At 37.7% G+C, this 70,934-nt stretch overlaps 5 protein-coding genes and 1 long non-coding RNA gene across 9 annotated transcripts; 5 read left to right on the forward strand and 1 right to left on the reverse strand.

Annotated features, from left to right (window-relative positions):
* Positions 1–10,298: 10,298 nt before the first annotated feature.
* LOC110941211 (serine/threonine-protein kinase TIO) lies at positions 10,299–19,170 on the forward strand. Of its 2 annotated transcripts, none has more exons than XM_022182838.2 (22): positions 10,299–10,652; positions 10,737–10,811; positions 10,892–10,984; positions 11,088–11,162; positions 11,294–11,386; positions 11,833–11,896; positions 11,978–12,062; positions 12,301–12,373; positions 12,450–12,518; positions 12,626–12,706; positions 12,806–12,905; positions 12,976–13,113; positions 13,829–13,949; positions 14,059–14,230; positions 14,320–14,949; positions 16,330–17,451; positions 17,542–17,775; positions 17,863–18,006; positions 18,088–18,168; positions 18,250–18,438; positions 18,521–18,768; positions 18,877–19,170. In XM_022182838.2, the coding sequence occupies exons 1-21, from the start codon at positions 10,563–10,565 to the stop codon at positions 18,764–18,766; spliced, it is 3,975 nt and encodes a 1,324-aa protein (XP_022038530.1). In that variant the 5' UTR covers positions 10,299–10,562; the 3' UTR covers positions 18,767–18,768; positions 18,877–19,170. The 2 variants fall into 2 exon arrangements, with proteins under 2 accessions (XP_022038530.1, XP_022038531.1); XM_022182839.2 differs by having other exon boundaries at positions 10,300–10,652; positions 12,988–13,113; positions 18,877–19,156.
* Positions 19,171–25,340: 6,170 nt separating this feature from the next.
* Positions 25,341–31,091, forward strand: LOC110941209 (serine/threonine-protein kinase TIO). 3 transcript variants are annotated; one of them, XM_035990184.1, is made up of 21 exons: positions 25,343–25,473; positions 25,587–25,658; positions 27,030–27,162; positions 27,264–27,338; positions 27,420–27,512; positions 27,605–27,679; positions 27,914–28,006; positions 28,124–28,187; positions 28,269–28,353; positions 28,530–28,602; positions 28,679–28,747; positions 28,824–28,904; positions 28,992–29,098; positions 29,201–29,366; positions 29,465–29,563; positions 29,652–29,831; positions 29,910–29,920; positions 30,005–30,053; positions 30,164–30,244; positions 30,331–30,519; positions 30,592–30,922. In XM_035990184.1, exons 3-21 carry the CDS (start codon positions 27,073–27,075, stop codon positions 30,823–30,825), a joined length of 1,914 nt encoding a protein of 637 aa, XP_035846077.1. In that variant the 5' UTR covers positions 25,343–25,473; positions 25,587–25,658; positions 27,030–27,072; the 3' UTR covers positions 30,826–30,922. The 3 variants fall into 3 exon arrangements, with proteins under 3 accessions (XP_022038529.1, XP_035846077.1, XP_022038527.1); XM_022182835.2 differs by adding an exon at positions 30,929–31,091 and having other exon boundaries at positions 25,345–25,473; positions 29,910–30,053; positions 30,592–30,827; XM_022182837.2 differs by lacking the exon at positions 30,592–30,922 and having other exon boundaries at positions 25,341–25,473; positions 29,910–30,053; positions 30,344–30,513.
* A 6,027-nt stretch (positions 31,092–37,118) lies between these two features.
* LOC110941208 (magnesium dechelatase SGRL, chloroplastic) lies at positions 37,119–39,408 on the forward strand. Its single transcript, XM_022182834.2, has 5 exons — positions 37,119–37,479; positions 37,559–37,741; positions 38,597–38,755; positions 38,846–38,992; positions 39,072–39,408. Exons 1-5 carry the CDS (start codon positions 37,321–37,323, stop codon positions 39,189–39,191), a joined length of 768 nt encoding a protein of 255 aa, XP_022038526.1. The 5' UTR covers positions 37,119–37,320; the 3' UTR covers positions 39,192–39,408.
* Positions 39,409–40,704: 1,296 nt separating this feature from the next.
* On the forward strand, positions 40,705–42,175 carry LOC110941207 (dnaJ homolog subfamily B member 4). Its single transcript, XM_022182833.2, has 3 exons — positions 40,705–41,016; positions 41,149–41,540; positions 41,660–42,175. Exons 1-3 carry the CDS (start codon positions 40,894–40,896, stop codon positions 42,102–42,104), a joined length of 960 nt encoding a protein of 319 aa, XP_022038525.1. The 5' UTR covers positions 40,705–40,893; the 3' UTR covers positions 42,105–42,175.
* Positions 42,050–47,261, reverse strand: LOC110941206 (aldehyde dehydrogenase family 3 member H1). The gene is made up of 11 exons (XM_022182831.2): positions 47,082–47,261; positions 46,724–46,970; positions 45,221–45,289; positions 45,022–45,118; positions 44,553–44,759; positions 44,292–44,407; positions 43,767–43,871; positions 43,513–43,685; positions 42,732–42,822; positions 42,510–42,659; positions 42,050–42,420 (listed from the first exon to the last, which is right to left on the reverse strand). The coding sequence occupies exons 1-11, from the start codon at positions 47,183–47,185 to the stop codon at positions 42,187–42,189; spliced, it is 1,593 nt and encodes a 530-aa protein (XP_022038523.1). The 5' UTR covers positions 47,186–47,261; the 3' UTR covers positions 42,050–42,186.
* A 3,481-nt stretch (positions 47,262–50,742) lies between these two features.
* Positions 50,743–52,919, forward strand: LOC110939120. Its single transcript, XR_002591983.2, has 3 exons — positions 50,743–52,121; positions 52,198–52,286; positions 52,733–52,919. It is a non-coding gene; the product is annotated as an uncharacterized LOC110939120 (long non-coding RNA).
* The last annotated feature ends 18,015 nt before the right edge of the window (positions 52,920–70,934 follow it).

The following is a 70,934-nucleotide window of genomic DNA, read 5'->3' on the forward strand; positions in this document are numbered from 1 at the left end:
CCCACCACGGGGCCGTGTCCAGCGAGCACGGGGGCGTGGTGAAAGTACAGCAGGCGCATTAATTGTAATTCGCAATTACAATTAATGAGGAGAGAGAGTGTCAGGCGGGCACGGGGCCGTGTCCAGCGGACACGGGGCCGTGTCCAGCCTTCTGTTCAGCCTATAAATAGAGGAGCTTGGCTTCATTCTCTCTCATCCCTTGGCACACCACCTCTCTCACACCTCATCCACCACCCACCACCACCATAACACCATCATCCACCACCATCATCCATTGTCCATCGTAGAGTGTGTGAGTCGTCTCGGGATCCAAGATTGATCGTAAGAGTTCTTGACAATCAAGGCCATGTTTGCCTAAGTCTCTTACATCACTTGGTGAAGACAAGTGTTTAGTATAATACTTTTTATTTTTAATCTTTTGCACTTTTTATTTGGTTTTGTATTAATGACTTTAATAACTAGTTACTTATGTTGAAGGTGATCTTTCCTTATCGTTTGTCCGTGGTGTCTTGGCATTATTTTACTGTCTATATAAAATAAAAGATTTTCACCATTCATATCTCCACGGTCTATATGGAGGTATGTTGGCTACCTGGTCGGGGGTTAAGGGAACGGTTTGGTAAGGGTCTTGCCCTTGTTCAGCGTTTAGAGGTCCTGCTTGGGACCTGGGTCAAATTTAGTAGGATCTCCTTCAATGCCCATAGGTATTGGATGGCGGGGATCCAAACTCTTTGACCCCCTCATAAGTTAACTACTATTAATACTATAACCCGGCTATTTAGGACTGTATCCCTGCTGACTCAGACTACTTAGCCGAGGGTAACGTCACCGCCAAAAGCGGGGCCTACCACAATTTGCATTAATAACTTAATTCATTATCTTTCAATAATCCGACCCTTTAGGATTGTATCCTTGCTGACTCAAACTACTGGGTTGAGGGTAACGTCGCCTTCAAAAGAGGGGCCTACTACAATAACTAAGATAATCTCTTAAACAAGTGCAAAAGTGCGAAAATAATCAAAGGTTATACTAATACACGTGTCGGATCCAAGTGATTCATCTTGTCTATCTGTTTTTATTTTTATTTTTATTTTCAGCATTTAGTTAGTTTTTATTTTTTTTAGTTTAAAACATTTTTCTAACTTTTTGATTTGATTAGACGTTGAGGATAAACCGGTATTAAAAGCTCTTGTGTCCTTGGACGACCTCGGTATCTTACCAACACTATACTACGTCCACGATGGGTGCACTTGCCCATATGTGTGTTTAGTGTTAGTGAATATCGTGTTTTATAAATTTAAAACTTGGCTAAAAGTGTAAAAAGGGCTTAAATATATATATAAAATATATACACACTGACACGCATCAAGAAGCACATTGAGGTTTACATCGATGACCTGGTAGTAAAAAGTCCTGAAGAAGACCAAATGTTGAAAGACATTGAGAAAACCTTTAACTCGCTGAGAAGCGTGAACATGAAATTAAATCCAGCCAAATGTTCCTTTGGTATGGAAGAGGGGAAATTCTTGGGCTTCATAGTCACCAATGGAGGATTCAAAGTGAACCCAGAAAAGGTCCAGGCAATAGAGCGCATGCCTTCACCCAAAACAATCAAAGAGATGCAAAGGTTAGCCGGCCGCCTAGCCGGCTAGCCGCGCTTAACCGCTTTCTGTCAAATCACGCCGCAAAGTCGTACCCTTTCATAAGTACCTTGCGCAACTGTGTAAAAAAGCAAGAGTTCAAGTGGACGCCCGAAGCAGAAAGCGCTTTTCAGCAAATGAAGGAGTGTTTGATCGAACTCCCAACGTTGACTGCACCATTCGAAAAGGAACCGCTCATCTTGTACTTGTCATCATCAGACAAGGCAGTGGGTTCGGTATTGCTTGTAGAAAGAAACGGGGTTCAAACTCCAATCTACTATGTCAGTAGAATGCTCACAGATCCAGAGACAAGATATTCAACAATGGAGAAACTGGTGCTAGCGCTGCTACATGCCTCTAGAAGGCTGCGCCGATACTTCAGAGGCCACGTCATCACAGTACTGACCAATTTCCATATTGGGACGATATTACAAAAACCGGAGACATCCGGGCGATTAGCGAAGTGGGCGATCGAGCTGGGGGGCCACAACATTTTGTATAGGCCGCGCCCAGCCATCAAGGGTCAAGTCCTTGCAAACTTTATCACAGAAGTCCCAGCGGAAAAGGTCAAAGATTGTGAAATCGTCGAAGCTCCCACAAAAGATACGTCAGATGGGCTATGGTTCCTATACACAGATGGTGCCACAAACGAGGACGGCTCAGGAGCCGGATTGCGCCTGGTGAGCCCGGAAAAGCATGAATTTACATACGCTATCAGGTTGGATTTTAAAAATACCAACAATGAAGCAGAGTACGAGGCATTTCTGGCAGGCTTGCGCCTCGCCATTAAAATGGGAGCTAAAAATCTACAAGCGCACGTTGATTCACTTTTGATTGCCAGCCAAGTAAACGGATTCTATGATGCAAAAGGCGACGTCATGGCCTTATATCTGGATCAAGCAAAAGAGCTGTTGCAGAAGTTCACGACATACAGGGTCGTACACATCAATCGCTCTGAAAACAAACAGGCAGACGCCTTAAGCAAGCTTGTGTCAACTTCCTTTCAGCACCTTGCAAAGGAGGTAAGGATCGAAGTGCTAAAAAATCCATCAGTCCTGCTGCGCCAGGTGAACGTGATCGAAATAGGGCAGCTATCCTGGATGACCCCTATAATCCACTATCTACAGGAAGGGATACTCCCAGAGAACAAGGCAGAGGCAAGGAAAATCCAGCACAAAGCCCTGCATTATGAAATGAATGGTGGTATTCTGTATCGGAGGTCCTTCTTGGGTCCCTTATTGCGCTGCGTAGACCCCCAAGACGCAAATTACTTAATCAGAGAAATCCATGAGGGGATCTGTGGCATCCATGCGGGACCACGCATGGTTGTGGCGAAGATCATGAACGCCGGATATTATTGGCCAGGGATGCATGTCGATGCCCTGAAGGAGCTTCGCAAATGCAACTCCTGTCAGCGGCACTCTCCAAAGACCCTGCGCCCCAAAAATGATCTTATCCCAGTGTCCACTGCTTGGGCTTTCCAACAGTGGGGGATTGATATGGTGGGACCCTTCCCAGATGCCCCTGGAGCCGTAAAGTTTATAATCGTGGTTGTCGATTATTTTACCAAATGGGTGGAAGCCAAAGCCCTCGCATCAACCACTGTCATGATGGTGCGCAAGTTTATCTGGGAGCACATCATTTGCAGATTTGGTCTTCCACTCAAAATCGTCACAGACAACGGTACCAATTTTGCCTCGGAGGATCTTCAAAAGTGGATGAAGGAAATGAAGATAGAACATACCTTCTCATCCGTTGCGCATCCTCAGGGCAACGGTCAAGTGGAAAGCGTAAACAAAAGCATCGTGGAGGGGATAAAAGCCCGACTGGGCACGAAAAGAAGAGGTTGGGTAGATGAGCTCCCAAGCATCCTGTGGGCTCATCGAACCATGCCGAAGACAAGCACCGACGAAACTCCTTTCAGCCTAGTATACGGCTCGGAAGCAGTTATCCCGGCAGAAGTTGGTCTCCCCTCACCGCGATTGACAGCAGTCAACACGGTTGATAATGAAGCAGAACGCCGTCTCGATCTGGATCTCTTAGAAGAAAGACGCGAAATCACGCGTATTAAAGTGGTGAAATACAAGACACAACTGGAAAGGTACTACAATGCGAGAGTCCGCATTTGTACCTTCACTCCAGGAAAATACGTTTTCCGTGACAACGAAGCTTCGAACGCCCTGGGAAGCTAGCACCCAAATGGGAAGGCCCATATTTGGTCCATTAAGTGCTAGGGGAAGGGGCATACAAATTGCGAATGTTGGATGGACATATCATCCCGCGCACATAGAACGCGCAACAATTGCGCAAATGTTATATGTAACTACCCCAAGGCCATGTGCCATTTCTCTCATAGTGGCCACGCGCCTACTTAATCTCTATGTTGGCTAAACGCCTTTTACGTTATTTATCAGCAATGTACGATTGGCCTAAGTGCCTGTTTTTCCAAGTTAATGAAAGCATACGATATATTTCCCTACTACCATATTACTTCATGAGTTACAAATGCATGTTAAACTTTTGATTAGCACGAAAACACTTCAGTGAATCATCAACTCTTGAGCTACACTTACATTTATTCGCGCTAACTTAACCAAAGTTTCAAACAACAGTGCAATAATTGTAACGAGTCAGAATAAATGCGGACATAAACATAATATTCAAACAAGCGCAACGCGCAATGGTTACATAAACACTAGCATCCATTAGATCTAGGTGAAGCGCGACCGCGCAACACTGTACATTCAAAAACTAAACAAAACAAGGCACAAAGCCTCCAATTCCTATTCAGGTTGATCAGCATCTCCGCCGTCATCATCGCCTTCATCATTGCCTGCCAACTCCTCCTCATCAGATACTTCAACCGTCTGTGGTGGATCAAGGATGGCCTTTAACCGACGACACCAGTCGTCATGCTTCAGCGCTTCAATAACCAAATCCATCACCGGCAGAGACAAGTTATCGTAACCATGTTCAACGCGAGTCAACTCGACCTCAGCTTGATCAGTCACTGAGCAATTACTAACGTCGAATTCTTGACCAAACATCTCTGAAGCATGTTGTGCACACTCCAAGTAACCACCCCGGTGACCAACTGCGCGCGAAGCATCTATCAAAGCAGCAACAACTTTATCTAACTCCCCAGCATTCAAGACGGAGTTGGCCATCTACAACAAACGCAACATATAAGACAACAAGTTTTAATAAATTGAGCCAAAGTCAGGAGAAACCATACCAGAGCTATTCCTCGAGCGCGCAGCCACTCAGCTTCAGCGACCAGAGTATCCACGATACCTTGGGCCTCAGAATAATTATTCTGCGCCACGTTGAGAGCAGTGGTACTAATGGCTCGCGCCTCCTCGGCTTTTTGCTTGGCTTCCTTGGCAGTAGCAGCTTTTGACTTCTCGGCTTCCATATCAATCTCCAAGGACTCACTCCTCTCGATCTGCTCGTGCAGACGACGCTTCAATTCAGCGATTTCAACGTCCTTGGCAGATAGATCTCTATCCTTGCCAGAAATTTGCGCCTTAAGCTCAGCCTACAGAAAGCAAGACTTAGAGAATTTTTTTACAAACTAAAGCATAAGCAAGAAAGGACAGTTAACATACCTCAGCCTGTTCCTTCACAGTTTGCGCATTCTCCACCTTCTTCTTCAGTTCCGCAACTTGGCCTTCAAGTTCGGTGATCTTGGAGCGAGCCGCGTACATGCGCTCGTTATCCTTTGCGCAAATAGCCTTCCAATCAGCACGTTCCTTTGAGAGGAGTTCTTCAGCGGCGTGGAGTTTGCCTTTAAGGCCTTCACGACCCCACTCCTCAGCTTTCTTATCCGTTTCAAATTTCGCCTTCTCCTCGTCAAATGCGACCTTCGCTTTTTCAAAGTTTTTCACTTACTTCAGCAACCGCTCATGATACTTCTCCCACTCTTCCCTTTCCCTAACCATAGTCCGCCACTCGCGAACAATCTGATGGTTAGCAGCGCGAGTGTTGGCTTCACCAACCACATACGCATGATAGAGCGCACTGTGCGTTCGCTCCCTTTGACGGTTCACCTCACCAGGAGGAATGGAGTTAAGAAGCCAATCACGGCAGGGAGCGAACTCCAAGAAAGTATCCTTCTGTTTCAGGCCCCATGGCGGTTGATGCAGCGCGTCCCCTCGACTCTCCTCAGTATAGGACTTGTAGTAAACATCTCCTAAAGTGTCCATCGGACCGATAGGAGAGTGAAGCGTCCCACCCTGTTTTCCCGAGCCAGCTTGGCCAGCAGCAAAGGCAGCGCTACCACCAGCAGCAGTAGTAGTCTGTTCCTTAGTCGCCGGACCGGTTTGAACGGGAAACTCGGTCGGCGAGGGCTCAACAGGTTTCTCCACCTCCAAGTTTTTTCCCTTCTCAGCGATGGGCTGATCAAGCCCAGTAACAGGAGTTGGCCCCGAACCTTGCGTCGTACCAGTAGAAATGGGGGCGGTAATCTCGGGCTCCTTAGGCCCAGTAGGAGGCTTTTCAGCAACCTTCTCTCTCTCAATCTCTTTTTCCCGAACAGGTTTCTCAGGACCTTTCTGTATCTCCTTTTCAGCAGATTTTGAAGCAGTGAACGGTTTGACAGTGACCTTAGTAGCCTTGGGCCTTTTCTGCGCAGGCTCCAAGGGCTCTGTGATCGTGATGCCCCTCTCGGGTTTCTTCTTTTTTGCCTCTGCAAAGATAGAATATTAGAAAGGAGAATACAAGTACAAGAAAACAAAATACTATCCAGGAGAGAATTTGTAGAGTGAGCGCAAGTTGCTCTTTTTTCCAATCAAAGAGCACCGCCCCGTTTCGACAACGCAGTGGCCCCAAGCGTAGCCTCCCGGCTCCTTTTCCTTATCAGCTTCACTGCAGGCTCTTCCTGCACTTCCTCTTCATCACCCTCTTCCTGCGCAGCAGAGGACGGGGTGGTCCTAGCATCCGGGTTGCGAGAACCCGCGCTCCCTGAGCTCTTGGAGCCTCCTGCGCCAATTTTCTTCTCGCCTATACCCGATAAACCTTCAAATGAATCACTGATAATAACGTAATCTTCCAGGTTACTTTGACGAAGGCGGAGAGTACCTTTGTCGGCTGCAACAGCGGTTGCGCGACTGCCACCAGCTCCCTTACTGGTCACCTCTGGATCCAAGGTGATAACCTTCTTCCTTTTCACAGGTTTTTTCTTCTTGTCTTCAGGGTCTATCCCCAAGTTGCGCAACACACATGCAAAGATTTGAGACCACGGGCTTAGCTCTCCATTCGACGATCCCACAGACTCCTCGCTGGAAAGATAGACAATCTCTTTCCCAGCAGAAGTCATGGAGCGCAAGAGTCGAGGGTTAGGTATATGCGCACCTTCAGTTGCAGTAGGCGGTTCGGCGAAGGCATCAGCAGCTGGGTACATGAAGTTACCCTTTATTTGCTCATACCAGTACTCATCCCCATCCTGGAGCGGGTGCATGCCCATAGACCCACTAAAGGTAGAGAAAGCGGCTTGATACAAGTGCGCCTCTACACGTCAAATCGTATAAATAAACAAAGTTATGAAGCAAGAAATCAAAGAAATCAAGGAAATTACTAACCTCGATCGTCAATTATCAAGATGGGAACCTCCTCGCTGTCGGGCAACCATCGGTCACTCATGCGCGCAACAACGAGGACATTCTCTCCAAATACTCGGTTAGGGGTTGGAGTAAGTTGTTGATACCACCTTTCATGCTTGGGAATGGGAAGATCTTCCTTCAGTATTTGTTCAGACCAGTCCCGGAAGGGCATAGCGATCGGAAGCACCTCCTCGCGAATGAAGAAGAATTTAGGTTTCCAGTCATGGAAACTTTTAGGAGGATTAAGCAATATCTTCCTCGCAGCCCCACGACTAGCAAAAGAGAAAAAGCCCATATTCTTGATGAGCTGATAAAATGCACGAAACTTCTCCACGGTAGGTTCAATACCATGGGCTCGACACAGGAACTCGAAGTGTCGAACCCTAACCATCCCAGGAGGGCTCATCTGAGAAATGTGAAATCTGTAAAAATGGAGAATATGAGCCATAAAGTGTGTCACCGGCAGCCGGAAGTTCCCCTGGAGGAAGAAATCTTCAAATAAAGTAATATAGCCCGACGGCGCATCGGCGGCCGTTTGATTCTGCCCAGGGTATCTAGCATCCCATTCCGGTGGAAACCGGAAGCTCCGTACGATTTGCTCGAATAACCCTAAATCCCACCGGAGAACCGGGACAGGCCCCTCCTCTCCGGGATTTTCTTCAATAGGTTCTTCAGCCATCGGTGTTCTTGGGTAAACTTTGAATATTCAAGAACAAACAGGAAGATATGAAGGAGAACTTGAAGAACTGCTATGAAAGTTTGAAGATTTGAAGACTCAGACGAAAAGGATTAGAGAGAAAAGGGTAGAAAAGAGTATGAGACGAGTACGTCCTCCTTACCTCGTCGAATATATATACCCATCGCATTTAATGCGATGGGTAAACGTGCCGCACTCGCCGTTCACCTGACCAACGAGAGGATGCCACGTAATGCGTAAAACAAGGGGTGCCGGTTACCACGCGCGCGTGGGCCTCACTCTCCTGACGGAAAGTGGAACCGTCAGAGGTAGCATGATGACATCCATCCCAGGAGTCAACTCAAATGTCACAATCAGAGACAATCTCACCAAACCGTCATAATTCAAATTTCGAGGAATTTCCCGCCCAAATTCCCTAAAACTTCACAAAGAAGTTACCAAGGGGCGCGCAATATACCCGGCACCCAAGGTATTCGCGCGCTAACAGCTCAACAAGGCAAAAACGCGCGCTCCTAGATATCAGAAATCGAGCGATCTATGCAACTTTCTTTTTCTAAGTCCAGAGCTCCAACCACTCGCCTTGCGCATGGTGCAGCACTGGACTGGGGGGACTTGAAGGGGTATGGCCCCAAAAAAGCCGCGCAAGCCGTCATCAAGGCTGCGCGCAGGGCCATACTCCTTATTTAACAATTCTCTTACTAGACAACCTCGCGTGAGTACCGTCACATCTCACGAAGAGGCGCGAAGTCTAGTCAGAAGAGAACTGCAATTCCGACACTTAGCAATCTGATAAGAGTCTTCACTACCTGTAAACCCGCGCAACCTGGTTTCATGCCTAGCAAGAATCACAGAAAGGTTACAGCGCAAGACCAAGATAGGAAGGTACAAAAGGTAGAAGTGGCAGGAAAAAGGAGCCAATGAACATCCTGCAGGCTCTGTTCAATCGTGCGCCACGATCGTCTGACGTTCAGAAAACGAAAAGTACATAAGGACGCCTACGTGGCACCAATCAGAGGACAGAGACATCTGTCCCACGATCTCCACTTGTCTGCTGATGGCAGAAGGACAACAAGGCCGACAACAGTGACACGTGGCTCCAATCAGGGCGCGCCAGCGCCGAAGAACTTCTAGAAGCCACTAACGGGCGACACCAGTGAGACAAAGAGCATATCCGCTATGTTGTCGCCTACCGGCCCAAGGCCCATAAGCCCACATCCTCTTACACCTCTCCGGCTATAAATAGAAACCTCACTTCACAGGTTAAACATTCCATTCCCTCTACTCTCACTCTTAATACTTAATTATCTTCCCCAAAGCGGTCGCTTATTCTCACGCCGGAGCCTGGTTAAGAGGGAAACCCCCATATTCCCCTCTTAACGAGTAACGTGTTCTGTTTTGCAGGATTAGACGTTCAAGACAAAGCTCAGATAATCATTAAAAGATTAACCATCATGGTAGAAACATAAACCCAACTGATTAGTCCCTTAATTAATTCCGTGTTTCTTCAGGCCGGGTATTTGTAATCCTAGGCTCGTACCCGGTTGTAGTTCTTTGTCCCATACCCGGCCCGTTACCCATCGGGTATTTGTCGGGTAATTACCCGTAGGGTATCGGGCATACCCGCGGGTATCGGGTATACCCGTTAATTTCATAAAAATACCCGTTGAGACAAAATGTGCAATTTTTACTTTGTTGTTTATATAATGTACTATTTTAATGACTATAACAAATAAAAATATGATTAATAACTTACATATCATATTCAGACCACATATAACAAACTAAATCAAAACGATTACTTAATTAAGTAATTGTATCAGAACCACCTAATTGCATAAGCATCCACATAATAAAGGATGATAGCTTCCATATCCAATGTACGTGCTCAAAAATAAGTTATTTGTTCACTAAGCACTTGCCAAATACATATATCCACAAATGATTATAGAGAAGGTAATAAAGACATGTACTAAGTTTATATATATGGAAATCTATAATATGATACTTTCGAGTATTATTCGGGTAAATGGGCCGGGTATCGGGCGGGTATCCCTAAATCCCATACCCGTACCCGATTTTTTTCTTTTTTAAGCCCGTACCCGGCCCATACCCATTGGACATACCCGACCTGTATGTTTCGGGTATAACCATCGGACTTGGACTTTTTTGCCATTCCTAGTAATCAAGGCAAAATTTAATAACGGTCTTTAGCATCTTGCTAAAGGTCTATTTTGGGTTTAATACATGACTACTTTTTGCTGCTATAAAAATAAAAAAAACAAAAAATTACCGTTACAGCTTTGATTTAATTCATAGCTAAACCAAACAAACCCCACTCATTCTTCATTCTCTCCCTATTTTAATCCCAGAAAGTCAAAAAAAAAGTCATTGTCACCACAAATTTCAATTTCTCCACTACTGTACAACAAATCAACGAGCGGGAAAATAATATCTTTTCAAATCCACCGATTTCACTATATTCATTCGCCATCAATCATCTTCCACAGATTTCAGTTACACTTCACCTTCAACATCCTCTTCCTACGTTTTTATCGATCTTCAATTTCAAGTTCCAAAACCCTAACTTGATACTCGCTATTAGCTGCATAATTTATAGATCTAGCTATGGGAGTAGAGAACTATCACGTCATAGAGCTTGTAGGTGAAGGATCCTTCGGTAAAGTATACAAGGGGAGACGCAAGTTCACCGGTCAGGTATTCGCTTTCAGATTCATCGGTTTTTCAATTCTTTTTCTTTTCTTTTGTTTTGAATATGTGTTTATGTCTCTGGAAGAATAGACTGTTGCAATGAAGTTCATACTCAAGCATGGTAAAAGTGAAAAGGATATTCAAAATCTCAGACAAGAAATTGAGGTATTATTAATGTCATATATATATATATGTGTGTGTGTGTGTGTGTTAGGGTTTGACTCATACGATGCCTGTTTTTGCAGATTTTGAGAAAATTGAAACATGAGAATATTATTCAAATGTTAGATTCGTTTGAGAGTCCACAGGAGTTCTGTGTTGTTACCGAATTTGCTCAAGTAAGTTACTAGCTCTGTTCTTTTTACACAACTCTTATTGGGCCTTGTTTATGCATATACTGTTAAATGTTACTTTCTTTTAACTGGATGCGTTTTGATACAGGGTGAATTGTTTGAAATTCTTGAAGATGATAAGTGCCTGCCTGAAGAAGAAGTGCAGAAAATTGCAAAGCAGCTGGTACTTCCTTAGCTGAATGGGCTTTAAAAGCTTAAATTTACATTATATGTTGCTGTCTTGCTGACAATTCTTTATATAAACTGTAAGATATTAACATATTTAACATGTTTATGCTTTTTAAATATACTCAGGTGAGAGCTCTGCACTATTTGCATTCCAACCGAATAATTCATCGTGACATGAAGCCACAAAACATCTTGATTTGTGCCGGGGGTGTCGTTAAGGTTGGTTGGAAACTCTAATCACTTCTGTTTAATAACACATTTTACACAAGTCATTTGAATTATTTGTTTATGTATCTATAAATAATTATGTTTTTCTGTTAGTAGAAGTCGGCTTTTGTATCAGAACGTTTTCGCAAATGTATATGAGTGGATTATTGAAGTTTCATGAATCTTGATATGTACCCAGGGTGCAAATTCCTTGCTGAAAAAGTAGTTTACTGTACATTGTGAAAATGCATGAGTGGATGTTTCATGCATTAGTTATGACAATTTATGTATTTTGATTAATCGAATGACCTATACATAAGAGCCTTTATTAAACTACATATTGTTAATTTGTCTCTAGTTTTAGGTTTATTGGTTTGGTTCCTCGCATACATTTTTGTTGAAGAGAATATTCTTTTAAGCAATTAACCATAACTAATCATCTTTCCCTCATGAAACAGCTATGTGATTTTGGGTTTGCACGTGCTATGTCAAATAATACAGTTGTTTTACGTTCGATAAAAGGTACATAGCTTCATTACCTTCCTTTAGTAATTGTTTTGTATATATATATTTATCAAATAATTATTCATGCATTTTTTTCAGGTACTCCATTGTACATGGCCCCAGAACTTGTACGAGAGCAACCCTACAACCACACTGTTGATTTGTGGTCTACAGGGGTCATTCTGTAAGCTATTTCTTCCTGAAAAGCTTTGAATTTTTGTTTATTTTACTTTTAGACTATGTGCGGATATAACACATCAAAGCTTTAACTTGTACTAATAACAAAATTTGAATTCCGTTATTTTTGTATGAAGCTTAAATGTGTGTCCATTCTGTTCTTGTAAGTTATCTGTGAAATATGATTGGTGAACACTTGATCTGGATTCATATTCTCTAACTTGGATTTGTTTGATATATTTTAGGTATGAATTATTTGTTGGCCAACCTCCTTTTTACACTAATTCAGTGTATGCACTTATCCGACATATCATTAAGGTATGAGCCTCTAAACCAAATTAAATCGTAAAGTAGGATTCTATGACACACAAAGTCGTTTTTATGCTACATCCAGGATCCAGTGAAGTACCCAGAAACCATGAGTGCAAACTTCAGAAGCTTCCTTAGGGGGCTGCTTAATAAGGTATAATTACAAGTCTCTAAAGTAGTTCTTTTTTTTTTTTTTTGTAATTTGTATGTATTGTTGTTTAATTACGACCAACCTGCAACATGTATCAATCTTGAGAGCAGGATCCTCATAGCAGGCTGACATGGCCCAAGCTTCTTCATCATCCATTTGTTGCAGAAAATCTCGAAGATGTTGAGGCTAGGGTACTTATCTTTTATTTATTTATTTATCTATTTTTATGATGGATTTTTCGGCCTAATCACAAAAAAACTTACATCTTGGGAATGTTAATTGATTACAAGGAGTTTCGTGCCAACACTGCTGCTTCTATTGGAAGTGATGCTGCTTGGAAAGGCGAACAACATGTACAAGTAACTGGTTTGATCTCTGCAAGTCCAGAAGGTAGGCCTTCATCGAAAAAGACACAATTTTTTTTTAACTGATCATGAATAAGCATAACCAAATATAAAAGACATTTTTGCAGGTAAAAGTCGATCTCCCACAACCAATGATGAAAATACCACAGATTTGAGTCAACACTCAACTATTGATCGTGTGTCGCCGCAACCAGAGTCTCAAAGGGTCATAGAAAGTGACGCTATACAATCAGGTAAACTACAACTCAATACTAGATTTTTTTTTTTTCTGAATTATGAGTTCATAACACAAACTTCACGTATTCTTCATGCTAATTTTGTTATGTCATGCGTATCTGGGTTTACTACGTGTTGATGATATTCAAAAGTTAAGTGAAGTTTATGCTCCATGATAGCAAAATCTTATATAGTGGACTACTATGTTCTTATATAGTGGACTACTATGTTCTTATATAGTGGACTACTATGTTCTTGTAGCTCACAACTCCTACTTGTGATTGGTGTTTTTATCTAGCAATGGGCACATACTATGTTCTTGTAGCGCACTCTTTTATTGAGCTGTTAATACATATAATTGGATACTCAAAACTTGGTTTCAAGTTTATATTTGTAATGTCTGGCTGTGAGTCTTATTTGGAAAAAATAACATGTTTTGGTTATTTTAAGAGGAACTAACATGATAATGCAACTAAAAAGTGTGATCTTGGAAGTCTATGAATGATGATGAAATAGAATTAAGAGGTTGGAGTTAATGAATATATTAGAAGGAAACCACAGAAGGGACATAACACTGGACACATATGCATCCTTCATAATTATTCATATTTGGATATACCTTCTAGAGTTCTAGTAACAAGGCACATAAATAGTTCAGTAACAGTTATTTTGGATATGTTCATATAAATATATTGAGGTAAAGATGCATGATTGGTTCTGTCCTCTTAACAGGTTGCCAGCTACTGGACAAATTGGAAATTAACTCTCGCAGTGTGAAGGGTGCCAAGTTAATCGGCCAAGACAACGAAGCACTGTCAGTTATCTTGTTGCCTCTAAAAAATCGGCAGTGCAGGTAACACATAGCATTTTAAATTTCCTGAATATTTTCTGAAGTGTAGAAAGATTTAACATACTGTTACGCTTTGGTTTCTTATGAGGCTTTATGACACATTTTTGTTCAGGGATCAAGATGTTCTCTCTGCAAACCAGTCCTTGAAAGTTCTTTTAAATTTAGTTGCTGCTGGTGCCATTAATTCTACAGGAGTTCTTGATGAAATTTTTTGGGAACTTATAGGCTTTACTGCTAATCTCCTTCGCCTAAAAAAGTCAGATTTTAATGACTTGCTGGTAAAGGTATGTTGCTATATGCCAAGACTTGCACGGCTACCAACTTGGTTATAATTTTATGATTAAGATGTTTGCAATTTATATCTCGTGTGCAGTGTTTCTCAGTTATCAAAAAGTTATTGGATAACTGCGGAAGTGGGTTTGGAGATTCATACCTTAGGCATTGGGTTGCTATGGTGGAGCTTCATAAAGAGGTTTCCAGTTCTGCTGAAGATGCATCTGGAAGACTTCTTTATGAATCGATTGCCTGCATTACTGTTATAGTATCTCGAGCAGCACAGAGTCTAAAAGCATCTTTGGCAACCAACCGTGCTGATATGGCGATCAATGGACTTAAAGAGATATTAGATCATGCTAAATCATCAGGAGTAGCAGATACTTTGCTTTCACACTTAATGACTAGTGGCACAAGTTTAATGTCTGGCTCGGCGAGTTTGTTACGTGTCGCTTGTGAAGCATGTAGGGCTATTTGGTCGTTGATAGATGCATTTGAGATTCAATCTACAAAGCAAAATGCACATGTATTTCCCTTGAGCTCAATGTATTCCCACTCTTTGGATCGGCTTAACTTTAATGGAGATGATCCTGAACCGTTGATTGGTATTGATTCTGAAAGAATAGTTGATGGGGTTACTCGAGCATTTCTCAGATCTAAAGCTCTACAAGTTGCGTTTTACTATTGTCTTCGCCAAGGCCTAGAGGTTGCATGGTCTTCTGCTATTCAGGTGATTACTTTTTTTTAATATACTGTCAGCTCCTAGATGAGCCATAATGGGCCAACCACATCAGTTGGGTAGCATATCAAAATGTGTAATCCTTGGGGTCAGGTTGAATTGGGTATTTGTCTAAATTTTCATTTTGTTTTTTTTTTTTTAAGTTTTATAGTGTGTCAGGCTGTCAGTCTAAGCAGTTAATGCTGTAAGAAATCGGATATCGATCAAGGACCGATATTTTTATATATGTTATCGTGGTGGGATATCGGTAATTTTAATATCAAAATGTGTAATCCTTGGGGTCAGAACATAGTTATTAAAGGCGCTAGGCGCACTCAAGGCGCATAGTCCTTGCCTCGGGCCTAAGAGCAAGGCGTAAAAAAACGAGGGTCTGAGAAAAGAAAAGCGCACGATGAGAAAAATGAAAAATATATTATGTATTAGAAAACTAAGAATATTCTTCAAATAAAATAAACAAACGCTATAATATAACATTTAATATGATATATTTTGTACCAAAAGTTCTAAAATATTTAGTGTACTGTTGTAGAAAAATAATTTGCCTTAGATAAAAGTAGAAACCTAGCAAGAATTTTGCCGGAAAATATCGAAAATCTAGGAATTCCGTCGAAATCTGCGCCTGAACCATCTTCTGGAGAATTAAAGCGCACTTGTCTCGACTTAAAGTGCAATTGCCTCGCCTCACTTGGAAAATGGGCCTAGGCGCAAGAGGTGATGTCTTTTAACAACTATGGGCTTGGTTTTTAAAAAGCGAGAGACGCACAAAAGCGACGAGGTCTCAAAATGAAGCGCAAAACGCAAAAGCGTTGGGCTTTTCGTCCCCGAGGCGCAAGAAGATTATATAAATTAATTTATATATATCCCATAGTTTTTTAGCATTCCTTATCCAAAATATAGTTATAACTAAGGTTTATATATGATTTTACCTACATGTACAAGCCAAAAAACCTATTGTCCAACACTTTCATGCATAAAACAACATAAAAACACCCAAAATACATAAGGCGCGCGCCTTAGACCTCAAAAAACCCAAAAAAAATGCGCTTTTCTTGCGCTTTGTGGAAAAAGCACGCCTCAGGTGCCATGAGGCGCTGGGGACCGATAATTGATATATCGGTGAAATATCACCGATATTAACTGCATAGCTGTCAGTTATGTTATGATTACAGAATTCAAGTTTTTTCAATAATAATTTGATTATTTAAATACAAATATTTAGGAGCCTTACTTGAGGCTATGTTGGCACTATTCCACCTAATATGACCCGCTTTCTTTTAAAGCTACACACACTTTCTCTTTTGACCTGTTAGAGACAAAACATAACTCAATCTTTCATTACTTAAAGAGTGATGCAATTCTTTTCTTTTCCAGATCATCTTAAGGTGTTCCCTGCACAATAGCTCAGTAAGTGGCGTTTTATGTGGTCTTCCTAGCTCTTTACCTGTTACGACAGTCGTTAGTGGCGGTGGTGATAATACAATCATCTCCGAGATATTTTCAATACTATCACTTTGTGCTTCTATGGACAGACCTTCACAAACAGGCGACACAAACAATCTAAAAAGTAAGATATCCAATCCATGTGCTTTAATTTGCCATTCATGTCTTCTACTCGCTGCAGTTGCACAATCCCTAAAGTCAACCGGAAGAAACTCTGCTCTTTTCATGCTTACATCATCAACAAAAAAACAACACTCGCGCCTCTCTGATCTTGCACACCATTATTCTTTATGTGATAGAATACAGAATTCCTTTCAACCTCATTCCATGTCCGCTATGTTGGCGCTTGCTTCTATTTTGTCCCTTGAGAGTAACTCTTCTGTTGAAACATCGATATCTGAAATAGCCGTGCCTTTGATTCCCCGAAGTGCCACGCTTTGCGGGTACTTAAGGATGGTAACCGATAATAACAATGGAAACAAGCTCTCGTATTGGCACGGGTTTCGGGATGGCTGTGTAGGTTTGTTAGATTCCAGATTGATGTGGGGTGGGGCTTTAGCAATTCAACAGTTGTGTGCCAGTGGTATTCCTCAAACTCTTATTGATTTGTTGGGAAACAACCATTCAGATCAAAATCAAATCGGACTATCGCCTGTTGGCGTTGTATGGACTGTTTCGTCACTATGTCAGTGTCTGCCAGGTGGCAGCTCTACTTTTCGCCAGGTGTTGCTTAAACTCGAGCATGTGAAACTTCTGTCTGATTTATTATCAGATGTACATCTTAAGCTTATAAGATGTTGGGGTGGACCCGGTGGAGGGAAAAACGGAATACGAGATACAGTTAATGCTGTTATTAATCTTCTCGCATTTCCATTTGTGGCGGTACAAAATGTAACAAATTCTCCATCTGCTGTTACTGGGACTGCTGCTTCAATAAGTAGCGGTTTTCTTTTAAATATGGGGTCTCCCGGTGGTAAAGTTGGTGCCGATGACAAAGAGTTCGTTAAATCAATAGAAGCAAGCATGAAGAAATATATTCAAATCCTTCTTGAGGTCGATATTTTCTTAATTTTCTGTATTTTATTTCAATTAACTTTTTTTTTCTAGATTTTAATTTTGTGAATTCTGTTTCTGAACCTGCAGGCGGGAATTCCAGCCAGTATAATTCAGTGCTTGAAACATGTGGACTTAAAGGATGCTGCAAGACCCGTTGCGTTTCTAGCCAAAATGACGGGTCACGGGCCATTGGTTGTACAACTCCTTGGCAAGGGTCTGTTGAATCCAAATACAATGAGACGGTTACTTGATAATTCTTCACCAAGGGAAGTCAAACTGGATGTTCTAATGATAGTTTCAGATGTAGCTCGTATGCATAAGGTCTGTCGCTCGGTCTTTATTGACTAAGTATGTTTTTGATATTGATTATTTATATATTATTATGAATTTTAATCATACATTACGCAGGATTTTTATGAGCACATAAAGGGAGCAGACATCTTGGAACACTTGAAAGGCTTTCTTACACATGAAGATCCTAATATACGTGCTAAGGCATGCAGTGCTCTAGGAAACATGTGCCGACATAACTCCTACTTCTATAGCTTGTTGGTACGTATCAACCATCTTTTGCTTACGTAAATAGTCTTACAACAAATTACAACCGACACAACTTTTTCTCGTTTCTTATAGGCAAAGCATAATATTGTCAGTCTGCTGGTTGATCGCTGCTCTGACGGAGACAAACGCACCCGTAAATTTGCTTGTTTTGCAGTAAGATGACATTTTGATTTTTTTTTTAACCACAACAAATTGCTGAATTATCACTTGACTGACTATTGTTATTTTGAATAGATTGGTAATGCAGCGTATCACAACGACTTCTTTTATGAAGAGCTGAGGAGATGCATCCCTCAACTAGCAAATCTGCTACTTTCGGAAGAGGAAGACAAAACAAAGGCAAATGCATCAGGTGCTCTTAGCAATCTGGTTCGAAACTCCAACAAACTTTGTCAAGATATGGTTTCTAAAGGGGCAATGCAGGTAGGTACACCATACTCTTGACTTTTAAACTTTATTATTAGTATTACAATGTCTTTATTGCCTGTTTACATGGGCTTTGCAGGCTTTGTTGAAGTTGGTTGAAGATTGTTCAGTTGTCATCCCCAACCCAAGTAGGAAAGATGCTATTAGCGAGTCACCGTTAAAAATAGCTCTTTTTGCATTGTATAAGATGTGCACACACGCACCTTGTCGACAGTTTCTTCGCACATCTGATCGTTACCCAGTACTTGGAAAACTCCGGGAATCAGGAGATGATACGATTTCTGAATATGCTTCTGCCATTCTTAAAAAAACTGCTCAACCGTGATGGTATTCATGTTTGACCTTTCGCATTTTGCTTGCTTGGTTCAAATCAACTGCTTGTTTGTCTTAAGGCTTTAGTTGACTAACTTTTAATTTGATTGCATTGCATTGCAGACAACCTTTATTTGGCACAGGGAGCATGACATACTCCAGTTAAACCGCAACCTTTGTTTGGCACAAGGAGCATGACATATTCAAGCTGAACAGCTTATTGTATGTTAATTTATTTTCTGTTTAAGTATTAGCCTTAGTTTATTGAATCAAATTTCAAATCTGTTGAATGGGATGAAGAATCTGTAGATTGAGGGGGAGGGTGTGTGGATGTAAATATAACATTATTCCATATTTTTGTAATGATGTGGTGGACATACTTATGATGCACACAATTTACTGATGTGTTTTTCCTCATTCCCTGATTAGTTAAAGTGTTTTGGCATTTACACAAAAACATCCATGGCCGTTTCTGTGGTTGGGTTATTGCGTTGCAGCAACATAGGTGAGGCGTGTACACAAGGCACATCAAGGCGCACATTTTACAATAAACTTGTCAAGATTAAGTTCATACGTTTCCTAATAAGATGAATAAAATTTATTTAACAACTGTAATGGACTTTTAAATGATTAACATTTACAATAGTCAACTTAAAGTAAGTTTGATGAAACATTATATTATAACTACTACATTTACGAAACGGATGAACAATGCTTTATTTTTTTGCCTTTTTTGCCCTTTTGCGTTTTCCTTTTTTTATTTTTGTAGTTTTATTATTTTTTTCCTTTTTGACTTTTTTGGCTTTTTGTCTTTTTCTTTTTTGATTTATATTGCATGAACACTAGTTGTTTTTAGTTTTTTTCCATGTTTCAACTTTTTTTGTTTGCCTTCCCTTTTATTTTTTGGGTTTTTTTATAGTTTTGTATTATTTTATACTTTTGTGATTTATTTAATCTTTTGCTTTTTATTTACAGTTTTGTATTCTTTTACCTCTTAACTTTCAGCATTGACACTTACAAACTTTATAAAAACTTTGTAATATAGTTATAAAAACTTTGTAATAAAGTTTTACGTGTTTATTTTTATTTACGTGTTGGTATAAATTAAAATTGATTTGCGCTATTTTGTGTTTAGACGTAAATTTTTCACGGAAATGAGTTGGGTCAAGTATAATATGTTCTCATCCGTATAATTATGTACGTTTTCAGTTAGTCTATATTTTAACGTAATTTTTTTTGGAAAATGAGTCAGGTCAAATATATAACACTTTCACACTTATTTTTATTCACGTCTTCAATTTCTCTACGTTTTGACGTAAATTTTGTTCGGAAACAAGTAGAGTAAAATATAATACGTTTTCCTTAGACGGTATAAATCCGAGTCACTTTGCGTTTTGACATCGCCGTAACGCGCCGTAACTATTTTCTTACGTGCTTATTTTATTGCACGTGTCGGTATAAATTCAAGTTGTTTTACCTTTCAATGAAGTTTTTTTTTTTTTTTTTTTTTTTTTTTTTTTTTTTTTTTGAGAATATGTCAAATCAAATATAACACGTTTCTATGCTTATTTTTATGTACTTTTTTTTTCTTTCTTGATTTTTTTTCTAGACTTTATTATTTTTATTTCTATACTTTTCTTTATGTTTAGTGTTTTAGTTTAATGTTTTTTTTATCGAAGTTACATTTAAGATAACGTTTAAGTTTTCATTTACAATTAATTTAAAATCAACCCATATCGCTCAATATTTTAAAAACCGGTAAATACCGGCAGGTTATACCGGTATTACCTTTTTCAGATGTAAATCCGATACGAAACACCCCGGTAAATAAGTGAAACGGCATAAGGTTTGTACCGACGGTAAAATCCGGTATACCGGTTTGAAACGTAATCCCGGCACCGGCCCGGGGTTATTTTAGTTTGGGTTGTTACTTATTTTTATTATATATGTTACTTATCTTATGTAATTTTTATATATTATGATTATTCGTAACAAAAAGTTCTTATTTAATATTGTATGAAACGAAAATAGTTATCCTCTAGTTGATGAGGATGGCGATAATAGTGAATTTCATCTTTTATGCGATCGTGAACTTGATGTATTCAACACTCAAATGGCTTAAACATATTGTACACATTCATTTAAAAGAGCTTGTTGGAAAATTCAATGATTTTCGACTATCTTTAGGATTATTTTTTATGATGGGTTTACTTTTAGATCATCTTTTAATATGTAATCATGCAATTTTTGGATTAACTTTTGAGTTGATGTTGTAATTTATGAAATTATAGAGTTAACTAGTCAACCCAGTTGAACCGCTCGATACAACCTGGTTCAACCGGTTGAACCATTTTTTAATCCAATCCGGTTTGATTTGAAAACCAGTTTTTAAAACATTGATATCGCTGTCCAATTTAAATTTATTTTTATGGTTTTCGATTGATGTAAAAAATGTGTCAATATTCTTTTGTGTTTATTTCTTTCGGTTGGTTGTTATATTGAACCAAAATAGATATCAAACGAAACCCCGCAGCGTAGCGCGGGTAATCTCACTAGTTATTTAACATTCACGTTGTTTTGATACATGAGTCATGAGTCATGAGTGCAAGTTGAATTATTACATCATTCATAATTACCTCATCTATAAATTATAATAAATCAAAACTATCTTAGGCTGTAAGGTTTTCACTTAAGCCACTAATTGTCACACGTCATTATTATACTCCTTATTGTTTTGCTTAGGAGGGAAAACACAAAACTTTTATTGGTTTTGTTTTCTCACAAATTTTAAGACTTTCCTTTTGTGAGATTGTTTTCTTTTGAATGTGATTGCAAATCACAAATCTTAATAAATACAATAAATAAACACAATGACCTTTTAGAATATAATCTATAATTGTAACTAATATAACACATTTTTAAAAATTATAATATATATTTTCCGCAATCAATATAGTTTAAATTGCTTTTTTTTGTTTAAATAAATTAAGATAATAATTATTACCTTTTGCGTATTGTTATTATTATTTTTTTAATGAAATCTTGAATGATAACTAAACATCATTTCCATATTTAAAATGTATGCATATTTATAAATAAACAACAATTTGATGTTTAGCTAATGATTATTAATAAAAGTCAAACACAATCACTATCAAAGGTTAGATTGTACTTATAAGAATCGGTTTTTGTTCATGATAGTTGTATGTAACACTATCAAGAATAAAAAGAAGACATAAAGTCAAGTTACTGATATTAGACAAAGATGAAAAACGTTACAAATAAGACGACAAATGTGGTGTACAACGAAATATTAGAGATTTATAGATTGATTATATGTTTGTACTTACTAATAAGGTTGGTGACCCATTAACAAAGGCAAAAGCCTTTAGGTATACTTATATTTGAGGGTCTTAGATTCGAGACTTTAAGTTCCACATACAATATAAATAATAAAGAATAAAAAGAACTTTTATATTGTAGTTTAACATTTTCCCATATTTAATGTATCATTTCGTTTACAAAATGAATTATATTATATTATATATTATATAAAGTAAAATATATTATATAAAACGACCTGTGATTTTTTTTGTATTTATTTGTTAATGAGAAGCAATTTCGTGTTAAAGAGTAGGGGGTGTTAAAATATGTTAATAATCGTAACACAGGAACCAATTGTGAGTATAGTAGTATCTACATTTATGTGTAATTTATCAAAGCAATAGATTTATAAGAAGTATTTTTTTATACAACCCGTGTAACACACGGGATCTTAAACTAGTCTTCTACAAAGCATGAACTAACTTAAACAATTTACATAGATATTTTACTTCCCACTCTTGATATATGAGTGCAAGTTGTTTTATTACATAATTAAGAAGTATCTCATCTTCTACAAAGCACGAGCTTAGGCCATGGGGTGTACTCTAACATTTAGAGTGTTAACAATGACATGGCATGTTAACTAACATTGCAAACCACTCACTCTTTGTGTTAAAGTGCATTAAATGAGTTATGTGTTAACATGTTAACCCAATGTTAAGAGATTGAATTAATTATTATTTTCTTTTTTAGACAAAAACCCAATGTTAAAGTGCATTAAATGAGTTATGTGTTAACATGTTAAACCATTTCCTTAGAGTGGGACAAAGTGAAATGAAGAAAAAAAGTTGATGTGTTACTTAGGTGGAGTTAAGTTAGATTAAAGTATACCCAAAGGCCTTATATCTTAAACAATTTACGTAATAGAGATTCTACTTTTCACTCTTGATACATGAGAGCAAGTTGTTTTATATCGTTCATAAGTACCTCATTTTCTACAAAGCACGGGATTTAACTTAATAATTTACATAAGACATGTTACATCTCACTCTTGATCCATCCTGTGGTTTGGGGGCACTGACACTCTTACCCCTTATTTTCAAAATTTTGTTGCTTTACACCCGATGTTTCCTGATTGCATCAATGTACCCCTGAGGGGTAAAACTGTAGCCTTACCAAAAGGGTATTTTCGTAATCTTACCCATATTTATTTATTAAACTTCAGTTGTACACCCTGTGCTTTACTTATGCTGACACGTTTACACCCTGTTTTATTAAAGTCGTCTTCTCCGACAATGTTCTGACCACTCCGACGATATTCCGACCACCGAAGCAAAACCCGGTGCCACCGGGACTGAGTTGGAAACACGTCGGAGCAAAACATGTTTTTATTAAAGTCTTCTTCCTCATCCATACCCTTTCGTACCCAAAACATGACATGATTTCTTCCCTGGTGCCACCGAGACCGAGTCGGAAGCACATCGGAGTTCTAAACTACTCTATCTACACTTTCCATTTGTTCCTGCTTCGCTGTCTATGACCTTTAGAGACTTGCCGAAGAGTTTGAACGTCGGCCAAATCCAAACCCGACCATCCGACCTCCATCGTCGGTATTTTTCTTGTGCGTTCATAGGATTTCGAGTAGGGCTTGTGCAACTTGGTTGCAAACGGGTCATGGGTTCGGGATGAGACAACTGAACAGAGCGATGTACATGCGTTATAGGTTCGATTAGGCGAGCATGAACCCGATTAGTTTAGAGATGAGTTGCAGGTTTTGCTCCGGTGGTCGGAATATCCCCGGAGTGGTCGGAACATAACCGGAGAAGACGACTTTAATAAATCAGGGTATAAACATGTCAGCGAAGGTAAAGCACAGGGTATAAATGTATCGGAACTCTAATTCTTTTTTATTATGAGGGGCAAAAACCTTTTTTCACACGCTGGGGGCTGAACATTAATGCAATCAGGCAAACGCGAGGGTAAGACAACAACTAAAACACCCCCTTACTTTGAGATTGCACACTTTCACTCCCTACATTTCTATTTTTTTATGAAATGTCATTTTCATCCCTTTTAGTTTCTAATGTTTCAAGTTCACCCCATATTTTCATACTTTTACTTGAAACGATTTCCTCACGTGCTTACTTTTACATGTCGGTCAAATATAATATGTTTTCATGCTTATTTTTATGAACGATTTAAGCTTGTCTACGTGATGACATAAATATAGAAAATGCCATTTTCGCACGTGCTTATTTTTATGTATTAAACTCAAAAGTATTCGGAAATGATTCGGGCCAGACATAACACGTTTTCACAATTATTTTTATGTACGGTTTAAGCTGGTCTACGTTTGGACGTAAATTAAAATAATACATTATTTCCTCATGTGGTTATTTTTATATATGTGTCGGTATAAATTCACGTTTTTAGGTAAATGGTATAAATTTAAGTTTTGACTTTTTTTTACAGAATCGAGTCGAGTCAAAATGTGATACGTTTTTATACTACGCTTTCAGTTGGTCTACGCTTTGACGTAAGAACTACTGTACGTTTTGACGCCGCTACGTCTTTATGCAAAGGTAAGGGTGGTCGGTGGTGTGGTTAAGTCGAACCCATTATTAATTCCGTTTTTATAGCTACTTTGAGTTGTATTTGATACGTTCAAATACGTGTTTTTACATAGGTGACGCATTACATAACGCTTTGACTTATCCATTCAACATTTACGATGTACCCGTGTCACAACACGTGTGAGTCTTATTACTAGTTGTTATTATAAGTTTCGGGTGATTTAGGTCAGATCACGACCCATTAACATCAACGGTATGGTTACATCTATTTGAGCCACGCCCAAATTACTTTTGATATATAAAGTGTCACAATCTGTAAAATTACATATAAAATTGACTGAACTATATATAAAAATCCCTAATATTGTCCAAAATATCGTATTTATTTTTAATTATGACTTGTTAACTTTTAACGCGGTTGAAATCTAATAAATGTAAAAAAAATCATACCATATTACTTTTACCAATTTAAGATTTTTACATAATCAATTTAAAAAAAATCAAAAGTATAAGTATTTTAAACAAATATATCAAAAACAGTTTTATATGTATCTTGTAACGGTCCAAAGACTTATTACATTAAAAATTACAATTAAGTGGATGAGAAAAAAAATTAACATTAATTAGTATTTTAAGTTAAGATAATTTTTTATAACAGTAAAAAAAATCTCAAAACATCTAGGTTCCTTCCTAACGGTACGTAACGGGCGGGAAAGAATATGATTTAAAATCCCACCGATTACACACTACAATTTCATCATCATCTTCAGTATTCATTCAGATTCAGATACATCTTCACCTACAACTTCTTTGATTCCTCCTGGTACGTTTCTTCAATATGTTTTCATGTTGTTAAAGTTTTGAAACCCTAACATATGATCATATACTTTATCTTATTCTTCGTTCGTGTGAATTTATAATCGATGTTATTCGCAGTTATTTGTATGATAAAGCAAGTAGAGATCGAGCTTCTCGTATTTGCTTGGATTCGGCCTTTCATCACCGACGGTAAATTGAGATCGGCAAATCAACCATTGATGTGAAACCCTAAATTTAATCTGTTTCCACATGCATGTTTTGATATTGTTTGATGACTTTGATCGAGTGTTTTCTATCATATTTGGCACTAGGCACCTGCTTGATTTATGCTTTCATGCTTTTCTGATTCTACTAATGAAGAATCTGGATCATTATCTACACTCTACAGTAGTTAATTATCGTTTCTAACTTGATTATAAAGTCGTTAATGTATTGATTTGACTAAAGAAATGATTGTTAATTTGTTTTGGTTCATTATGATCTATATTCATGTGTATTATTCTTTATTCTTGATGTCTTGGTTAAGTGTGTTTAATTTGTTTTGAGTAAATTACGATTTTGGCCCTTGTGGTTATATCACTTTTACCCTTTTAGCCCAAAAAAGAATTTTTTAACATCTGAGCCTCCAACGTCTTTTTTTTTAACCCTTTTGACCCCTAACACTAACCCCATCCATTAAATGTTAGGGGCCAAAAGGGTTAGGATAAAAGACGTTAGAGGCCAAAGGGTTAGAAAAAAAGACGTTGGGGGCTCAGACGTTAAAAAATTCCTTTTTGGGCTAAAAGGGTAAAAGTGATATAACCACAGGGGCCAAAATCATAATTTACTCATTTGTTTTTGTAGTTGTAGCTTATTTTTGATGTGTGACATGTACATGATGGTTAATTTGCATGCATTTTCCCTCAAACTAAGCTTGAAATTCGTTTTTAGTATTGTAATGTTAGAGTGAAATAACTATTTTCATTTTGAAGTTTGGACAAGTTGAAATTGGTATGCTCGGTTTGATGTTCTAGGCATAGGGGTTTGGTTTCAATAAGATGGAACTTATGCGAGCCATTCTCGGTTTCAGTCTAAACGAAACATGGTCAAATCAACTACACTCCTAAGTAACTTAACCATTACATTTACTTAAGTTAAAGCGAGCGTGCTTATCCGTTTAATGAAATTTACCTAACAAAACGTTTCTAGGACCTGCAAATTGCATATAACATTCTGTATACTTGATGTCCCCAACTTGGATTGAAATTACCGATTTTATGATTTTTCTAGTACCTTTGTGAACACATCAGCTTCTTGCTTGTTGGATTTGATCTAATGAGGCAACATAGTTTTATACAGCATTCAAACATTCAAGTTTAACCATTCAAATACTTCTCTCTTACTTGTCAAATCATCACCGAACTCCGAAAATACCGTATCTTACACTCTCTCTAGCTTTGATCTGTGAATTAAATATGTTTATTAACACTTAACAACAACTTTATTGCATACTAGTTTCATATATGTTATGCTGCATATTCCAAAAATTGTGTTAGTGATTGTCTGATTATTTTTATGCAGTTTGTAATAACTGGTAGCAGCAGTAGAATCCAAAGATTTAGAGATGGGGGTGGAGAATTATCATGTAATAGAGCTTGTAGGGGAAGGATCTTTTGGTAAAGTATACAAGGGAAGACGAAAGTTTACTGGCCAGGTATACACAACTTCAGAGTTATCATTCTTTCGATTTTCTTTGGGTATTATTTCGATTTTCTTTGGTTATATTTTGATTATATTTTTGTCTATTTACAATAGTTTGTTGCAATGAAATTCATACTGAAGCATGGTAAAAGCAAAAACGACATTCAAAATTTAAGACAAGAAATTGAGGTATTGATGTTATATTTTATATGTATATTTTGTCTGATATTTTTATTCGAGTGTAACGCATCCGATGCTTACTTTTTGCAGATCTTGAGAAAACTGAAACATGAAAATATTATTCAGATGCTAGATTCGTTTGAGAGTCCACAAGAGTTCTGTGTTGTTACTGAATTTGCTCAAGTAACTAGCTTTGTTCTCTTGATTCTCCTTTATACATATATTACAGTGTTGTAAGATTTTACTTCCTATTGATTGAATGCATTTTGATACAGGGTGAATTGTTTGAAATTCTTGAAGATGACCAATGCCTTCCTGAAGATGAAGTGCAGAAAATCGCAAAGCAGTTGGTACTTTACTAACATAACTATTAGTTTCATCCAAGTGTCACTGTTTTATAAATCGAGCATAACTTATGTGCACACAACCGGCTCTATAGGACTTAAACTTTTAGTATGCTGTTTCGTACTTTTTTAGCTACGTTAAGTCTTCTACAGTTCATACATTGCTGATATTTCTTTAACAAAATTGTATGATACCAACATTTTCTGATATATTTTTTTGCGCTTTCTGAAAATATTCAGGTGAGTGCATTGCACTATTTGCATTCCAACCGTATAATTCATCGTGACATGAAGCCACAGAATATCTTGATTTGTGCAGGGGGTGTCGTTAAGGTTGGTTGGTTGGAAACTATGAACTACTTTGTTTGATATCACAAACTATACGAGTCATTATAATTAGTTATATATGTATCGAGATATTCATGTTTTCCTCTTTTTCTTATGAAACAGCTATGTGATTTTGGTTTTGCACGTGCTATGTCAAATAATACAGTTGTTTTACGGACTCATAAAGGTACAGTTATCGTCGTTACCATTCTTTTATCAAAAACTTTTAAATACTGATTACATAATTATCCATTCTTTCTATTTTTAGGCACTCCATTGTACATGGCCCCAGAACTTGTACGAGAGAAACCCTACGACCATACCGTTGATCTGTGGGCTCTTGGGGTTATTCTGTAAGTTATTTCTTCTTCGGAAACTGTATAATATTCTTTTTTTTTTATTTTTTCTGAAATGAAACCTTAAATGTAATGAACTTTGGTGTCTACTTTCTTTTCATGTAAGTTATCCATGTAATATAATTGTGTTGAATTGAAACTATTTAATTTGAATGAATTTGATATATTTTCAGGTATGAATTATATGTTGGCCAGCCTCCTTTTTTAGCTAAAACAATCTTTACACTTATGAAACATATCACCAACGTATGAGCCCCTAAACCAAATTCAGTAATTAAAACTCAATTCTGTGATATACAAATTCATTTTATGCTACTTCCAGGATCCGGTGATGTGCCCAGAAACAATGAGTGCAAATTTCAGAAGCTTCCTTACGGGATTGCTTAACAAGGTATATGTACAAATATCTTAAGCATTTTATTTTAACTACGATAAACCTGCAACTTATGTGAAAATCATGAGAGCAGGATCCTCATAGCAGGCTGACATGGCCCGAGCTTCTTCATCATCCATTTGTTGCGGAGCCTCTCGAAGATGTTGAGGCTAGGGTACTTGTCCTCTCTTATTTATTTTTATGTTTGGATTTAGGCCTAATTACACAAAATGACATTTTGACTATGTTAATTAATTACAAGGATAAACTGGAAAATAACTCTCGCACTGTTATGGGTGCCAAGTATATTGGTCAAGATAACGAAGCACTATCAGTTATCTTGCTCCCTCTCAAAAGTCGGCAATGCAGGTAAAACAACGTTTTTATTTTGTTTTTGTTTTTTTTTTTTAAACTCCTGAACATTTTCTGAAGTGTTATCTTATGAGGTTTTATGACGGCAAAATTGTTCAGGGATCAAGACGTAGCAACCCAGTCCCTGAAAATTCTTTTAAACTTAGTGGCTGCGGGTGCCATAAATTCTACCGGGGTTCTTGATGAAATTTGTTGGGAAGTTATAAACTTTACTGTTAATTTTCTTCGCCTAAAAAGGTCAGATTATAGTGATATGCTGATAAAGGTATGTATTGACCTGTCTGTCATGTCTTTATGCTGTTCAATTTTCAAAATGTCGCCAACTTATTATTAAATTTTATGTCATTTACATCCCGTGTGCAGTGTTTCTCAGTTATAAAAAAGTTATTTGATAGCTCTGGAGGTGGGTTTGGAGATTCATACATCAGGCACTGGGTTGCTATGGTGGAGCTTTATAAAGAGGTTATTATACTCGCAACCCGGGACCGAGAAGTAGATATATATATATACACACACACACTTGAATTTCTCAAACTTTTGGTATTTGTAGGTTTCTGGTTCTACACAAAATGCATCCAACATGGCAGGTTACCAGTCAATGCTTGTAGAACTCTTTGGCAACGGTCTGTTAAATCCAAATAACATGAAACGGTTACTTGGTAATTCTTCTTCTAAAGAAGTCAAAGTGAATGTTCTAATGATAGTTTCAGAGGTAGCTTGTCTGAACAAGGTTAGTCCTTGCCAATTAATTAATTCTATAAAATAGTTTTGACAACTGACTATTATTAACTAAAAAAAATTCATGCAGGATTTTTACAAGTACATACATGGATCAAATATTTTGGAACTCTTGAAAGGCTTTCTTACTCATGAAGATCCTGATATACGTACCAATGCTTGCAGGGCTCTAGGAAGCATGTGCCGGCATAACTCCTACTTCTATGACTTATATGTATGCATCAACTATTATTTGCTCGTAAATAATCTTACAGATATTTACGAGATAACTGTAGAGCTAGCGACCATAACCGGGAAACATGGTTATTTTCTCTTTTGTTGTAGGCAAAGTATAATATCGTCAGTCTCTTGGTTGATCGCTGCTATGACGGGGACAAACACACCCGCAAGTTTGCTTGTTTTGCAGTAAGACGGGATTCTAATTTTTTTAATAACAATATGTATGTTTATATTGAAATAAATAAATAACACCTTGCCACTTTTTTTAATAGATTAGTAACGCAGCTTTTCATAACGACTTCTTATATGAAGAGTTGAGTCGATGTATCCCTCGAATTGCAAATTTGCTGCTTTCAGAAGAAGACTACAAAACAAAGGGGAATGCATGTGGCATTTTTAGCAATCTGGTGCGTCACTCCAACAAGTTTTGTAACGATTTGGTCTCTAAAGGAGCAATGCAGGTAGGTACTTTTGACAACATAACTTTAAATATCTATTTTCTAGTTATTGGCTACTTACATTGGTTTATTTAGGCTATGTTGAAGGTAGTTGAAGATTGGTTTATTGTTGATCCAAATCATGCTATTAGTGAGTCACCTCTTGAAGTGGCTCTTTATGCATTGGCTAAAGTGTGCAGACATGCGCCTTGTCGACAGTTTCTGCGTGCGTCTGATCAGTACCCAATATTTGAAAAACTTAGACAGTCATCCAAAGAAAAGATTGCTGAATACGCTTCTTTTATTCTCAACGAAAGCTCTCAACCATGAAGGTATTGTTGCAAAACTTTCTATACGGTTACATATGTACGGCGAGATGAAAGCATTTTGCCATCTTAAAGCTTTTGTTGATTAACTTATAACTTGATTGCAGTCTGCAGACAACCTTTGTTTGGCAAAATGGACCGCGTTTATAATTTGGAATCCATCTAGTCAATTGTAAAAAAAATGTTAATGATATGGATGGATGTCTATCATTGGTTTTGGTTTGTTTTGTTTTACGTGACATTGTTTACCAATCCTGTTTAGATTTACTATTCGGCTACATCTAACTGTAAGTTCGGCTGGTGATTGACTTGTTAGAAATAACTCAGACACGTCCGATCATTGGCGGTAACTTCCTACCGATCCTGCTAATGGTCCAAGTTAGCATTGATCATAATAGTTATTACTAATATAACTTTTGTACCAAGTTGTTGCTAATTAAAGTTTCCACTAATGCTAATAAATGATCAGTTCAAAATGATTGTCAATACTCGATCTTTAACAAGTTTTACTCCACACATACTCGATATTATAATTTCAGTTTGGTTTGGTTGGTTTTAAGTAAATATAATAATTATACTAATAATGAAACATGTTGGCTAGAAGGGAACCGGTGCAAAAGAGGGTGATCGAATTCTGAATAAAGGGGGTTTGTTTAGGGTTATCTATTTTTCAAGAAAAGAAGTATTGGCAGTGCTTATGATTTAATAAACAACCAGTAAGGTTGGTAAAATGAGCCATTGTTGAGTTGGGTAATCGGTCAAAACAAGTTTGTAAGGGTGTACGGGGTGGTTGCGGCAAGGGGTGCGACAACCCCCTTTGCCGAGTGGCAAACACCGCCACCACCAACATATGCCGCGCGGGGAGGTGAGAGATCGGGGAAAAGTTGCCGCTTGCGGGGAAGGGAAAAGGTGAACGTTTTGGGTGGGGCCCACTAGTATTCTACCAATCTCAGGTTTTTATTTTATTTTATTTAAATGGTTTGGAGGAAATCACCTCCTAGGTTTTTTAATGAGATGGGAAATGACATGACATATTATGATGAGGTGGATGGAAAGTTTGACCCATCTTATTAGGCATGCACCCATTACATCCTAATAGTTGACTCAGAATTTTTTTTTTATTGGAGGCAGAAATTTTTAGGTATGGGTTGTTTGAAAAAAAGGTTTGGTCTAATTCGATAGATCACATAACAAAATGAGTAAATTACACTTTTCGTCCTTTATGTTTGTATAGGATTGCAATAGATGCCCTTTAACTTTAATAATTACAGTCACAGTCCTTTATTTAAAAAATACATTACAACCTAGGTCCTTTGGTCCTAACCTAGTTAAAAATTTTAGTTAAGTCAGGCATGTGCCTTACACATGTGGGTATGTTAGTAATTTTACTATTATATTTTAAATATATTAAAAAAAATGCAAACTAATCTTTCAATCTCAATTCTCTCTCATACAAAACATTTTTTAATTACAAGTCCAAAATCAATCAATATCATCACAAACAGATTCAAAAGCAAGCAAAATTAAATCAAAAGTTGTGATTTATATTTCTTTTCAATTCGTACTTTATGTTTCTTAGAAATTGAAATCAAGAGAATCCAGTTCGTTCTTTATATTTCCTTTACTCAGATTACAACAGAAAATTCAAAAACAATTCAAGTTTTTTCATCTTCATCATAAATCAATTTTCAGTGTATTTCATCTTGTGTTTTATCTCTAGATCTTCAACTTCATTCACTGTTTTTTTGCAAGAAACATATAATGTCTGAGAGTAGAGTGAGAGAAAGCAGAAAAGGTAGAGAGAGAAACCAGATCTTGAATATTCAAGCGGAGATTGTGGGCAACAACAGCGACATCAGAGAAGGGCCCGGCGGTTAGGGTTTTCGAGCAAGACGTTAACAAGCGGCGGCGACGGTATTTAGTTAGGGTTCTTAAGATTTGGGTACAATGGTGGTTTTTAGCAGTTTGCACTCAACCGGCGACGGCTATCACTTTTTTCCGGTGATTGGTTGTTCCATATTAAAGTTTGTTACATGGGTGATTGATTCGTGAAGGAGAATTTGAGTGAAATTGAGTTAGGGTTTTGGATTAGATTTGGGGATTGTATTAAGAGAATTTTGGGTGAAATTTAATGCTAGAATTTATGGCAGAGGTTGAATGATTTATATTTTTGGGTGAAATAACTTGGACATCTTCAAAGATCTTTTTGAATTTATGAGAGCACTGCACTTTTTGAAGATGACCTCCCACAGGTTCCAAAGACTTGAATAAACAATACAGAGATGATGTTTAGAGAGAGAATAGGTGGTTTTTTTATTTAAATATATTTAAAATATGTTGGTAAAATTACTAATATACCCACATGTGCAAGGCACATGCCTGACTTAACTAGAAATTTTAACCAGGTTAGAGCCAAAGGACCTATGTTGTAATGAGTTTTCCAAATAAAGGACTATGACTGTAATTATTGAAGTTAAAGGTCATCCATTGCAATCCTATACAAACATAAAGGACGAAAAGTGTAATTTACCCTAACAAAATTAAATTTGAAATACATTTTAAAAATAAGTCAATAGGTCATTTATAACAAAAGGATAAAACTAAATTAAATTGCAAATACATTATATTATATACTATTATTTTGTAACATGTTGGTGCATTAGGTGGTTGTAACATGTGCTTATATTGTGTTTTATGTGTTGGATTTTGTACTTTCAACACTTGATAATGTGAACACATTTACTCCTGACGCGTGTTAATTGACATGTTGCATTAACGCTTGTACATCAAGCTTTGTAGATGTATTATGCATCTTATGGTTGTACCTAATGTGGGTTTACAACTTTGTGCCACAAGAAAGTACAATTGATTATTGCGTAGGGTGCGCTATGATAATGCGTGAGTCTGTAGCAAGCATAAGATCATGTATAGTGGGGCTTGAACTTCAAGCTCCTCCCATGTGGCTCCTAGTATAGATATAATTTGTAACACTTGTATGCATTAAACTATTGTACATCATCTTTTACAATTTAACCTCACAACTTTTTTACTTACAACTTTGGTCCTCTATACTTTTCATTTTTCACAAAATTTTCGTTTTACGTTCCGTTCTAAATTTTGCGAGTTAACACGGCGCAACGTGCGTGTGCGGTTAAACATTTTTACGTTGTCTTTTTTTCTGTTTGACAGGTTCATGGTAACGCGCGGGTTCAAGATCGACTTAGTTATTCTTTTATATGTTCTACGTTTCGGTTTAATTTATTCGCATTAACGCGCCGCAACTTTAGTGTTGGTGGTCGTTGGCAGTAGTGTGACATTGGTGTTCGCCCCCGCCGCAACGCGGGGGTGCTTAATCCTAGTTAATATTCATTCGAAATTCATAATAGAAATACAATATCCATACAACTTTCTGTTGGTTTTCGTTTTCTAATAGACATTACTTCCGGTGGCAAAACTAAAAAAATTAATCATGAATTAATATTTTTTTATATTTGCTATATCATTACTTTTTATGAAGAATTTCATCTTCTTATAATGGCTTATTGGATTAATATTTTTTTTTTACACTTGCTATATCACACTCAACTATTGACTATCAGCCACACTGTTACCCTCAACTATCATTTTGACGTCTGTCACCCCCAACTTAACACTTAGTGTGTTCTATCACTACGTCTTTAACTAATCACTAACATTTGATCTTGTTACTATATTTTTGGAGTGTCCTAAGATCCCAAAAACATTCCTAAGATCCATATGACACCCCCAAAAGTATAGTACCAAGATCAAAAGTTAGTGATTAGTTAACGACGTGGTGACAGAACACACTAAGTGTTAAGTTGGGGGTGACGGGAGTCAAAGTGGTAGTTAGGGTGGCAGCGGCAAATAGCCAATAGTTAGGTGATAAAATCCAATAACCCTCTTATAATTCAAATTCTTGTTCATTCTTTTTTTTTTTATTACTTAAGTTGGTAATTAACGGATCTACTCACATAGACATTTAATGGCTGTTTGACAACTTCTAAATGGGTAAGTGCTGAACCATTAACAAGTCTGAATCATTAAGTGCTGAACCAGTAAGATGTCTGACCAATTCAAATAAGAGGTCTTAATCATTCAGACTCTGTATAATGCTTAACCATTCAGAGGCATTATACAGACATCCGCTCGTCAAACAAACAGTTTGAACCATTAAGTGTTAAACCAGCAAAATGTTTGAACCATTAAGAGCCTCGTTAAAAGCTAAATAAATATCCCCTAACTTTTTCTTTTTATCAAACATTACTCAACATAGACATTTAGTTCTTTTTTTTTTAATCAAACATAATATTTTAGTCTAGTAAAATAAAGGATTATTTTAATTTTTTAGTATTACTAGATATCAAATTAACTATCAAAATTCAAAGTTTTGAGTAATGGAAAGAAAGCTTCATGTTTCCCAGTGACACTAACAATGATGCTACTCTAGAACAGTAGAACAAGACTTCTTTCTAGTGAATGTGTAATTACAAAACAACCCTAATTAGTCATTTTCTACAAAACAACCCCTATTAGTCATCTTCTCCAACTCTTCAAGATCTACTTTAAGTTTTCTGTCATAATTTTTTTTTCAATTAACACCACTTTAGTTTTTTGTTTTCTTTTGGTTAATACTCTTTTTTCAACTATTCATTCTTTCATGGGGAGGGAGAGGTGTGTCAAAATTTTATGGGGAGTGTTTGGAATATTCATGTAAGTATAACACTAAATACTTTTTATTTTCAAGGGGAGCGCCCGCTACCCCACCTATGGGGTCCGCCCCTAGATTCAGGTCAAAACAAGTTGTGATAAACATAGGTACGGGAGTCAAAACAAGTAAGCTAAAAAATCACTTGGCGAGGTCAGAGCGCTTTCATACCAAAATGAATCCGCTCGCTATATTTGCTTTTACAGCAACCAGTGAGAACAGATGGTGATGGCAGCAACCATGGTGTTGTCGGCAATAGTGGTGGGAATGGTTAAGCGGCCAAGATGGCGTCATGTGACACTGTTAGTGAATACAATGATGGTGGTGGATACAACGACAATGGCGGCGGCGACAACAACTAGGAGGTGGCGACGACACTAAGGGGGTGTTTGTTTTTTTGTGAAAAGCTCTTCAGAACCTCTTATGTCTGCACCACGCAGACCACATGCAGACGTTTGAGTCTGCAGTGTGTTTGTTTTTTCGAAGACCTTTCATTAAAAATGTTTGCGCGACCTCTTTTTGGTGCAGACATGGATCAAGGTCCTCTTACCTCTTCTCCATTCTTTTTTCCCAGATGCAACAAACACACTGAAACCCTAGTTCCTTCTCCATCTCCTCCAACTCAGCCGCCACCCTCCTCCTCCTCCTCTCCGCCGGCCGACCTCCTCGTTCCTGCTAACAGGTATTGGAATAGGTGTTTAAATTCTGAATTTTGATTATATTAATAAGTTGATTATAGTTTTTTGTTTGTTTGATTATTGGAATAAGTTGATTAAATTCTGAATCTTGTAGAAGTTAAAAACAAACAGCCTTCTTCTTGCAGACTGTAGAGGTTTAGTCCACCTCTTCAGCTACAGATGTCAGCAGATGTGGTCCACAGACTACAGACGTTTTACTTCTGATAAAACAAACAGCAGGTGTCCCATTTAGATTTATTTTAAGTTAATATATTTATTAAGAATGATCCATATTTTGAGAGACATAATTTGAGTATACAAAAATTGATCCTTTGTGTAATTTGAGGAGAGTCGCATTAAACCCTCATATAGTTTGAATAAAACCATATTAAACTTAAACTATAATGAAATCATAGAGAATTTTACCCAAATGAGTTACAACTACAAGGTGTAACAACAATAACAAATGTTTAATTTTGAAAAAAAAAATTTGAAACAAGAAAAGACTCCTTATATATAGGTACACCACCCCTTATAGAGACACTAGAGCGTTATCCTATAAGGTAGTCAAATAAAAAATTGATACAAGCCGTATGAGTCATATCAATGTCACATCAGTCATTTCTTTATCAGATCTTATCTTTCGTATATTCTATACGATGTGAACGATACACCCTCTTACAAGAGTAGCATCACCCATAATCACCTTGTAACACGGATCGTATGAGTGCTAATGTCCACATACCAAATCAATGGTGTACCTAAGGAAAAGTGTCATGTAATTAACATTACCGAGTACCACATATTATTGAAAAAGAAAAAAGAAAAAAGAAAAGAAATGCATAGCCACGTCATGACATTATCTATCAAATACGAAAATGAGTGGTTCCTCACCACTAGCACAGATTCTCACCCCTACCAACCACCATGGAAATTCAGAAACTCAACTCAACTCAACATCCACCCCAAAATTATTGTTTTCCCAAAACATTTCCAACACCACACACCTTCTCTTTTGTCTCAAATTAGCAACTACAGAGTCAATGAATTGGATGACTGAAAGCTCAAACCATTGTTAACCAGCAATGATTTTGCAATGGCTATCACAAACTTTTCATTAACATCATCAACTTACAGAAACAACCCATCTGCATCTCTCACTTGCAGTCTAAATTCTTCACCAAGATCCTCCTCACCGGACTCTGTTTTTCTTCCTGACGCTACTGGGCCTTCTTACAATCCACTTGTGTATCAGGTTTGATCAGTTAGTTTTTGATTGTGGTGAAGAATGTGGTAAAAATATTGATTGTTTTTAATGTTGGGTACGTACGTAGGCTGTGAAGCTGTTGGGGCCTCCTGCAACATTTGATGCCTCAAAACTTGAAGTTATTTTTAAAGGAGAAGAGAAAGATCAGTATAGGAGGAGGAGGATTCTACCCAGGACTTATAATCTTTCTCATTGTGACTTCACTGCTGACCTCACATTAACCATTTCAAATGTTCTTCACCATGACCAGGTGCCTGCCTATTTTCTTAATTTCCCTCCAACCACACTAGTAGGGATTAGTAATTTTGTACCCCTAACATATAACCGTACCATATGAACATATACGGTATGGTATTTGGTTTTGAGTTTAGCTCAATTTCGCTATCTCTACTATGTGGTACAGTACCGGTCTCCGGACTTTTAACGGTACTGTACCTACCAGTACCACCGAACATATACGGTACGGTATTCTGTTTTGGTTTTAGTTAAATTTCAGTATATGTACTATGCAGTACGGTACCAGTATACCGATATCATCCCTAAACTACACACACTAACAACAACAGACGTACACATTATAATCCCATTGGCCACTCATAGCAGAGCTATTAGAAGGGTCCGAGGAGGGTGTGACGGGCAAACCTTGCCTTAGGCAGCCACCCTGAGACCCCGTGTTCCAAAAACTATTTTTTTGTTTTGTTTTGTAATATAGAATATAGTAATTCAGATAACATAACTAAGAGAAATGGAACAAATAACTGAACAAGCATACAAAAGTACTAGTAATGGAAGTTGTAAAGCAGTGTTATTATACACAGTGACGGACCCAGAAATTATTTTATGGGGTGCAAACGAAGGGTTCAACCAAATTTTCAAGGGGTGCAGTCGGAATTTTTACCTCGAAAATACACCAATTTTTTTTTCAAGGGGGGCGCCCGCCCACCCAAGCCAAAGCTTGGGTCCACCCTTGATTATACATTGTAACATTGATATGTAAACTATTGTGGCTACAGCCTACATGTAAAAGAGGCCGCTCACACACACACACACACAAATGCTATAAAGCTGTCTACTGAACAATTGTACTTGTGGTTTGATTGAAAAGCTGAGAGGGTGGTATAATAAGGATGATGTAGTGGCTCAATGGGCTGAAGTGAAAGGTCATATGTGTCTTGATGTTCATTGCTATGTTAGTGGACCAAATTCCTTGCTCGATCTTGCTGCAGAGTTCAGATACTATATTTTCTCAAAGGAGTTGCCATTGGTAAATTAACTAACTCATTTCAAGGATTACACAAACATTAGTAGTAAGGTTTTGAAGAAAGGTATAAGATTTTGGCCAATAATGCTGCAGGTGCTTGAAGCTGTGCTGTATGGGGATCGTGCCCTGTTTAGTGAACACAAAGAGTTGATGGATGCATTCGTTCGGGTCTTTTTCCACTCTAGCTCAAGGAAGTATAACCGCGTAGAGTGTTGGGGCCCGCTTAAGGATGCTGCTAAGGTATGATACACAATGTTGGACGTGTGTATGGTTTAAAAACAAGCAACTAGTTTTAATATCTGTGAAATGAAATGTTCAGGGACGGTTCGGGGATCAGATACAAGGGTTATTGGCTGAAGACAAGGAACGATCTGCGCCTCCAAAGAGCTGGGGAATACCGAAATCTGTATTTCAAGTTCTTTGTACATTCCTTTTGTAATTAACCACACCAAGGTCCAGAGGCAATGATATAGTGTTAAAAGAAAGTCAAAGTCAACCATTCACCTGCTGCGTTTGTAGAGGTTATGATTGAATTCATTTTGCTGTCTCATTGATTCTTTTTTGTACCATGTACTGCAACTCATGAATCAGAAACCATGAGATCAAAATTCTTGATAAAAAGATTGCCATTTGTTAATAAATTTAGCAATTACACACGTTGGATGCTCGCGCCTTAAGCCTCTCTCTCGTTCTACGTTTGTGGTTAGGGTTGTAAAACTGGGTTTGGATTTGTGTTGGTATGTAAACTCTCATAAGAAATTGTTAGTCGGTAAGAATAACAGTGTTGATAATATGTTCATCGCCACTGCTTAAGTGCACGCTGAGTGGGTGTCAACAACGAACAAGTTGAGTTAAGCTGACTCAGTGTGCGCGCATAGTATGTCATCAACACGATGCAACCCTTAATCAGTTCCTCGCAACTTAATGTAATACTAAGAAAAAAAGAACCGGGTCTTAAGTTGATTAACAAAGAAGACCATTTAACCAAGTCAAACACAACGTTGAAGACAAAGCTGGAAGCACTGTTTGGAATGAGGACTTTGTCTGTGAGAGGACCATTTAACTGAGTCAAAAATCTTGCTAAGAAACCTCACGAAACGACGTCTGAACTATGTACTGCTTTGATGTATTCAATGATGATTGTTCAATAACGAAGAAGTCCTCTTTTTATAGATAAAATCTATTGTTTGATCATTATCTTCATTATTACGAAGAAGGGTCAATCTTTGGTTGGTATGAGCGTTTCTTCAAAACAAGGAACCAAGATCATTTCTTTCGTAAACAGGTCTTTATTTGATTCAGTGAGCCATGTCTTTGGTAACAATATATATCTTATCCATTTTGAGTTTATCTTCCTAAACTAGCTCTAACTAGTTCAAAAATAGCTCTAAGTCTCGTAACTAGTACAACAAATGTTGACTACGTGTAGCAACTCTCCTTGTCTCTAACTAGTTCAACTCTACAACACGGATGTCTTCATATAGCTCATACACTGGTTAAGGTGCCATCAAACTAGTTAGAGATTCTTTAGGTCGGGTAAGGTCATGTAACTAATGATAACTTGCCGTCGCAACTGATGGAATCAAAAGATACAATGAGGTTTTTGAAGTAATCATGACCATGGTTGTAAAAATCCCAACTAGGTGCCGATTAATCCTCGATTAATCACCAATTAATCTCGATTAATCGCTAGTCCCCACCCCAACGGTCGACTAACGACTAGCGGTTTCAACAACCATGATCATGACCACGGAAAGGTACTACACCGTTAAATACCCATTTAGAAAAAAAAAAAAAAATAACTGAACTACTTAATCAAACACGATGCCCTTTTTTTTGCTTCACTTCATTTTTCAAATGCACATGTGGTTAATGCTGAAGGGATGGTTAAAAACAAACTATGTGTAAAGTCGTATAGATGGCTCATATTTCCACATCACAATCATATAACTTGTATAACCCATTTCAGCGATGGTCACATTATATATAATTTTTATTACTGATACACAACGTACACAATATATGTTAAATTAAACGGTGTTGAGATTCCGTTATTTAGGGTAGATAACCAACCAACAATTGCAATCAGGATTCCTATTTTTTTTTCTTTTTGATTTTGTGTTTATGTTGATGATCATGTTATGAATGCGTCTTGCACGGGATTTGCTTGTACAAGGATGGGAGGCATTCGAAAAGCATGCAAATCATTTCTCTCCAAACACCATTTTGGCAAGAAATCACACCGCAAACACCAATCCCTGCAGGTTCCATTTCCATCTCTCTCGTTTCTTGCCGGAAAAGAATCATCGTTGTTTACGGGTTATATTTTAGTCTATAATCAAATAACCAACCAGTTACCTTTATAAAATGGGTTATGTGCCATTTACCTTTGTTAGGTTGATGCAAATGACAATGGAGATGGAGATAGAGATAGAGATGGAGATGAAACACGAGATGTTACTTCTCCTAAAGTCACGATTTCAAGAACTGCAAGCACGGGTTTTTTGCCGAGGTGTCTGTCCAAATCAACGAGCGAGAGAAGGAGCAAGACCCCAGGCCGTATCCGGCCCGGGAATAGTCTGCTAAGAAGCTTTAGCAGGAAGAACAACTCCTTTCACAATGCCCCTTCTTTTTCTAAAAGGACTAATTCAACCATTATCTATTCCAATGCTAATGGACTCCAGAAACCTCCCGATATGGTGAAGCGGCTAGAGTGCACCCTCGAAGAACTGTGCTTTGGGTGCATCAAGAGGGTCAATATCACACGTGACATACTTACAAGTGAGGGGTATGCATTCACATGCCCGTTGCTTTCAAGGGTGTTTGGATGTGTGTTTGTTTTAACACAGATCCAAACACCCATATGTCTACGTCATAAGAGTAAACAAAAAGTTTTATATTTTGTAGGCAAATAATACAAGAAGAGGAAGTGCTAACAATCAAAGTGAAGCCGGGATGGACGAAAGGAACGAAAATCACCTTCGAGGGTATGGGTAACGAGACACCGGGTACCTCTGCAGCTGATATTACCTTTGTAATAGACGAGAAACCGCACCCTGTTTTTAAAAGAAATGGGAATGATTTGGAAGTAACCATTGAACTTCCTTTAGTAGACGCGTTGACTGGTTGCACCCTCACTGTACCCTCACTAGGTGCGCAGGAGTCATGTTTAACGATTGATGACATAATTACCCCCGGATACAGGAAAACCATTCCAGGACAAGGCATGCCTTTGCCAAAAGAAGAAGAAACAAGAGGAAACTTGAACATAAAATTCTCAGTTCAGTTTCCACAGCATTTGACCGAAGAACAACGATCCGAATGTTTTAATATCTTGCAAGATTCATGTTGATATGAAATAGTTTAAAAAGGAATTATAAAAGTGTAGCAATAATTATACATTCACACAGTTTTTCTTTTTTACTTATTTATATCTAGGAAAAGCCGAAAAGAGCACGAATGATGCCAAATAGACTACCGTCTAAAAGAGCCTTGAGGAGCCTAAGTTTACCGGGTGTGTATGGCGGGTACCTTGCTGGCGCGTCTCCATAAAAGCTCCGGTATAGAACGGCTTTCTTGTGACTAAAAGCATCAAATGAGAATTTACCATGGTACGCCCCCATTCCACTTTCACCGACTCCACCAAATGGTAATGTGTCAACCATAAGCTGCACAAATAAACCACGAGACATTAGAAAAAGTTATTAAAGAGTGTATGTAATGTAATAAAGGTCTAGTACAAGTTGAGGAGTAGTACGTGTAAAGTGACATCATTAATAACTACACCCCCAGCAGAGACGCTGCTCACAAACGCTTCTTTGAGCTGTTTGTTGTTGGTAAATAGGTACGCTGCAAGCGGTTTTGGTCTTGAGTTGATAAACTCGATGCCATCTTCAATTTTTTCAACCTATATAAAGCGAATGAAAGATCAACGATCTAAATTTATTAGACAATTTGAACCAAATATCAATTTATTTACCGTTACTATAGGAAGTAAAGGACCAAATATCTCCTCGCTCATCATCAGGGAGTCTTCTGGGGCATCCAGTACAATTGTTGGAGCAATCTTTCTGAAACAGAAGTAGGATTATTTATATTAGAGGTGGCAATCGGGTCGGTTGGGTAACAAATCAAAACTCGTAGGCCAGATATGATTACCAAAAGTATAACGGTTAAATAATGAGTAAAATGCCATTTTCGTCCCTGAGGTTTGGCCAGTTTTGCGACTTTCGTCCAAAGGTTTGTTTTTCCGCATCTAGATCCAAAAGGTTTGAAATCTTGCCATTTTCATCGGCTCGTTAACTCCATCCATTTTTCTTTGTTAGATCAAGGGTATTTCCGTATTTTTTGTTAACTTAAAGAGCAATTCGGTCTTTTTCACTTATGTAAAAAGAGCGAATACCCTTGAAAAAGATCGAACTGCTCTTTAAGTTAACAAAAACGACAGAAATACCCTTGACTTAACAGAGAAAAATGGACGGAGTTAATGAGCCGGATGAAAACGGCAAGATTTCAAACCTTTTGGATCCAGATGTGGAAAAACAAACCTTTGGACGAAAGTCGCAAAACTGGCCAAACCTCAGGGACGAAAATGGCATTTTACTAAATAATAATATATATTTTTGAATGAAAAGATTTAAAAGGGTTTTATGCCTTTAAAGTACACTTTCTATGATTTTCGACCCATATAACGTTTTTCATTGGATCAGTTTTATAACTATGAATCAAACAAGTTGGTGGCAGGAATGAACAAAACTCACAGGCTGCTTTTATCTGTTTGACCTCCATGAATTATCTTTCCAGAAATCTTATCATCATCCAATAGCTTTTTCAACCTAGCAAAGTGACGGTCGTGCCCAATTCGAGATATATCTGGTGAGTTCATAGGATCCTCCCCAAAAAACTTGACTAAATTATGTTTTAAGGAATCTATCTGCACAATTGATATCCTCAGAGAGATCAACCAAAATTCGTTTCTAAATGATTATTAAAGCGTTAAAGAAAAGGTATGTACCAACACAGGAGCGTATTGTTTTGTTGTTATTATGTAATCAGGACCTACGCAAGCTTGTCCATTGTTTGTTCCCCACTTACCTCCCACTATACGCCTCGATGTCACCTATAATAAAACACATAATATCTTATCACAAAAGAAAGTAGATGCCATGCAGAACAGAAGTGATGGCTCACGGGTCAAAATGGGTGTTTTTTTTTGCTTTTGGTTACGTGTCAAAACAGGTTGAGTTGATCTGAAACACTTCTTGTCCAAAAGATTATGTTTTTATAAATAATTATTGTGTCAAATATGATCAAAAAAATCAAATTATATCAGAAACAATCTAACTGTTTGGATGATGTGATTTCGGACATTTATAGGCACATATACAGTTTGGGCGACTTTAGACACATTTAACCTTTTTTTCCTTTTAAGCTATTCTTTTTTAAACAATTTACCCATTTGACCCGTTCAGAAAAAAACATAAAAATTGCCAATGCTGCTACCATATGAGTTTTGCACATAAAGAAGAAGGCTCCCTACCGCTAAGTCGATGTTTGAATCAACCAAAACAGGAGATTTGCCTCCGAGTTCTAAGACTACAGGTGTCAGATTCTTTGCAGCAGCAGCCATGACAATTCGTGCCACTCGCCCATTCCCTAAAATATAATTATGGTTTAAGTAGCAATTGTGATCGATTAAAAAGTTTTGAGATCAGCTCAGATTAGTAAGTGGCTATATAAAAAGAAAAAAAAATAAAAAGGTTTAAGTGTATAGTTAAAAAGCTAAGAAACAAAGGAAGACCTGTATAGAATATTTTGTCCCACTTTTGCTCCAGGAGGACAGATGTTTCATTAACAGCGCCTTCAACAACTTTTATTGCTGAATTGTCCAGATATTTTCCTAAAAGTTTTGCCAACAATGATGACATGGCAGGAGCAAGTTCAGAGGGCTTCAAAACAACAGCATTCCCAGCTGCAATTGCTCCAATCACTGGATCAACGGATAACACTGGTGCCCGCGCCGGGGGGGTGGGTGGGGGGGTGGGGGGGGGTAAATTGATTAGCAAACCATGAATGATAGACATATTAACTAAGAAATACACAGCCAAACAATTAAAGTTTCAATTCTTATTTTTTCTTGTCAAAACTCAGCCTAATTGCTAATAATATTATACCAAGTACATTTAGTGATTACACATTCCTCGTATGTGTGATTTTCAAGATGACAATGTAAATGAGAGATATGGAAGAAAATCAGGTTATTAACATACATAATGGATAGTTCCATGCTGATATGACCAATACAACGCCAAGGGGTTCGGGGACTATTTCTGCTGAGGAAGGAAAAGTGCCTAGATTGGTTTTCGCCTGCAAAGAATTATCAACAAATGTGCATAATGTAACTTTTTTTTTTCATTTTAAACCTACATGGAAAGCATTATGTTCGATTCGAATTGTAAACACGGTTACTTTTTCGGGTTTCATCCAGTCTTTCAGTTTCTTCAGTGCCACCTTGCACGAACTCTTTATCATAGCAATCTGCATTAAAAAGCAACAGATATAACTCAGCATTGTCTTATAATATTAAATACGTAGAAGGTATACTACACCAAGATCATTACTGAAACAATATATGCAACAATGGTTCGCTTAGCAATTATCAAAGAACAACAAAATCAAACTTAATACCGAATTGTGTTATGGGTGAAGGAAAAACTTGCATAAAATTGAAAAACCAACAAGCATTATGATAGTAAGCAAGACTTGGAACTATATAATTCATACATTAGTGGTATTAGAGAAAAATCATAAGCCGTGATTATCACGACTAAATAACTTACTTTAAACGGTTTAAAGTAATCACGTAATTATTCTTTATAATACATACATGCACACAAGTCAAATGGACTTTTACACCATTATCCTTCTAGAACGAAAACTTTCACAGGAAGTGAATTGCTATGCTCCTCCAATTGATTTTTTTTTTTTTTGTTCTATGGATATTCTAGGTGTATTTGGCAGCCAATTCTGTGTAGCTGTAAGATATTGTCAGGTCTAGAAGTCAATTAATCAAAAGAAATTAAACCAGAAAGGATATCCTTAATGGTGCAGCCTGATATAGATAAAACCAGATTGCACAACAGGCTGAAATAAGACTAACTATCATCACAAAATTAGGTAGCCTCCATATCTTAAATGAGATCCTGCCTATTTGTTCAACAAATGACCACAAGCAGCCTCGAAAACAACGAGAAATTTCTTCTGTTTTATGCGTAAAATTTTGACCATAAGTGCTGTATCATATTCTCAACAAATTCATCAAAATTTCTAAAATTAGCTGTTATTTTAAAACAAGAAATCACTTCTGTTTTATATTGAATATTGAACATAAATGCCATAACTTATTCTCAACAAACTTACCAAATTTGCTATAATTAGCTGTTTCATGTCAATTCAAAATTACTCAATCACAAACAACCTGCAAATTTTTGCGACACACCATGGATGACGAAACCAAACACCATCACAAAAGGTTCTCAACTTGAGAAAACACACAAATATTATCAGCATACAAAACTTAAATAAAAAAGAAAAGCATTTAATGCATTCACCAACTAAAAAAACTTCAGAGCAATTAATTCCTAAAGGCAAAAGAATCAGAACATTCTGATAGTCTGATACCATCAGTATTGTCCGTACAGCATATCCTCTCACAAACTTGCTAGTAACACCATATGTGTCCAATCACACAAAATCAATTTCACAAAATCAGAAACTATTAGGTCAATTTAGATCTAGAAACTGCACGAGGTGTGTGTACGGACACGCACAAATCATGAACAAATCCATTACACAAACAGATAATCAAACAAGCTCATAACAACAATTTCATCAAAAACTAATGATTACACAAAAAACGAATAATCGAATCAAGTATAATGAAAATTGAAGCCAAAAATCAAGTTAATAAACCTCATGTATGTACGCTTCCATCTCTGGTTTCGCTAGGTCAGAAAACAGAGCATCGCAAATCTGTTTCTCGCAATCGTCAAGCATCTTCAACAAGCTCTTCAACTGCGACGATCTCCACTCGTAACTCTTCGTTTTTCCGGCGAGAAACGTGCTTCGTAACTCCTTCGTCAAGCAGTTTGCTGCATCTGTATCGAACACCGCCGGTGCCGTTGAATCTTCCGACGCCATTGTTGTTGTCAATATTGATCTAAAAGTTATCGTAACAGACAGCAGTTTGTATTATTATGTGAGTATTATATAGAATGACAGTGACGACGAGAGTGACGTGATGATGACTGTATAGTAGTAGTTTGTTTACCTGTTAATGGAAGCGTGTGTTTGAAGACAAATGGATCGATGATGCCGATGACTCGATGAGTGATTGGTCGGATAACGTGTATGGAAGTTATCGTGGACTAACATGTACCGGATAGAATCTTGTTTGTATATATGTAAGAGGAGATTTGTTTATAACAACATGGAGCATAGAGTTTGGTTGATGTCAACTAGATGTTTACACTGCGCTACGCGCGGTCGGGGCGGATTTAGCATAGTTCCATAGGTTTCCAGGAACCCATTCGATTCGAAGAAAATGAAAAAAATTAGTGTAAACCTTGTATGATTTGGAAAAAAATAATGAAAATTAGTGAAAAACTACCAAAAGGAACGAATCCGACCCTGGATCCACACTCGGCAGTCGAGATTTCACATTGAGATATAGATAAAATACACTTTCACAAATTACAAATTTTATCACAGTTTGAACTTAAGTAAAACCATAACCTATTTAAATTATTATTATTATAAATCAATTAAAATGTTTTGAAGAAGAGTATAATAATATGTGATTCTAATGTCTTCGTTCCACATTATTGCAATTTGATAATGGAAAACTTTATTGTGGTATTGGGAAAACAAAACACTTGAGTATTGAAGATATCTAAACGTCTGAACAATACACAAAAGTCAAGTCACCAACTTTTTGACTACTTCATTGTTCAATTCCATTTTGAAAGCTAAACTATCAACCACCGGTAACCCTTCCACCAAACACAACCACCCCTACCTATTGCAGCCCAGGACCCCCTTGTCGCCGCCTTCCATCGCCATCACCGGTCGACTGTCAAGACCTTCAGCACCAAACTGTCACCGCGACCATCATCACTACAGCACAACCACCTAACCACAGCCACAAACAAACCATGTAATTTCTTGCCTCTCTCTCTTATATATGACCGGAAAAACTTTCCATTGATTCCGATACACACCTTTGGTTGTTTCCTCATCTTTCCAACGGCGGATTGCCCCCACCGCCGCTCCAGAAAAACAATCTACACCGCTCCCCCTCCTCAATACCTTGGCGGCCAAACTCAAACCACAAAACCCCCGCCGCCTAACCGCCACCATCACCGAACACACCACCACAACCAAAACACAGCCACTGTCACCACCACACCAACACGACGATGTGAACCAGGGTTTTGGCAGAAAGTCAAACGAAAATGTAGAAACCTTAGTGGCCAACACCATACTATTGTTCATTATGTTTGAAAGTGCTTGACTTCAAGTTTTGATTTGTAGATTCACCATGGCCGGCACACATATTTCACCCTTCTGGAATATATGGTGGTGCCGGAGATGGATGGTGGAGCGGTGATGATGGGTGCCGGAGATGGATGGTGGAGCGATGATGATGGGTTTGGTGTTAGGGTTTTGAGAAGAATTGGGTTGCAGGGGTGATAAAGGATGATCGTGTGTGTTTTGGGAATGAGTGCTGAGGGGGTAAATGAAAGAAGCAAACTTCAGTGGCAAAAAGCAAAAGTCAAAAAAACTCCTGGCGCAGATGGTCGATGTCAATTGATATATATAATAATGTACATTCAGATGTAGACTATTTATAAGGTTTGGACTCCTCCAGAAGATCCCCCTTTTATGTTTGGCCTAGTAGTAGGAGACTTGAGTTTTTCAATTAATAGTCAGGTTCAAGTTCCACTTGTGTTATCTTAGGATGAATATAACCTTGGGCTTATGCTTGGGCAATGATGGTGACAAACCCACCGAGGGGGGTTTGATCCTGAGCCGCACCCTGGTTTTCATCCGGCTGTTACTTCAGCGAGACAACTCGTGTAGAGGCAGTACGATTTCCGAGGGAATGTCGTAACCAGGTCTGACCAACCCAGCGCGGGCCCGGTTAAGACAACGTAATCTAGACAGATCCTGGCTATGGCCGCCATTTAGACGGTTTGACATTGAGTCACTCAAAAAGAAAATCACCGCTTGAAAAAAAGTTTTACTCTAGAAGTATCGTATTTACTTTTAGAGTTAATAGCCAAAATGGTCCCTGAGGTTTGCTCACTTTTACCACTTTAGTCCAAAATCTAAAATTTTTAAATCTGGGTCCCTGTGGTTTGCATTTTGTTGTCATTTTAGTCCAAATTTCAAAAAAAGTCTAATTTTGTCAGGATTTCTTACTGAATTTTGTCTTTTTCTTCATTTCTCCTAAGGGCAAAATTGTCATTATAGATTATTATAAACTAATTTATATTAAAAAAATCAACAATAAAAGCTATAATGAGAGAGAAAGAGATAAAAGCCCCGATTCATCTTCATCACCTGCCACCATCTACCATCACCACACTAGACACCACCATCATCTTAATCCAGCCACCACCATCTTTCTCATCTTTACAACTTTGTAACAAGAAATCCACTTAAACTAACCCACTGATGACAAAATCATCGGAATTTCAGAGACGAATCTTGATGGAGGTTCTCAGTTGTGGCTGGATCTCGGAGTCACATCTACCGACCTCGACGGAGGTTCGCAGTTGTGGCCGGTGAACACGACACTTGTTTCAACGATGATTGTGGTGGTGTCTTCGGTGGAGAACGTGCGGCGGTGGAGGAAGGAGGCGGTGGCGACGATGGAGGAAGGAGGTGGTGGCGATGGTGGTGCTCATGGTCGTTCAATGTCGGGTTTTCGGAGCAACTCTAGGGTCGACCCATGCAATGGCGATGGTGTAGGTGTGGATACGGTGGGGTTTGAGGGGTTTGGGGATTTTGAGAGATTAGGCTGAGATCAAGTTGATCTCTAGGATTCGTGTTGTTGTGGTTTGGTCTGTGGGTTCAGTTTCTGGGTCCATGGTGGGTGGGTTGGGGTTGAAGATGGGTTGATCAAGAATTGGGAAGTGGAAAGCCGAGGAGTTGTGGTGGTTTTTTGGGCTCTTGACGGTGGTGTTCGAGAGAGAGGAGAGAGAGAGAGAAGAAACAATATTGAGAGAGAGAGAGAGAGTGCAGAGAAATGTGGTGTTATAATATTTTTTTTGATTATTTCTATTAATAATTAATAATTATTTATAATAAAAGTATAATGACCAAAATGCTCCTGAGGAAAAGGACAAAAACCAGGTTTTTTTTAGAAATCTGACCTGATTTGAGATTTTGACCAAAATGGCAATAAAACTGAAACCACAGGGACCCAGATGCAAAAAGTTTGAGATTTGAACTAAAGTGGCAAAACTGACCAAACCTCAGGGACCAAAATGGCAGTTTACTCTTATTTTTAAGTTTAAATTGTGAACACAAGTTTTCTTGATGAACAAGATGCAACAACTTTAGTCTAATATTAATGTTCTCAAGAACCATCGAGATTAATAATTGAGTACGTTACACAGTTTGGTTATATTTATATTTCAGGTTTGGTCTTCTATTTTTTGAATAGTAAATTCCTTTTTGAGTTTTTGTGTTTTAATGGTTTTAACTATTTGGGTTCAAAATCAAAAATTTTTAACTACCTAAGTGCCTATATTTTCAATTTATAACCATCTGAGTCCAAATTTGTAATGCCTTTAACCAAGTCAGTTAAGTATAAGGGTATTTTAGTCATTTTACACCTTGGTACAACCCTTTAATGCATAAGACACATACAAAATAATTTTACCCATTTTTATTAATATATATACACACAGAAACCTCTTTCAGCCACCATCGCACCTTCACAATCACGTCACCAAAACCGCCAACCTACCACAACCATCATCGCACCTTCACAACCACATCACCAAAACCGCCCACCTACTACCACCGCCACTACCACAACCACCCACATGTTTTGTTGTGTTTGGGAGTTTATGTAGAGGAGTGAGAGAGAGGGGGTTCCATGCTAACCAGAAAGCAGCGATAATGTGGATGCTAATGTGTTGTAGGGATGAGCATTTGGTACTGGGTACCGATACCAAACTGGCACCGAATTTCCCTTACCGAATTTTTTCGTTAGCGAATATCAGTACTACTTTTTGGCATTTTAGGTACCGGTACTTTCAGTACCAGTACCGGTAAAATACCGATTTTAACCTACAAATACCGGTACCGTATGGAACATTTTTGGTACCAGTATCGGTACCCAATTTTGATGAATTTCGGTTACTGGTACTGGTACCGGTAGATTCGGTATGTTACCGGTACCACACTCATCCCTTTGTGCTGTTGATTCACTCTAGCAAGTTGTAACTTGTAAAAAATGTTTGTGTTTTCACCATGGTATGTATGTGGCATGGATTTTGATAATTTGTGGATAATCTGTTTTGATATTTTTATTCATCATTAGGAAATCAAATAGTTATAGTTGAAAACACAAGAAGGTTCCTCATTCGACAAAGATATGTATCTCTATCAGATTACCCACATTGAATTATGTGTTAGAACTCTCATTTCTTAATATGCGTTCACGTCTTCTGCATGTTTCAAGGTTTTCTTGGTCATAAATACCATATTAAACTGTGTTTGGGTCCTTTGACCTGGTTGAAATGTATTTTGATCATAAAGACCAATTTAAAAAGTATCTGGGTCCTTTAACCTGTTTCGAGTGTGTTTTGTTCATAAAGACCATATTAAAGTGTGTTCGGTCCTTTTGGCCCATTTCAAGGGTGTTTTAGCTATAAAGAACTATTTATTGTGTGTTTGGGTCTTTTGACCCATTTCAAATGTGTTTTGGTCATAAATACCAATTTAAAGTGTGTTCGGGTCCTTTAACCCATTTCAAGTGGTTTTGGTCATAATTACCAATATAAAGTGTCTCTATAAGGTAATTTATCTATTTAAAGCTGTCAAAACATGGGGTAAAACATATATGTGTTATCGGTGATTATAAAGTGTTGATTTACATGTTTTAAGATGTCAAAATAAGTGGTAAATGATTGAAATACAGGTGATTTTTTTATGACTACAAAGTGTTGATTTGCATGGTGTGTTCACATTTGATATTTAAATTTTAATCCTTTATTTTTGCAGAATGTTTACTTTGATGATGAATCAGGGAAGTTGTCATGTCATCCCTGAGGTTGGGTAGTGACTTAGGATGGTAATCTTCTTGTATTAAGTTTGTAGATTCTTAGCTAAGCAATATTTAGTTTTACATGAGTACTATTCATTATTAGGACATCTTCCGAGAAAGCTGCTCGTGAGGCGAATGATGCACTCGCTAAGCCGGTTTCGCATAAGCGGAGCGTTAGTCTTCGCAAGTCAGGTATTGTTGGACTTAGGTTATTTATAAATGCATTTTGGTATACTTTTTGTTAGATATAGTGGCATTTCTTTGGATTGTAGAGTTTTAATTAACTGCCACATAACTAAATCCTAAAATCTTTTGGTTTTATTCGGGTTGAATGGTTAATGTGTTGTTATGGTTTTTGTTTAACTTCTAAAATTAGTATTGTTATAGTTTTTGTTTAAATTGTATTTTAGATCAAATTGTGATAATATTTACATATAGAAATCTTATTTTTTAATTATAAGGCGTAATGGTGACTTATGTAGTGTAGGGAGTTGTGTAGTCAACTAACTAAATGTTGTTAGTATCTTTAAACTTTTGTATTATTTAGGTTTAAGGTTTAGATTGGATTACGAACATATCTTTCATCGAGAGGTTAGTTACTTTGTGATGTTATTTAATATTTGTCTTTTATTTTGCAGACCTATAGTGATGGTCGTAGCCAGAAGTTCTAGATGGCTTGAGAAACAATAAATGTTGTTTGTCAGGGGACACCTTAATCCTTAATAAAAGTAAATAAAAATATAACATTTTATACTTCTATACATTTTAACTGTATTTTCACTTTGTCAATAAGTAATTTATGTAATAAATAATCACTTTGTTGTATTTATATTATTTGTACACTTTGTGATAATGTGTATTAAATTTTCCGACCGACCCGTGACGTTCGCGGGTGATAACCTAGTTATATATAAAGGTAAATTCATATTAAAAGTGTATGCATAGAAGCCATGTTGAAAACATTTAAGTATTATATAAAAGGCAAATTCATACTGAAAGTGTAAAATCAGTCTAGGAACTTTGTATCACCTATGGGATTTCAGATCTGTAAGAAAATGGGAGATCATAAGCGTTTAGATATGATTATAAACTTATGATCAGATGGTCTGATTAAACCCAGTTGCAGCTTTAACGATTGGAACAGGTTATCAAAGTCGCACCACCATCAATTGTAGCTTTAACAGGACCGCTAGAAAATGAGACGGGCGGAGATAGGTTTAACAGCTTTAATAATGTCTGATTAAACCCAGTTGCGGCGTTAGGGGTTTTCGAGGTGGGGCGGAGTTGGTGATGGTGTTAATGGTGACATTATGGATGGTGTGGTGATGGCATTAAGGATGGTGTGGTGGAGGTGTTACGGTTGGTAATGGTGGCGGTGTTAGGGTTTCAGTTGGTGGGACAGGGTTGGTCATAGTGGTGGTGCGACGGTGACGGTGGTGTGGTGGTGGTGATGGTGTGGTTGAAGAAATAAAGATAAATAAGAGAGATAGGGGGAGGGAGAAATCAGTGTGTGAGATTATATATATATATATATATATATATAGAGAGAGAGAGAGAGAGGTTAACGTACATTACGGCTTAACGTACATCATGTACGACAGGTAATTACGCACGTTCATTTTAAAATCACGCACGTTATAACTCAAAAATCCAAAATCACGCATGTTGAAACACAATAATCACGCATATTGAAAACATTAATCAAGCATGTTATAGAACAAATCACGCACGTTGTTGTACGTGAAGTACATTAAGCCGTAATGTACGATATACTTTTTCTATATATATATATATATATATATATATATATATATATAATCTCACACACTTATTTCTCCCCCCTCTTATTTATCTTAATTTCTTCAACCACACCATCACCACCGTCACCGTCGCACCACCACTATTATATATATATATATATATATATATATATATATATATATATAGGATTAGGTTCAAGAGTGAACACTAGTGTAGCTTGCGAACTGAGTGAACTAATCCTGGCCATACACGTGTGTAGATCAATGGCCAGGATTTGATGTTGAAATACACTAGTGTATTTTACGATTTGATGATGAGATCCTCGTCATACACGTGTGTAGATCAATGGCCATGATTTGTTCACTCAGTTCGCAAATACACTAGTGTTCACTCTAGAACCCCACCCTATATATATATATATATATATATGACAAAGATCTGTTAGGAACCACCCTTTATTGCGAGAACCGCGAGAACCAATGTGAACACAACCAAAAATGCATAAAAATAGCTAAAAAACACACAAAATTTGTTTTTTTAATATTTTTATAAAAAAAAATCGCTACTTTTAGTAGCAAAATTTTTTTTTTTTGCTACTAAAAGTAGCGATTTTAACATAAGAAATATTAAAAAAAATTTAGATTTTTTTTTTTAGATTTTTTCGGTTTTTTGGGGGTTTAGTTTTTAGCATTTTAGCTTGGGGGTGGGGGGGGGGGTTTAGGTTTTTGGGTGGTGGAGGAGGGGGGTTTAGTTTTTTTTTTTTTTTTTTGGGGGGGGGGGTTAGGTTTTTTGGGGGTTTTAGTTTTTAGCATTTAGCTTGGGGGGGGGTTAGGTTTTTTTAGCTATTTTACGTTGTGTTCACATTGGTTCTCGTGGTTCTCGCAATAAAGGTGGTTCTCGCATGAACCTTACCATATATATATATATATATATATATATATATATATATATATATATATATATATAGGCCGTTTATCACACAATATGCCTAATCGTACATTACGTACGCTATAACCACAGCCGTCAGATCATCTCAATTAACCCCCGTGCTTAACTATTAAATTAATCAAATAAAGATATATATATGAAACCGCCAAGGTTAAAATCGTCCATTACGAAATCAAAAAACCCTGATAATCAGCAAACAAAACCTAAAAATCATACCGTAAGATTCTTAATCAAAACCGTATTCGGAAATGGAATAAGTAATTAAAAATCGATCGATTCTTATTCACCAAATCCTCCTGCGAATTGAACTTCTGCTGAATTTGGAAGTTGAGAACTGAAACAAATCGATAGACCGACTATAGAAGAAGATGATGCAGGGTGAAAATCAAATAAAAATATGCGAAATACATATCAAACGTGCGAAAAACACTTCAGGCAAAAAGAAAGGTTGTGGTTTTGGTAAAGTTTGCGAATTCATATAACATTATATGCGAAAAAACACTTAAGATGTCATATGATGTGCGAATTCATGACTTTACACATGCGATTTCAAAAAAGATTAATAATCTTTGAAATTTCTTATGGTTTGCGAATTCATGCTTTTGCACTTGCGAATTCTGAAAAAAGTTAATTATCTTTTAGGTTTCTTAAAGTTTGCAAATTTGTTTTCGATTCAAATGCGATTTTGAATAAAACACTGCTAATACTTTCAAATTACTTTGTCCTAAAAAATGCAAAAAAAAAAAATACGAATTAATAACTAAAATAAAACTATTTTATATAAAAAAAACTTAATTTATTACCGATGTTGTGACAACTGCCACAAAACCGGTAATTTCCGTACAATTTAACTAATACTTGATAACTGCAATTATGTGCTTAAATGTCAACATTGTCTGATTACATGCTATACTTGTGAATTCATGCACGTTTTATACTACAAATATTGCTTTATGCATTAATGATAGCGTTGCGTCAGAAATACTAGTAAACTCACCGGTAAGACACATTGTGTCAACAATTCTGCAGAAAGCAGTCAGACTATAGAATTGGGGCCTAGGTGTTGGTCCAACCAGTGGCGGACCCAGGAATTTTTTCCTGGTGGTGCGGAATATTTTCAAAGATTTTAGGCCTCTAGCTGTATAAAAATATCGGTTCATAGCGGGTCGCGTCAGGTTGGATCATGTAAGACAAAGGAACATCAAACTAAAATTTATAAATCATCAAAAACACGTCAAACGTCACTACAAAATACAAACGTATTTAAAATTGTGCCCTACAGATTTTCTTTTTCTTTTTTTTTGAAATATATCCAAAATATCATCTAAAGATACTAAACACGCCATAAGTTCATTACATTCTTACTCATTGTTCCTAACATATATAATTTGCTCCATAAGTTCATAAAACAACACTAAACATTTAAAAAAAATAAACAATCATGTTCAATCATAGCCCATAACTTCAATTATATTTTAAACATTCAAGCCCTAATATTAAATGTTGATTACTTGTAACTAATCATTTAAACAAACAATGCTATAAATAAAACAACAAAATCATTTAACTACAAGTCTAGAACAACAAAAAAAAATCAAAAAAATAAAAAATAAAAAGATTAAACCCTTACACATCTATATTTTCTCCTCATTATCACATAAAACAAAATAAATAAATAAACCATACTAGTTCTATATTGGAATTCTGACGTAATATGGGTCGGTCCAACCGAAATTTTGTTTTTTTCGGTAAAAAAAGCCACAAGGTCGTGAGCAGTGGCATCAAGTCGCTGGGAGTTTTTTTTGGGGGCCGGATTTTGAAATGGAATGGGTGGATGGATTTGGGTTATTTTATTTAGTTCAAATTTCTTTAGGTTGGGTTTGGGCTTGTGTTAATAAAAATTGATTGCAGATTGGGTTTTGATTGGATTAAATAATTAAGTGAATAAGTGGTTAATAATTATTTTTTTTTCTAAGTGGGGCAGTTGAAAATTTTCAAGGGGTGCGGGTGAAAAATTCCAAGGGGTGCGGTCGGGATTTCCGGTGAAAAATAACACCAAAAAATATTTTTTCATGGGGTGCGCCCGCCCACCCTTGGCTTAGGGTAGGTACGCCCTTGGGTCTAACGTCAAAAATACATTGAAACTCAAGAGTATATACAAGGGTTAACATATAGACTTTCCGGAAGCTAGAATACGCACTGAAAAGCACCCGAAACACACTTTAAATGCTGAATTTCATATGCTTCAGCAAAATTCAGCATTGTAACAAGTTAGTAACAAGTAAAATATGACTAAATGGTCCTGAATGCTTTCCTTAGTGTCGGGAATTGAAAGTGTCCCAGAAGGATACATAAAGGACACTAAACGGTGCAATTTAGCACTTTAACGAACCGGTATCTAACCAAACAACCGGACATTACCCGGAACACCAAAATATTGCTAGAAGCGTTGCTTTATTATTTCTTGGCTAGTTATGAACCCCGAATACCTTAACACCCACTAGAATATCTCGTAACTAACACTTGTAACCATATACTTGGATTTGAATTATTAACTAACTAATTACCATTCAAAAATTACATTTAACCCCCCCTCCTTGTCTACGGTCATAAGGGGTGACCCTACATCCAAATCTTCACTTGATTTCCCAAGATCTCATCTTGATTTTTCTTAGATTATGGAAGATTATGCATGTACTTCTTGAGACATTAGGACCATTGGATATTAGGGACTTGTGGTTATAAGTAGAACACTAGAGCTTCATCTTCACAAACACCACAACTCTCACTCTCTTCCTCTCCCTCTCGGCCGTGAGTAGGCACCACCACCACCATCATCATTCAATCACATTCATCCATTCCAAGATCATTTTGAGGTGTAAGAAGGTGATTCACGAAGCTTGGAACTCTTGGATCTTAAAGGACCTTCTTCATTTGCTTTTATCCAACCATTTTGTCATCTTCAACTCCTAGTATTCTTCCCTACCCTTGTTGCTAGTGGTGAGCCCTCATGATCTCTTATTACTTCATATCTTGATGGTTAAAAGATGATAAATATTGTTAATCACAAGAACACTAAAGAACATGATCATGATACTTTAACATAAGCTTAAAAATATAAGATTACATGTTGAATGTGTTGATTTGCTTCTTGTTGATTGATTATTAGTGTTAGTGATGTTAGACATCATATGGAGCCTACTAGATTATGATTAAACACATGATCTAGTAAGTTAAGGTGGTGATCTTGTGAAAGACCAAGATCATCATACTTTATGTCTTCATAAACTTGAATGATGAAGTGGGTTTTCCTATGTAAAAATGATTTCAACAAAATACAAATCTTGTAAATAGATGATTACAAAAATGATTTTCTCAAGAAACCAAGTTTATTTATAAAATTTACAAAGTCATGGTTTCTAAATAAACTAATCATATTTTTAGTGTTTAAACAAGACTAGAAACATGTTTGTAACAAGAAAAATACAAAAGAATATTTTTAGAAAAATCATCTTACAAGTTGTAAATGACTAAATCTTTTAATAAAGTGATTTACAAACAAATAACCATGTTTTTAAGGGTAACTAAACCTACTAAATAACATGGTAAGTTACTACAAGTTTTTACAAAAACTTCAAGTTCATGATGTAGTGTAATCTACTTGATTTTGACACTCTGTAGGTGTTGAATGAGTTGTTGATGTTTGATGATGATTTAAAAGAAAATAAACACATGTTTTGAAAACATGGGAAACCTCCATTTTTAGGGGAAACTATGCCAAAATTTCTATAAATTTTGACACTTAGAAAAATATAAGTTTTGGTGAAACTTATTCCCTAAAAATATTTACCAAGGTTTCCCTAATCTTTATGTAAACTTCAAGTTAAGAAATGATAATTTCTTCAAGATAAAAATTGATATTAAGTATCTATATTTTTAAGGAAAATATATATATTTATTGATCACCAAATTTTGTGCTAAGTGTATGTAGTATGTATTATATGTAATAGTGTATTGGGACTTGAAAATACACTAAGTACTCCCAAGGAGAAGAAATACAAAATACACATACAACATGCATAGACAAATACAAGAAAATATATTTATGAAAATATATTTCTTCATAGAATAAATAACTTGGACAAGTTATGAACATGAAATGAAGATTTGGACAAAATACATAACTCGGGTGAAAAATACAAGATACTTATATTTATTTTTGGAGAAAATAATATAAGTAAGATACATAGTTGAAAATATAAATTATTTTTAACACACAAAGAATACATACATAAAAGATGGTAACTTGTACTTGTGCGATACGAGTCTAGTGACTGACGTTAATAAAACACGTATAGGTCATGACGCTATATAAGCAAACCCGGTGAAGTTTACGGCGCAAGAAACGCAAAGTTGTGAGTTCATGTCCCCACTTTTGATCTTTTACATACTTTTTAAACTTGGGGAAAATACATGTGTTATGCTATGGTGGATACAAGAATTAAGGAATGATACTTGAAATTGTGTCACGAATAGGGTACAAGAAGCACCATTAATCAACAATATACCGAGACCGCAGAACAAAAGGTTAGATCTAATGGGTTTTCGGGCAGCCACACTCTTGGTGAAAACTAGTACCAAGTAGTGCTTTTGTGTCTCAGTCGTGAATCGACAACTAGAAAAATGCCTATGGTTTGGATGCTTCCTATGTCGTGTCACATGTTAATGGCCTTGCAACCCATTAACAATCTCGATACTTAGAGAAATACTTGATTTATACAAATTACATACCATGTTTTCATACAAAGTATACAAACGTTCATTACAAAAACTGCATGAATTCACACCAACATTATGTTGCCGATTTTCCAAAAATTCACATGTATTTCAGGTAACTAAAGTGGATGTGCGCGTGGTCATACTCCTGCTTTGGATGTCATTTATGTTTATCTTTGAATAATGTTGTAAACTTTTCGGACAACGTTTTATGATGTGATGTAAACTCCAAACTTAAACTATGTTTTCAGTTATGTAATGTTATCGGTATTTGAAGTTATTTTTACGAGCATTTAGTATGTTTACCATTCGTATGCAATGAGAACCTTCCATGATCACACCTCGTGCTTCCGCCTTAGAAAGGGGTGTGACAGATTGGTATCAGAGCTGCGATTGTAGTGAACCAGGATTCCTTCTCGAGTCTAGACTACAATCTCTAGGATCCTTTCACGAAAACAATTTTCAAAAGTTTTTCATTGCATAAAATTTCCCGCGACATCCACTACCTAAAACTGTTTTCAAAGAGTCAAGAAAAGACACTACGAGACTTAGGGTGCACTGGAGTAGCACTTGTCTTTGACTAGAAATTACTTGCAACTATGTGTGATAATTGATATATATATATATATATATATATATATATACTAGAAATAGAATATCTCAGGTACTCATGACATTACCTGAAAGTAGTGACCTATCTGAAGGAAGTGATACGAGGATGAAACGAACTGTGCGGACTGTGCAAGGAATTACGTAATTATGGATGCATACAAATTATGGAATTCAGGGCACAGAAACCACAACAAGTCTTGTCACGTATAGATCCCTTCAGTACAAGAAAAGGTTAAACGTGAACACCCTTCCCCCAGCCTATTAAATACTCTTTTGGAGTAATGATTTAGGGTATAAAGACAAGAAACGCCAATGTGAAGTAAGATATTTTGTCCTTTACATATATTAAACTTGTACTTTGGGGAGATGTAACCCCTATGCACTTTGTTAATCTTGCAAGCAATGACGTGACAAGTTGCCCTGATATGTGTAAAGACTCGGTGAATATCTTATGACACAACAGTATTTATCTATTTATGCATGCTTGTTGCTGTATGAATTGATTTATACGTTTGGCGGATTGTTTGATGTCACTTATGTGGTATATGCCTGTGTATATATATACTACTACTGTCTCGTATGACGATATCAAACAAATTTCTAACCCTATTGTGTTGTGTTCTTTCAGAACATGGCACCCAGGAGAGCTGTGAACAATCGAGATTCTGATCAACCTCCTCCTCCCCCATTGCTAAGGACTGCTGAAGAGCTGAACGTCCTACTGGAAGAAAGGATCTCCGCAGCTATCGCTCAATACGAGGCGAACCGCACCGAACAGAGTCGAGGACCAAGCAATGCAAGACGTAATGGAAATGGAGATTCATCTGGAGGAAACACAGCACAAGGCTGCACTTTCAAGCAGTTTCTCGACTGCAAACCGTTGAACTACGACGGCACAGGAGGTGCAGTGGCTTTTGTACGCTGGACAAAGAAGACTGAGGCCACTATCCGTATGAGCAAGTGTACCGCGGATCAGCAGGTCACTTTTGCTACAGGGTTGTTTGTTGATGAAGCTTTGACTTGGTGGAATTTGCAAGTCCAAACTCTGGGTGATAATGCTGCGTACGGCCTGACGTGGGATGAGCTAAAGGAACGTATGAGAGAAAAGTATTGCTCTCGTGCTGAACTCCAAAGGTTGGAAACTGAGTTCTGGCATTTGACCATGGAAGGTGCTGACATTACTGGTTATACCCGAAGGTTCCACGATTTGTCTAGAGTGATCCTCTATATGGTGACTCCCGAATTTAAGCGCGTTGAACGCTACATTTGGAGATTGGCTCCAGAATTTCGCAGCTTGGTGACTGCAGCGAAACCTGCAACGATCACTTAGGCTGTAACTCTGGCTGTCAGCCTTACTGAAGATGCTGTCCGAATGAAGAAGTTATCGCTAAACCCAACTGAAAAGACCGAGACGCATGCTGAGTCGTCCGGTGACAAGAAAAGTAAGCATGCGAGCCTGAATCAAGCGACATGTAACAACAAGGGTTCCAACAACAAGAAGCGTGACACTAACCCACCTAAGGAGGCGAGAACCTTTGCAGCGGTAAATGATACTGTAGCCAAAAGATACCAAGGCACCCTACCTAAATGCCAAAAATGTAGGTATGATCTTGAAGGAGCTTGTCGCATTCCAAGATGCGACAAATGTGGTAGGTTGGGGTCATCAAATAGAAGACTATTGGGGAAAAGGAAATAGAAACGGGAATGGAAACCGCAACGGCGCTGGTAATAGAAACAATGGTGGAAATGGCAATGGCAATGGCAATGGTAATCAGAATGGTAAAGAAGCTGGGCAGAACCAAGTATGCTTTGGTTGTGGAAGCAAGGATCATTTCATAAAAGATTGCCCAAGGGGGAACAATGCTCAGGCTCGAGCATTCGTGATTGGAGCAAGGAACGCACGCGAGGACCCTAATGTGGTCACCGGTACGTTTCTCGTTAACAATCACTTTGCATCCATACTATTTGACATTGGCGCCGATTATAGTTTCATGTCTGTGGAATTTAAACGCATGCTTGGAATAGAATCTAGTAGATTAGATATTCCTTATTCCATAGAACTAGCCAATGGTAAACTTGTTGAATCGGGCGAAGTTGTTAGGGGTTGCTCATTAGAACTTGGTGAACAAAGATTTAACATCGATCTCTTACCTATTCAATTGGGTAGCTTCGATGTAGTGGTCGGAATGGACTGGTTGTCCAAGAACAAAGCTAAAGTTGTTTATCACAAGAAAATCATTCGCATCCCTCTGGCGAATGATGAAACGCTCATCGTGCATGGAGAAAAACTAGACGCGCCTCTGCGAATCATCAGTTGTATGAAGGCACATAAGTGCTTAAGGAAAGGATGTGTTGCTTTCCTAGCGCACGTGGTAGATAAGAAGGCTGAGGAGCCGAAACTCGAAGACATTCCTGTGGTGAAGGAATTCCCTGATGTTTTTCCCGAAGATCTGCCAGGACTACCTCCGTAACGACAAGTCGAATTCCATATAGACTTGGTTCCAGGAGCCGCTCCTGTAGCTAAGGCACCCTATCGACTTGCACCATCCGAAATGCAAGAATTATCTACACAACTCCAGGAGTTGTTGGATAAAGGATTCATAAGGCCAAGCTTCTCACCTTGGGGAGCTCCAGTATTGTTCGTGAAGAAGAAGGATGGAACACTGCGGATGTGTATCGATTACAGAGGACTGAACAAGCTCACTGTCAAGAATCGGTATCCACTACCGAGGATTGATGACTTATTTGATCAATTGCAAGGATCAAGCTACTATTCCAAGATCGACCTTCGATCTGGATACCTTCGATCAAGCTACTATTCCATTCCGAACACGTTATGGGCATTACGAATTCCTTGTGATGCCATTCGGACTAACAAACGCGCCAGTGGTATTTATGGATCTGATGAACCGCGTCTGTAAACCATATCTTGATAAATTCGTGATTGTATTTATCGATGATATCCTGATTTACTCGCGAACGAAAGAAGAGCATGAGCAACACCTCAGAACCATTTTGGAGCTATTGAAGAAAGAGAAACTTTATGCAAAGTTCTCAAAATGCGAATTCTGGATTCGCAAAGTACAGTTTCTTGGTCACGTTGTGAATGAGAAGGGCATTCATGTAGACCCATCCAAGATAGAAGCCATAAAGAATTGGGAAGCCCCCAAAACCCCAACTGAAGTTCGAAAATTTTTGGGCTTAGCAGGTTATTACCGACGGTTTATTGAGAATTTCTCTAAGATAGCCCAACCGCTAACAACCGTCACGCAGAAAGACAAGAAGTACGACTGGGGTAACAAGCAGGAAAAAGCCTTCCAACTGCTCAAAAATAAGCTATGCGATGCACCGATACTATCCTTACCTGAAGGCACTGAAGACTTCGTGGTATACTGCGACGCTTCACGACAAGGTTTGGGTTACGTGCTTATGCAACGCCAAAAAGTCATCGCTTACGCTTCAAGACAATTGAAGGCACATGAAAAGAACTACACCACGCACGACTTGGAACTAGGCGCGGTGGTATTCTCCTTGAAGATCTGGCGACACTATTTATATGGTACTCGATGTACAATCTTCACAGATCACAAAAGCCTACAACACATATTCGATCAAAAGGAATTAAACATGCGTCAGCGACGATGGGTCGAGCTGCTAAACGATTATGACTGTGAGATTAAGTACCATCCTGGAAAGGTAAATGTTGTAGCAGGCACGTTAAGCCGAAAAGAAAGGATTAAGACCCTAAAGGTTCGAGCATTGGAAATGACTATTTGAACGAACCTCACTACACGCATTCATGACGCACAACAAGAAGCCCTTAAGATGGAAAATCGTAGAGCAGAATACCTCCGAGGTATGCTGAAGAATTTGGTGCCAAACAAAGAGGGAACCTTGTACTTTAAGGGGCGTATTTGGGTTCCGCTCTATGGCGGTATTCGAGAAGTCATCCTTGATGAAGCGCACAAGTCGAGATACTCGATCCACCCAGGATCGGGCAAAATGTATCAAGACTTGAAAGAATATTATTGGTGGCCGAGACTCAAAAGCGATGTTGCTGTTTATGTTGGAAAGTGCCTAACCTATGCTAAGGTTAAGGCTGAATATCAGAAACCGTCTGGCCTACTGCAACAACCAGAGATACCCATATGGAAGTGGGAGCAAATCTCAATGGACTTCATAACAAAATTACCCAGGACCCCTGGGGGGCACGATATGATATGGGTGATAGTCGATCAGTTAACAAAATCTGCGCATTTCCTACCAATCCGAGAGAAGGATGTTGGTGCACTACATCTGTTGATTTCGTCTAGAATTGGATCTTACATTGTAATGTATAGATTAGGGCACGAAATACGAAAAAATGCGAGTGTGTATGATGTTTGTGACTTAGATTCGCTTTTAGGGACAAATGATAGAGGTCCGCTTTTGTGACACTTGTGAGGTCCGCTTTTATGGACACTGGTCACAAAAGCGAACCAGACACCCTATATAAAGGTGTCTTATGAGCGAACCAGATGGTATTGAAGTTGATTTCCAAACCGAAGCTCTGCCGGTGTGACGTTTGAATTGTAAAAGCTGTCAAATCAATAAAACAAGCAGTTAGAGTGAAGTGTGTGCTATTTCTACCTTTGTTTCTTATTATTCCGCATCTGAAACACGGGAGATTACCTCTGAACGACTCGTATAGGTCGGCGTACGATCCTACAATTGGTATCAGAGCCTAGGAGGAGGTTTTCTGCAGAATATAGCCGGACTTCGTCATCATTTCTGTCTTCTACACCGTCTTTTCTTGATTCGGAGAGATTTCACGGTCAAAATCGGATAAAAAGTTCACAGACTGTGTATTAGTGAACAAAGTCAAACCCTTGAAAGTTTTAAGCAAAAATACGGACGAGAAATGGGTCAAAACAACTTCGTATTGAGATCCGCTTTTATGGCATCATCTTTGGTCCGCTTTTAAGTACATTTTACAGAGAGGTCCGCTCCAAAAGCACATCAGGTTCGCTCTAAGGGTCCGCTCGAACGGTTTAGTTTTTGGTCCGCTCGAGAGATCCGCTCGTAAGACTATTTTCTGGTCCGCTCGAACGGTTAGTTTCTGGTCCGCTCGAGAGATCCGCTCGAAAGGCTGTTTGTCCGGTTCGCTTTTACGGCTGGTCCGCTTGAATTGCTGGTCCACTCCAAGTATCTGATAGGTCCGCTCCAAAGACCGGTTCGCTCTAAAGACAGATCCATTCGAACGACAGTGATTTGTCCGCTTATAGTGCATCCGGTTCGCTTTTGTGAACATTACTGGTCCGCTTTTGTGTTCAAGTTTGGTTCGCTTATAAGTCATTTGCCTTAAAAAAACGTGTCATCATGGATACCGAGTTCTACAATGCGTTTGCAACATCGTCGTCACCAGCTACGATTGCTCAAGCCATGAATCTAGAAAACGAAACAGGAACCACCCAGAAACCCCCGAAATTGATGAGTATCGAAGAATACTACGGGTGGAAGGATAGATTTGAAAACTGGGTTCAAGCAAATCATCTTAGATCATGGGAATGTATCTTGAAGAAGTATGTGTTACCGAGAACGGAGGTGAATGTTATCAAACAGATATCCGAATTCACAGATCAAGAACGTGCAATGTACAGGGCGGAGAAAATGATGATCAGTTTATTACAACAAGCGATTAAAGAAGATATATTCATTCTGTTAGAGCACGACAAAACTGCTAAGTCAATATGGGATGCTCTTAAATTCAAATTCGAGGGAAGTGAGAGTATGATTAAAAGCAAAAAGCCATTGCTTAAGAAAGAGTTTGATCTTTTTAGCAGCTTACCAGGAGAGGATACTAAGAAGCTGATTGAGAGATACTGTCACTTAGTGCGATCATTGACAATGATTGGTGTTGATAAAAGTCGTGAAGAGTATGTGGATAAGTTGGCTGATGCGTTACCTCAGAAGGAGTGGGGAACGTATTTGATGATATTGAAAAACACGGGTGTTTATGACGGACTGACAATTGGACAGTTTATCAAAAAATTAGAGGCTCAGAATCTGGAACAACAAAAGATCACCAGGATGAATAGTCCAAGTGGTCAACAAGATGTGAAAATGTACTACAGGGGTAGCATTTCAGCCACTGAGTCTGAGAGAAGTCCGAAAATTCAAACTGCATTTAGTGCTGGGGATTCATCAGATAAAGCTGATCAGGGTTCAAACAAGAGTAGCAACGGGTTTTCATCATTTCCGAGTGTCAATCCTAAAGAGACAAATACAAGCTTTCAGTCTCAGGGTACAAAGACAGGAAATGGATACGTGATTCAGTGCAACATAGCTCTCAACCTTCCAGAAGGTCAAAGCTTTTCAGAAGACACTGCAAAAGACCACATGGCACTTCTTGGTTCTGTATTGTTATCCTATGAAGGTCTTGTTGCTGGTCGGATCGGAAATCCTATGCTTACAAAGGAGGATTACGATCAGATAGACGCCGAAAAGATGGAACTCATGGATATCAAATGGTGTCTTGCAAGTGTTCTTCGACGTGCTGAGAAGTTCAAAGCAATTACCGGGAGAAATGATTTTCTTGATGCTCATGTATCTACTTTAGGTTTTGATAAATCTAAAGTTACTTGTTTTCGATGCAGGGAGAAAGGCCATTTCAAACGTGAATGCAAGGGAAGAGAAGCTAGCGGAGCACAGAATCCATTTGGAAAAAAATGATTATTACCGCAAAGCTATCTATCAACAAGTTGGTCAATCTCAAGAACCACAGACGGCTCATGGGAGGAAGATTGAAGATCCCAAAAGAGCATGTTTGGTAGATTTCAGCTGGAGTGATTACATATCATCTGAGGGTAAAGCAGCACGCATAATCGATCAAGATGATGAGAAACTACCGGAAGGTTTTAGTTGGGATATGTTTGTGGATGAGAAGGGAGAGTTTAAAGCTTTCATTGCCAAGATCATACGAGAGCCAGATCTGTTTGCTACTTGGATGAAATCGATTGGGGTGAATGTGTCTAGTGAGGATGAAAAGTCTGTTGCGTCTGATGGAAATTCAGAAAGTACAGATGAACTTTCAGAAAGATCTGGAGAAATTTCAGAGGGTTCAGATGAGAGTTTATCGAGTTCTGATGAGAGTATACAGAATGAAGTTATTTCAGAAAAGGAAGTTGTATTTGATAAAACACCGTCTGATTCTGGTGTATCAGATGCTGATTCTGAAAAATCTGTAGAGTTTGATCAATCACCGGTTGACAAAAGCAGTGATGATGAAGAAGAAAAATATGTAAATGTTGCTGAATCTCATCTTTCTCCTAAAAGTTTTCATGTTTATTTTGCAGATCGCATGAATAAACTAAAGGAAAAAGGAGCTGCTATAGAACAACAAGAGAAGTCTGAAGGTGATGTTCAAAATGTTGAAAATGTTGCTGAGAAGGTTACCGAAGTGGAGAAAGAAGAAGAAAAGGTGACTGTAGCTGAAAAGGTGATAGAAGTTGTGAAAACAATCGAGGTTGAGAAGATTGTTGAAGTCGTCAAGCCTTGTGAGAAGTGTTTGGAAGCTTGCAAGGAATGTACAGCAAAAGACGACATTATAGCTGAGTACGAGAAGAAGAAGGAGCAGTTACTGTTCAACCTCAATTATGTGAAAGAATCGTACGATGTCTTGAACAAAACAGTAACTGGTCTCCAAACTACAAACTCAGAAAGAGAACAGTCACTGACAATGATGAATGCAACTTTGATGTCAAAATAAAAAGCGATCAATTTCTACATTGAAGAGAGTGCCAAATGGAAGCAAGAGTTGGAAACTGAAAAGATCGAAAATGAGAGAATTAGGCGGTTATTGTTAAGCTATTCTACTTCTGATTATCTCATTGATCGTGTTTACCCAACTGTTGCAGGATTGGAAGCTTTTCAAGACGAGAAGCCAAGGAAGAAGAAAGACTGTGGTAAGAAACCGACTGTTAGCTATAACAAGTGTCCGCCTCCAATTTGGGATGGGTATTCTCCTAGGAAACCAAACGAGGAGCAACTTGAGAAAGCAGTCAATATAAAGTTAAAAACCGACACAACTGACGTTTTACCAGATAACATTGATGTCACGTTTACCTCGTCTGATACCGATCATGAGTCTGAGTTAATTAAAAAGGTGGTCGATCAGGTGTTGGATAATGATGAGGAGTCCGAGTTGAAATCTGAGTCTGGAGGGTCAAATTCGTCAGTCAACAGTCCAAATTCGTCGGTCAAACGGTCTTATAGTATAGAATTTTTGTTATCAAAAGCAAATTTGGATGATGAAACATTTGAAGTTGCATACACTTTAAATGATTCGGACAAATTATACTATGACAAAGAGTTTCCAATAAGAAGTGTTCGCTTTGACATGATCAAAAAGGTTTTCAAAATGACAGAAATCAATAATTCTGAAATAAAAGATTTAAATCTTACTGAAAAACCTAAAAAGTACACTTCAAGAGTTCAACAACGTCTTAACAAGAAAAAGGGTTACAATTCTGGTTCTGGTTTTCAAAAGAAACCTAACCGAAATCGTAAAATTCTAAAAAATTACAAAAACCGAAATCGGAAAAAAGAAAGGTTTAGGCTTTGTTCCACCAGAAAATTACAAAAATGATAAAAATTCTAAAACAAAAACAGAATTTGTGTCAGGTGGAAGCTCAGATGAAGAACAGAAGAAACCATTCTGGAGACAGTCAAACCAAGAGTTTCTTGCTGAGCGAAAGAAGAATGGAACTGAAGTGTTTTATCAAAGGGAGACTCGTACCTGTTACAGATGCAATGAAACTGGTCACATTGCATGGAACTGTTCTTCAAATGCAAAAACAAAACAGGGAGTTTCTCAGAAACTAAAAGAAAAAGTTGTTGATGTTGAACCACCAACCGATAGACTTAAATGTTTTGAAAATTCTAAATATGAGGTTGGTGAGTGTTCGGAAAAGAATTTTTACAAAAAGAAAGAAAAAGACAACCAGGTGTGGGTTGTTAAAAAGGTTGATGTGAATGTCGGCGATGAATCTGGTTCCACAAAGCCAGAAGAGCCATAAGTTGAGAAGAAAATTTTAGTGAATGATGAAGAATTTCCGTCACTAAAATTTGAGGAAGTTAAGAAGAAAATTGGAAAAACTGAGATTTCAAATCAGTTTTACATTGAGAAAAAAGATTTTGATGTCGAGAAAACATTCAATGGGAATGTTAAAAAGATTTTTGGGAAAATGCTGAGTGGGAGAGCAAAGGGGGTTAAAGATTTTTATGCCACGAAAAAGGCAACATACAACCCTACTGCTCAAGAGTTAAAATCCATCAAGTCTGAGAAGACTTGGATGGATGTATGCTTTCCATGATAGTCTTAGGACTATGCCGGAGATCCCAAGTTTATATCGTGGATCAGGAATCGGTATCATTCTAGTGTTTGAAAAGTTTGTTTGAAAGATTTTGAATAGTGTTTGAATGTTTACAGGTGAAAGGACTATGCCGGAGCTTCCAGGTTGGTAATTGAGAAGCAGGAATCGGCATCTTTCTGAATAATTCGACGAGTGGTAAAGGTTTCTGTAGACGTCTCATTCCTACAGTAAAACCTACAAGGGATATTTTTTGATCTACAAGTGGTATTTGTGGTTATACCTTGAAGAATTTACATTTACTAGTGGTACAGTGATTCTGAACTGCAAATGATAAATCAGGGACATTAAGTTGTACTTGATTTATTATTCATATGAGATTGATAAACAAGATGATGAACCATATCCCCATGCTTCGTAAGTGGTAAACTTAAAAGTGGTAAACACAAACTCATTTTCCGGAAAAATCATTTCGATTAAAACAAACTTAAGTGTTTTGAGATCTAAATGAGAAAATGGTTTGTTGAAAGGGGGAGTTCAGATTGTTTATGCCTAGTGAATGGCGATTTGATGTGATTCGATGTCAGTTGTCAAGTTTCTGTACAGTTTGTTTTACTTTTCATGTTTCTAGTGGGTCAAGAGTCTAGAAGTTTTCAAATTTTCTTTGAAATGTGTTTGCATTTTAGGGGGAGTAGGGATATTTCAGAAAATCCAAAAACATTTGAAAATTTGAAAAAGCCAAAAACATGATAAAATTCAAAAATGAGTTTTGTTGTGAAAAGAGGAAATGATAGTACATCAGTAGGCTGTCACAACATGCTAAAGAAATGAAATGTCAAAATGTGATAAACAATCTTACTACGGATATGTCAGTAGGTTTTCGCACATTTAGTAAATTGAAACGAGATATAAACCTAAATTCAAACTTGCTTAATTCGTGGGTAACTATTCTTGAATATATGGGTAACCCCCGAAATCTTGTTTGAAAGGTCCCGTATTCTGAGATACTAGGTCTTTATACTCAGTGATATCTGGGGTATTATCCCGGGACTTCTGCTGTATGGAAGTACTGACCTAGTCCCCGGATAATACTTTCTGCTTATGCTTGAAAAAGCGCAGCCCTCAGCATGCTGATGAAACAATAAAATTGATAGTCGTTGCTGTTGTAAAAAAGATCCTCTAAAGGGGACTCACCAAAAGTCGAGTCGTCATCTCTCTGCTGAACGGAAGTTCTGACCTGAGCTCTCACGATTTCGCATCTACCCCTTTACAGATATCAGCTGTGGTATACTCACCTGTAAGACTGAATATTTGGGATCTGGATACAGGAGTATATTCAAGTGGAGTGATACACAATTAAGTTTAAGTCTTTAAAACATTAATATCGTATCTC

This window comes from Helianthus annuus, chromosome 5, assembly GCF_002127325.2.
Source record: "Helianthus annuus cultivar XRQ/B chromosome 5, HanXRQr2.0-SUNRISE, whole genome shotgun sequence".
NCBI lineage: Eukaryota > Viridiplantae > Streptophyta > Magnoliopsida > Asterales > Asteraceae > Helianthus > Helianthus annuus.

Excerpts from the sequence above, each read along its gene's own strand:
- LOC110941208 (XM_022182834.2), top strand. The coding sequence starts at position 37,321 with ATGGCTATCACAAACTTTTCATTAACATCATCAACTTACAGAAACAAC. Across the intron at positions 37,480-37,558 it reads ACAATCCACTTGTGTATCAG|GCTGTGAAGCTGTTGGGGCC; the intron begins GTTTGATCAGTT and ends GTACGTACGTAG. Across the intron at positions 38,993-39,071 it reads CGCTTAAGGATGCTGCTAAG|GGACGGTTCGGGGATCAGAT; the intron begins GTATGATACACA and ends TGAAATGTTCAG.
- LOC110941211 (XM_022182838.2), top strand. The coding sequence starts at position 10,563 with ATGGGAGTAGAGAACTATCACGTCATAGAGCTTGTAGGTGAAGGATCC. Across the intron at positions 11,387-11,832 it reads GTGCCGGGGGTGTCGTTAAG|CTATGTGATTTTGGGTTTGC; the intron begins GTTGGTTGGAAA and ends CTCATGAAACAG. Across the intron at positions 12,063-12,300 it reads TGGTCTACAGGGGTCATTCT|GTATGAATTATTTGTTGGCC; the intron begins GTAAGCTATTTC and ends GATATATTTTAG.
- LOC110941209 (XM_022182835.2), top strand. The coding sequence starts at position 27,073 with ATGGGGGTGGAGAATTATCATGTAATAGAGCTTGTAGGGGAAGGATCT. Across the intron at positions 27,680-27,913 it reads AGAAAATCGCAAAGCAGTTG|GTGAGTGCATTGCACTATTT; the intron begins GTACTTTACTAA and ends GAAAATATTCAG. Across the intron at positions 30,520-30,591 it reads TCTCTAAAGGAGCAATGCAG|GCTATGTTGAAGGTAGTTGA; the intron begins GTAGGTACTTTT and ends TGGTTTATTTAG.
- LOC110941206 (XM_022182831.2), bottom strand. The coding sequence starts at position 47,185 with ATGTTAGTCCACGATAACTTCCATACACGTTATCCGACCAATCACTCA. Across the intron at positions 45,119-45,220 it reads ACTGGATGAAACCCGAAAAA|GCGAAAACCAATCTAGGCAC; the intron begins GTAACCGTGTTT and ends AATTCTTTGCAG. Across the intron at positions 42,823-43,512 it reads CAAACAGATAAAAGCAGCCT|AAAGATTGCTCCAACAATTG; the intron begins GTGAGTTTTGTT and ends CTTCTGTTTCAG.
- LOC110941207 (XM_022182833.2), top strand. The coding sequence starts at position 40,894 with ATGAATGCGTCTTGCACGGGATTTGCTTGTACAAGGATGGGAGGCATT. Across the intron at positions 41,017-41,148 it reads GCAAACACCAATCCCTGCAG|GTTGATGCAAATGACAATGG; the intron begins GTTCCATTTCCA and ends TACCTTTGTTAG. Across the intron at positions 41,541-41,659 it reads GACATACTTACAAGTGAGGG|GCAAATAATACAAGAAGAGG; the intron begins GTATGCATTCAC and ends TATATTTTGTAG.